This window comes from Pinus tabuliformis, chromosome 1_1 (assembly GCF_031772625.1).
Source record: "Pinus tabuliformis cultivar Carrire ecotype Pingquan chromosome 1_1, CPIR1, whole genome shotgun sequence".
Lineage (NCBI taxonomy): Eukaryota > Viridiplantae > Streptophyta > Pinopsida > Pinales > Pinaceae > Pinus > Pinus tabuliformis.
Window position 1 is genome coordinate 678130739 of NC_142297.1, and position 72089 is coordinate 678202827.

General features: G+C 33.9%; 2 pseudogenes; both read left to right on the plus strand.

The window, feature by feature from the left end:
* Positions 1-14323: 14323 nt before the first annotated feature.
* Positions 14324-47194, plus strand: LOC149215231 (uncharacterized; annotated as a pseudogene).
* Positions 47195-67394: 20200 nt separating this feature from the next.
* On the plus strand, positions 67395-70262 carry LOC149215232 (uncharacterized; annotated as a pseudogene).
* The last annotated feature ends 1827 nt before the right edge of the window (positions 70263-72089 follow it).

A 72089-nucleotide genomic window follows, 5' to 3' on the forward strand; every position in this document is an offset into this window, starting at 1 on the left:
ACGGAAAAAGACTACTCCATATACACCTCAACAAAATGGAGTTGCAGAAAGAATGAATAAGACGTTGATGGAAAGGGCAAGAAGCATGCTCAGTGGTGCCGAGTTAGGACAGGAATTCTAGGCAGAGGCGGTGGATACTGCATGTTACCTGGTCAACAGGTCACCTTCATCAGTGTTGGTGAATAAGACTCCACAAGAGGTATGGACTGGTAAGAAACCCTCTCTTTCACATCTGAGGGTATTTGGATGTGATGCATATGTACATGTTCCAAAGGAGAAATGAACCAAGTTTTATAGTAAATCTGAAAAGTGCATCTTTATTGGGTATAAGGATGGTTTAAAGGGTTATAAGCTTTGGAACCCAGTCACACGGAAGGTTGTGTACAGCTGAGATGTGGTGTTCAGAGAGGTGAAAGATGTTATTAAACATGAAGTCCAACGAAAGGAACCTGAGAAGATAGAGTTTGAGCTAAAGGAGGAAGAATCTGACTCTACAATAGAGGAGGAATCAGAAGATGAAGAGCCACAAACTCTTGTTGAGAGAAGATCCGTTCGAGAAAGAAGACAACCTGAAAGGTATAGTCCATCTGCTTTCTGTTCAAATTTTGCTTTATCTATTACTGACGATGATCCCAGAACTGTGAAGGAAGTAGTATATTCAGAGGATGGAAAACTCTAGAAAGAGGCCATGGTTGATGAAATGACATCTTTGCACAAAAATGAGGCTTGGGATCTGGTGGAGTTGTGGGCTGGAAGGAAACACATTGGTAGCAAATGGGTGCTAAAAAAGAAGACAAATGCAGAAGGAAAAGTGGAGAAATACAAAGCTCAGTTGGCAGAAAAATATTATTCCCAGTTGCTGGGAATTGATTTTGGTGATACTTTTTCTCCTATTGCCAAGGTAACTTCTATTATATTACTTTTATCTGTTGCTGCTGCTTTTGATTTTGAGGTAGAACAGTTGGATGTGAAGACAACATTTCTTCATGGGGATCTGGAAGAGGAAATCTACATGAAGCAACCTAAAGGCTTTGCAGCGAAGGGTAAGAAAGAACTAGTATGCAAGTTAAAGAAGTCTTTGTATGGGTTAAAAAAGTCACCAAAGATGTGGTATCAGAAATTTGATAAATTTATACGGGGACTTGGCTTCACTAGAAGCAAAGCAGATCACTGTATGTATTTTAAATTAATTGGTGACCATGTTATTTATCTAGTCTTGTATGTGGATGATATGTTGCTGGTTGGAAATGACAAAGAAATTATCCAGGATTTGAAGACCCAATTGTCCTCCAAATTCGACATGAAAGATATTGGTGCTGCAAACTATATTTTGGGCATGGAAATTAAAAGAGATTAGGCAAAGAGGAAGCTCTGGTTAAACCAGAGGAAGTATGTCGAGACAATACTCCGGAGGTTTAATATGCAGGATAGTAAACTGGTGAAGGTTTCTATTCCTGTAGGTTTGAGGTTATCCGCTGAACAATGTCCCAAGACACAAGAAGAGGAAGAGAACATGTCCCGTGTTCCATATGCAAGTGCAATTGGTAGCTTGATGTATGCAATGGTCTATACTAGACCAGACATTACACATGTAGTGGGAGTATTGAGCAGGTTTATGTCAAAACCAGGAAAGGAGCATTGGACAACAGTGAAGCGGGTTTTTAGGTATTTGCGTGGCACTAGTGATTATGGTTTGTGCTACCAAGGAAGATCAAGATTGGACAGAAAGTTGGATATTCGTGGCTTTGTTGATCCAGTCTGAGCTGGAGATCTGGATCAGAGAGGATCTACAAGTGGGTATGTGTTTAACTTATTTGGAGGTGGAGTCAGTTGGATGAGTAAGAAACAATCTGTAGTGGCACTATCAACTACAGAAGCAGAATACATGGTAGCCACTCATGCAAGAAAGGAAGCAGTTTGGTTGCAAAGATTATGTTCAAGTATGGCGTTAGTATAGGGAGCTATAAGGATAGATTGTGACAGCCAAAGTGCAATTTTCTTGGCAAAGAACCCCGCATATCATTCAAAGACAAAGCACATTGATGTTCAGTATCACTTTGTGAGGGATATGATAGAAGACAAAAAGGTGTTTCTGGTAAAGGTGGACACTTTGAAGAATACTGTAGATGCATTGAAAAAAATTTTGAGCTCTGAGAAGTTCTCTTGGTGTAGAGAGAAAATGGGCATTTCAGAGCTGGGAAAATGACAAAGCTCTCTTGTGGCCCCCTGTGGAAAGAAAACAACAAGTGGGAGAATGCTGGGTTGTGTTATATTCTTTCCACGTAGTTACTAGGGGGTTTGAAGGGCACCCATAACTCCACTTTATGGGGTCCGTGGAAATGCCCCAAAAAATTTTGGTTTGGACCCTATGTTAGGTTGGGTGGACCCACCTATGGTTTTGTGCATGATTTTGCACATGTTTTTTGGACGCGATTGTTTTCGGTCCATGTTATTGGACATGATTGTTTTTCGGTCCATGGTATTGGATGCTTTGGCATGTATAAATATGTATTGTATCATTGAAAGGAACATAATGAAAAATCAAGATGGTAGTCCTGGTTTTGGGATCCAGGGGAAAATCTCTATGTATATGTGTTTTATGTGTTATGCTCTAGCATTGTTTATTTTCTGTGTTTTAGAATTCGTATGCAGGTAATTTATGTATGGGGTTAAAACCTACAAACCTTAAATGCTAGACAAGCTCATTGGGCGGATTTCCAAAGTGAGTTTGATTTTAAAATAAAATATATGAAAAGAAAAGAAAATCGAGTGGCAGATGCTTTAAGTCAGAAGGTAAGTTGTTTATATGAACTTTATTATAGTGAATCACGAACTACCTTTTTTGGACAGATTCAAGAATTCGCCATGCAGGATTCAACATATAAATATTTATGATAGCAAGAAAAAATTCCTAACAACAACGAACAAAAATTGGGTTGTGAAATAAATACAGAAAATTTGTTGATTTATAGGAAGAGGATATATGTGCCTAACAAACAACATCTTAAAAATTGAATTTTAGATGAATATCATAAAATCCCTTATGCAGGCCATCCCGAATACAAGAAAATGTTTCTACCCTGTGGAAGGAATTTTTCTAGCCTGGTATGAAGAAAGAAGTGGCATAATATTTTGTCAAGTGCCTGGAGTGCCAGCAAGTGAAAGCTGAACACCAACACCCAACATGATTACTTCACCCTCTGCCTATTCAAGAATGGAAATGAGAAACTACATCTATTGATTTCATTACCGGGCTACCTAAATCAAAAAATAAAAACGACTCCATCATGGTGGTGGTAGATAAATTGAGCAAATCTGCTCATTTTATACCTATCCAGTCAACCTATAAAGAAATCCAAATTGCTAACATCTTCATGCATGATATTTTTAAACTACACGAAATCCCAAAAATGATCATTTCCGACTGAGATGTAAAATTTACATCAGCCTTTTGGAAAGCCCTCTTTGAAGTATTGGGCATACAAATGAACTTCAGTACTGCATACCATTCACAAACGGATGGGGAGACTCAGGGAGTGAATCAAGTTGCTGAATACATGCTGCGAATGTATGTAATGTAGGAACCCACTAAATGGGAAGATTATATACACTTGGTGGAGTTTTCCTATAGCAACGGGTATCATGCATCCCTTCAGATGAGACCCTTTGAGGTTTTATATGGGCACAAGTGCATGACACCTTTAAGTTGGAGTGGACTGGAGGATAAGCTATTACTAGGGCCAAACATGTTAGAAGAGATGGAGGAAATGGTGAAAAAGTTACAAATTAATTTAAAGGCTTCTCTAGATTGACAGAAGAACTTTTTCGATCGGAAAAGGAGTTTCCAAGAATTCCAAGTAGGATATCATTTCTGCATTCCAGTGTGAGCCAAGAAAATCACCTTACAATGGGTTGGGTGTGCTAAATTAGCACCCTCGATATTGCAGACCATTTCAAATCTTGGCTCAAATCGGATCGGTGGCTTACCAGCTTGCCTTACCCACTCACATTCGTGTACACAATGTCTTTCATGTTTCTCTACTTAATAAATATGTGTATGATTCTAAAGAAATATATATATATTTCTTTACAAAGGTATTAAATAAATAGGTTAATGACTTAACACCTTTTGTTACTATGTTCAGATCGAACCAGAAGGCGAGTTTTTGGTTGAGCCTTTGGTTATAATAGATTGGAGAGAAGTAACGCTGCGGAAATGAGTTATCACTTAGGTTAACGTGCAGTGGCAACACTATGGGCCAAAAGTGGCCACCTGGGAAGATGAACAAGTCATGAAAGAAAACTTTCTGAGTCTATTTGTAGGAGAAGAACATCAAGATGATGTTCCATTTTAGGGGGGGAAGATGTAATATACCCCATTAATGTAAATATTTATTTTTAATGCAACCAGATCGACTATTACTATTTTTAAATTATAAACTATTTCTAGAATTTAGTTATGGAAAGATGAATTTTGCAGTTATTGGTAAATATTATTTTATTGGTTAGTTAGTTATGTGAGAGAGTTATATGTCCCAAAACTAAATCCTAGAATATTTTTACTGAAAAGATCAGGAGTATAAGGGTATCTGAGATCAGAAGGATGAGAGGGGGCTGCGTTTAAGGGTCAGGTAGTCTATTATGACTACGTCTGCTTAAGACTAGATAGCTGGTTAACACTAAGATCTCCGAGGAGAGAGAGAACTCCTGAATTATGGAGAAGCACGGGGAGAGATTTACTTAAGCAGGAAATCTCATGACAGGGAGGGAAATTAAAGTGCAGGTCTTGTTTTCGACTCAATTTTGTATTAGCATAAAACAGATAAGTGAAAAATTCTTGTATAAGCTATTCTCTGAATATAAGAATAATCAGCTTTGAAGAATTCCTCTTGTATAAGTTATTCTTTGAATCTAAGAACAATTAACTTTACATATTGGCCAATTTAAATAGATAATATCAGTAAATTATTTTTGAATGATTAAGGACAGGGTTTCTTATTTTTCTTGAAGTATTTCATTAAAAGCAAGAGTAGAGTAAGTAACCGGAAACAAAGGAAAAGACCACCATAATAATCAAAAAAATAAACTATCGAAAGAATATTAGAAGAAGTAGCATGAACTTAGATGCTTTATAGGAGAAGCAAAACTAGAAAATGGGTAAAGTTCTGTAAGAAAGTACTATCGATATATGAGATAGGGTAAATCTTTAACATAGTCTTTTATCTAAATCAGAAATGTTGCTAAATTCATCTTTTAACTGATTGATTTAGAACAATGACAGGTAAAATTACTGCTAAGGTAAAAGGTAAACAAGGTTCTATGTAGGAACCACAACCAAAATCCAAGCATGTTTTAAGATCAATGCATTCAGAATTCTCATGATTTCTGTTTCCTATTCATATCCATTCTTAAAAACCTAGTTGATGCATAGAAAATGTTCTAAATAATTATGAAAAGTACTTCAACTATATACAAAGAATAACAAAGAGAACTTAACTTCTCGGATTAACATGTAGTACAGGTAACGTCGATTTCTGGAGATTTCGAAAAGACTACAGTCTTAGCCAAGATAACAATATTTAGAATTATGAGCTTATAAAGAAGCTGTCAACAATCTTTTCATTAAAAAATATCAAGATAAGAGAAAAATCACCATGCCATAAGTAAAACAATGCAGGACAAACTAAGGCATAAATCAACTAAGGGAATCTTGAGCCGTAATTATGTTCTATATAGAATGATACTTAAAAAAATGCTATAGATAATTTGAGAATTGATAATTCTCAGTCTCAGACTCAACACTTGAATACATATAGAAACCAATCTGAAAACCTGAAATTATTAAATGAAAACCCTCTTCTCAACAAAGAAATACAGTATTAGTAAGTTCAGTCCATACATTTTAAAGGTTCAATACCTATACATTACAGAAAGATGGCGGCCTGAGCACGGCGCCAAAACTTTCTATATTTGGGTTGAAGCCATAAAGTTTTTATAGCTTCAAAAAGAAACAAAACCCTAAGAGTGGTGTCATAGCTTCAACAACCTCAAAAATCTATACAGAACTAACATAAAAGTCATTTAGCCCCGTAAATCTGGTCACAAGACCTTGCCATAGAAAAGGTCAGAAGTGTGTTAGAATACATGGTGTTGGTCAAGCCATTTCCTCGAATGATGAAATCAGTAGGAGGGTTTTCGCCACAACGCCGAGCCAAACGCCTGCAACTGGAATAAACCTTACATCGAAATAATGAGGGTTTGAGTTAGGAGTTATGCATAAGATAAAAGAGACTGTAATAACTCTAACCCATAAAAATAAGAGGAAATACAATAAGGTCTTACCATTGGAAGGTTGTTTGCAAACCCTGCCTCAGCAGATTGAATCCTAGGGTTTCGAAGCAGTTTCACGATCACCAGGGTATCACCAAGTTGTCGGAGCACAAAGAAAATAGTCCAACAAACTACGTCTACAGTAAAAAAAAAAATCAGAAACCAGAGCAGAGCCACAACTCCTTGAAATTTCTAGAACGATATACTGACAGAATGAACCAATACCGCTAGGAAATGAAGGGCAAATTTCTCGAGGGCCGTCTGATCTAACAAGCTATGGTGAACTGTCAATGGAGGAGACTGATCCTGAGGATAATGATGGATGTGGAAAGATTGGTGACCTTCGGGAAGCCACCTAGTCCAAGACAGCCAAAACGTTAAATGCACATGCGTTCCTATGGTGGGATTCAAGGCTAAGGCATGTTTGCATTTAGTGTCGATGCCAGCTATGTAATAAGACATTTAAATATGATTTATTATATTTTAATCGAAATCAACAACGCGCGTAACAAAATTCCGCCACAATCATCAAACAAGTTGTACATAGTATCTAAAATGCATTCCATTGTCTTTTTGTTAGGAGTATTTCAATAGAGTTTGTCATTGCTACTTAAAAGCTATACATAGAATTTAATAATGTCAATGTTTTAACGAGAATTTATATTTTGGTGACTTGTATTAAATATATATATATATATAAATATATATATATATATATATATATATATATATATGAATATGATATTTTAATAGATGAATGCGTTACAAAATATTAACTAGAAAATAATTAACTAATACACATATGCAATTTTTAAATTTCATAATAAAATTTAAAAATGAAATTGTTTTCTAAATAATTTGTAAAAGATTCATTTAATTCTCGATAGAAAAATTATTGGGAAAATATATTCAACTAATATACTAAAAATGTATAAATAGATCTAGGCTCATTATTTTCATCATATTTTTTAATTCATGACTTTAAAAAATTAAATATAAAACTAAAAAATTATATAAATATAAATATAAATATATCAAAATAAATTAAAAAAAAATCATTTAATTCTCAATATCAAAAAATTTCGGAATAAGTATTCACTCGATATGTTCAAATTACATAAACTCTATGTAATATTCAATTGATATTCAAAGAAAGAAATGTATTCAATTAATACGTTAAAGATATATACAATTTATATGTTAAATATGTATTGGTAGATTTATGTAGGTTGTTTTGGAACATTATATCATGCTCCTGATCCTTAATACTCTCAATGAGTTTTTCATAAATATAAAGTAGTGGGAAAGGTAAGTGGTCTAATTGTTTAGAGAAAACTCAAAGGAGGAGTGGAATTTAGTTTATATAGTGTGTAGAAGAAACTTTTAAAATGGAGGTTGAAGAGAGAAGATATTTGAAACTAATTGGAGATAGAAGCTGTTGGGAACACCGAATTTGGGAAGATTGGAGACTATCCTCATCGGCAAAAGAAAAAAAATTTAATTGCGGCTTTAGAAACTTGTTAGACTCCTACACAACTTTAGAGGTGACGACCTCACTATGTGCAACTTACTCATGATGATAATTTTCAGAATTGGTTAAGAAAGAGTAAATATACTAAACTCTTTCAACCTAAAGAGGATGATATTTGCACCAACAAAAAACTTTTGAATGGAAGTCCAATAAACTCAGGTTCTTAACATTATTTTCACCTTCCACATGAAACTTAAACTTGGTCTTATTAAAATATTTGAGAAAATGACCTAGTTATTAGTTTCTGATAAGAAATAATTTTTCTAGTTCACCACTACTAGTTTAGCATTGACCAATTCAAGTTATAATGTTTAACTTTGAAAAATAAATATATATTTTTCAATATTATTGTTTTTTTTTCAAATATTTGATTTGAGCATAACTTTGAAGGTCAGCGTTTGTGCATGTGAATAACTACCTCAGATTTTTTTTTTGTCGTAATTTATGCAATATTTACCATGAGTTGTCCAATATAATTTAAAATATATACTGGAATTTTTTAATGCTTTAACATGTAAGAGTAAACTTCTAAATGTGCACTTACTTCCCACTATAATTTATGTAAGAGTAAAAGTGTGAATGTGAAAACTTAGTAGCGATTACTATATATTTTTTTTTAACTCATTCTCTAATAAATTTAAAGAAATAAATTATTTTATAATGTTTAAGTTGTGTGGAATTTTAATTATGTGATAGTTTTTCAAAACATCCACTATATTAAGTGAAAAACCATCATAATGATTAAATAATGTTTATGAAAAAACATCATATTATTGATAAATAAAGAATGGAAAAATAAAATTTTGATAAAGATAATGAAATAAAGAGGAGAAAATGAATTATGAAATTTAGAAAAAAGTTAGTTAATATAACTGTTTTTCTGGTTTGAGTATGTTCATTTATATCCTTCCATAATAGAATGGATTTCTTCCTTGAATATCTTCCTTTCGATACACAATATTTTACACCTAGAAAACACAAAAATCCAAATCAAAATATAGCTTAATTAACCTATGTTGCACAAGTTTCTAGTACTTATGATAAGCGGGAACGAGTATCCGACATGTCTAGAAGTATTGCCCCGATATGGGGAACGAGTATCCGATAGGGCTAGAAGTAGAAGTATTTCCCCGATACACGAGAATAAGTATCTGACACAGCTAGAAGTATTGCCCAAATTTACAAGAAAGGTCAAGTTGGGAGCGACAATAATATAATATATTAAAATTTAATATATACTAAAAATAAAAATAAAATAATTTATTTATTTCCATCCAAAATTTTCCAATCAAATTCCATATTGCAAAGAAACATGTAAAAGATTGAACTTTGAAACATTGCAAAAAAAAAAAACAAAATATTAATCCATCAACAATTTCTCAATCAAATTCTTTCCAAGCAAAGAAACATGCAGAACTCCCATACCTAAAAAATGGTTGTTATTACTCGATTCTTAGGTGATTTCATGCAAGACTATATGTGAAGTCATTGGTTCAATTCTTAGCCCTTATGTAACCTCACCAATATTATATATATTACATTTAATTATAATAGAGATAAGAAAAAACAAAATATATATTAATAGTAATTACAAAAAATTAAAACAATAGAGTTTAAATCCAATGTTATTTTAAAAATAGTTTGTATAATAAAATTATACATTTCCAAGTTAATATATATTTTATAGTTGAATAAATATGAAAATTAAATTAAAAATTGATTTTTTAATAATATTTATATTTCATAATTTCAACTATTTTTTTTTATTAGTATTCCATCTTTTGTCTATTCAGCTGCGGGGATAATGATGGTTTTGCCAGTGGCCAACAATCTTTCTAAATTCTTTTATATCCATCCGCCATCGGGGTATATGAGGAGAATGAATAGCTTTCCAATGACAAAGATCAGGATTGGCCAGACACTTCATCTTCATTTGGATAGAAGGGATTTCCATAAACAGGTTGTTTCTATTAGTTCTAGACCCATATCCAAATTTAAACCCAGCGGCATACCCTTCCCTTTAGACAGTTCCATCAATTTAAGCAGCACTCATGCTGGCAACATCGAATACACCTAAGTTTGCACTTATTCATTGCAGTGAAGCTCCCAAAACGTCAAAAATCAGTTACAGTGAAGCTCCGAAAGCTCCAAAGTACCCGTTGAAGCTCCCAGTAGTTTTGGAAAATAATGTACAGAGAATTAGTAGATTCAATAGATTCAATCCCCCAAAGGTGGTCATGTTAGGATGGTGTGGTGAAATGAAAATGATAAAAAAATGTAAGGAATGCATATTTTTGTAGCGATGTCAAAGAAGGCATATATATTATCAATTTTTTTGAATGTAAATTTTTTATCCAAATTTTTGTAATTTTAAATGGAACTTAGTAAGTATGGCATAACATACTCACAATGTTTTCCAAACAGTTCAATTATATATATATTGCACATATAAAGTACATCTATACACAAAAGCACAATAGCTCATAGAATTTTTATCCATATCTACTTTGCTAATAAGTCTATACTCACAAATATTATGGAGTGAGAGAAACATTACATGCTCTATAGATATAAAAATAAAGTTCTATGAAATTGAGAACAATTTTTTATATATATTTTTATTGAGTATTTTCATTTTATTTTTTATGTCTCATTATATGTACCTTGTTATCTTTTTTAGTTTGTAAAGTATATATATTATATATATAATTTTCCTTTTAGATGTATTATTAGTTGAGACTTATTTATAGGTTTTTTAACTCTATTCTATAGAGATAACCTTTGTTTAAATTTTATTTGTATTTATTTATATTTTTATGATTACATTTCACAATATGTATAATAAATTAATATTTGTCTTTCTAAACTTAGAGTAATTAGTTTTTATTTTAATACATAATTATATTTTTTTTTTCTCGGCAATACTAACTACTTTGTATTAATATGTACAGGTAAACTTTTACATCAAACAGACTAGCTGCCCAGGGCCAACTGTGGCTCCTTGGGTGGCGATATCAAACTTATATTTTTTGCCTCGCAGGGCACTAGTTCCAGATAGCTTGAAAAACATGACTCTGAGATTTTCCAGAATGACTTCAAAACAGCCCACGCAGGGGCATTCCAAAAAGACGCATAGCCCAAACAAACTATAGAGACCGATAACATTACCGAGAACCGACAAGAAACAGGCAAAGACATAAAGCTTAGACCAGACATTAGACTCCGGACCCAGTGCAACTGTGGAAGCCGCGAGCTAGACTTAAGGACAAAAAGGAAATAGACTATGATGCAGAACGAAAACTTGAAATTAGCCAGCACCCTGACCCCAGCCTGAGAGAAGGAAGCAAAAACGAAGGAGTGCCGCTGGGAACTACTCCTCTGGTTCTTCTTCCACGCATCTACTCCAACCTTGTCCCTCTGGAACCCCTTCCCACCTAGCCATGGGATTCTGCGCGGGAGCTGGCAGCTCGGATTCTTGAAGTTGGGAGGGGGGTTGAGGCACTTCTCTTCCTAAATTGCTCGCTGCATTGAAGGGCTCCCCCATTGGGCGCTTTCCCCTCTCGCTTGCTGTACTATCCTCCGCAGGAACCAATGACGAACTTTCTTCATTTTTCTCAGGGATTTTGGTAAAAAGCACAGAGATGTGGGCATTAACACCTGCATTGTCTCTGGAGCTACCCAACGTAAAGGTGACTGAGCCAAATGCTGGGAGTCTGGGAGTATGGTCTCACCCTCAATAGAGCTGCCCACTTCCAGAAATTGACCAGCTGAGAGTGGGGTGACTCCCGCCCTTCGATAACAGTAGCAACAGCAGCAATGATGATGAACGTCAGCTGCAGGAGGACGAGAGGATTCTCCACGTCCTGGGCCTCTTCTGCTAGGCATCCTCTCACGGGGCCGCACCATGGTATCCTCCAATTCCTTTTCCTGAACCAGAGCAGTGGAGGGCCGACAATGGCTATGGTCCCTTCCCGTAGCTTGCTGCATCCAAAATGGGTATGAATCGAATTTAACTGAGCGAAGCCAGAGCCCAGAAAACACAAGAATGGCACGGACCTCACCCAATCTTTCAATAACCAGATCGTGGTATTGGCACTCAGAATTCTGAGAATTCTTCCTGTCGCTCTGAGCTCTCTTACCCACCGATTCAGCATATTTAAGCTCCTGAACATTCCCTCTGAAATGACCTTCATTAAATGCGTCTTGCAGGATTGCCATCACCTCCCGCAGCTCCATTAAGATCGCCCTTATGCCTCTCGCGTCTTGAAGGATCGGCGGCTTGAGGCAATAAAGGCTCATGCTCATCACATGTCAGCCCATGCCAGGCACGTGGCCTCCCGTGGACAGGCTCGATGACACCCGCATCCGGGGTTAATACATAATTATATTACTAAACAAAGATTTCTAATATTTTCAACCTTTTATGATCTTTTAATTAACTCTATAACCCATACAACAACTATATAAAATTGTTGTTGGTACTATTTTTTCTCATTTACTATTTATAGAATAGATAACCTTCTTCCATGATTCTTTAACTAACTTTATATCTCAGACAACAACCATATAAAATTATTGTTTTTTTTTTTTTTTTTTTTTTTTTTTTTTCAGTTATTATGCATATAATAGAAGACATTCATGCTTATGGTTAATTATTTATGTAGACAATGATTTCTGAATAACATAACATCATCCATATGAATTAAAAATGCATAAATTATTATATGAATACTTTATTTATTGGCTATGATTCAATTTTCTAACTAATTTATATATAATTCTATAAGTCAAATGGAGAAGACATTCTTATTTAACATTCTTATTTCATTTCTATTCTACTCTTGATTTTGACTAGTCCTTATAATTTTATCACAAATGAGAATCCTCAATTTTATAATGAACTTTTGATATAATTAGAAAGTATCTTTTCTCCATACTACTTGAATCCCTACTTTCTCCATTATTTTTCAAATTTATTAGACAATGTATAATAATTTTTAGAAAAAATAAATAAGCTTTAATAAATATTGTTTCTTCATTTTTTTTCAAAACATAGACAAGTTATGAGATGGTCAACGATTAAATACTTAGGCAAAAAAATCCAAAATGTGATCCTATGCCATGTTGAAAATGAATCGGGTGATACATTTTCATGTATTTGTTGTCTTCATTTAATAGAGAACTCACTTTAATTCTATCCCAATTCAATTCTTATAATTCTATCCCAATTCAATTATTATATAGTATTATGAATCATTGAATTATTGAATAGACCACATATATTTTTCTAATTCGAAATATTGAGAAAAACTATTATTATGTTGCTTTCACTTTAGTAACTTCCATTTCAATTAGTTACTAATTTTTAGTCTGTTTGTTTTGTTTTTTTTTTTTTACTTTTTTTTCTTTCTCTCTTTTTCCTATTATTTCCATTTTCATGAGTTATAATTTTTTCTCCATATTGTCAATTTAAAGTAACTTGTTATTGTATTAAAAATATATTTTAATAAATTTAATTATAAAAAATTATATATATTAATAAAAAATAAAACATACTCATATATAATAAACATATATATTAAACTGTATATATGTTAATATAAACAATATTAATTAATCATATTTCTTGATTTTTAGTGATGACATTCAACAATAAAATATTTTATTAGTTGTTTTATTTTTGTCTTTATTGTTTTTTAGTTTAATTAATCATATTTCTTAATTTTTAGTGATGACATTCAACAATACAATATTTTATTAATTGTTTTATTTTTGTCTTTATTGTTTTTTAGTTTAGTTAAACTATATTTAAACTAAACAACATATACTAGCTACTATCTAACCTTTCCTTTATTATAACAATAACAACTTATCTAATATTATAGATTTATTTTAAGTGTTCTCTTTTACTATAACATACCTAATTTTCCTTTTTATAATAACAATAATTACATTTTATCAATGGTTGGAGTCTAGTGACTTCACTACAAGTTCTTATAACTTCAATATTGCATGATTTCTTAAACTTGCTTCTAAAGTCTTGGAGTAAATATAGTTATATTTAATATAGCATTGTTCCTTTTTCTACTAAAATGTCTTCGTAAATTTTCACATTGAATGGTAAGACTCTCTTCACTACATTTTATTGTAACTTCAATATTGCATGATTTCGAAGACTTGGTTCCATTAGTAAATATAGTTATATTTAAAGCATTGTTTTTTCTGATAAATATAGTTACATTTAAAGCATTGTTCTTTTTTAATAAATATAGTTACATTTAAAGCATTGTTCTTTTTTAATAAATATAGTTACATTTAAAGCATTGTTCCTTTTTCTACTAGGATGCATTAATAGGTTTGCTCATTGACTTGTAAGAGATGATTTTGTCACTACCATCTTTATGCTTTAATAAGTTTTCTCATTGACCTGTAAGCTTATTTTTACATTTGGCAGTTGACACGATGCCGTGCAAGAGACGATCATTTGAATTTCACATGGCGTCCTATCCTGGCCCTTTCAACAGCGGCAATTAAATCTAGTGATCCAAAGACTGAGCATAATTAGGGTTGTAAATCGAACACCCTACACCTTTTACACGTTGGTTCTAGATTTGCATTTGCCTTCTCTGGTGACCAGAGAACGAGTCAATATAGGCGTCATTATGTAGTAGCGCCTGTGTCATATTTACGTTACTACACTTGGAATTACAGTGTTTTATTAAAACCCTGCTTCCTTTCCTTTCTTTATACACAGATTCAACTCGTCGTCCTCACTTGTCTACTGAATCTTGGTGTTGCCAGGGCCTATGGACATGGCTGTTGAGAATTATGGCATTTTTGAAGAACTCTCGGGATCTCGGAAGGTAAAACCCCTAATTACAGAGGTATACAAAATTTACATCACTACTGTTGTTTACTTCCCTATTTCAGTTATTTTGGAGTTTTCCTCAATTTATAGCTCGAGGGTTGAAACCCTCTTTCTACAAATCTTTCAGTGGTCTATGCGATTCGAACCCCTTTCCTTTCGGCGCGAAAAAATGGATGAACCACTGGGAAAGGTATTTATCCTGGGTTATTTGAGAAGTGTGCTTTGACTAGCTCATAACTTTCCCCATAACTAGGGTTTCTTTTGTTATCATTTTCTTGACTTCTAAGATTGTGGGTAATTACAGCCGGAGTCCAGTGAATTCGTTCTCTTGATTCATATATTAAATTATGATATTTATCAAGGTGTTTTCTTTGTTCATTTGTTTTATTTCTCTTACCTTGACGATCTATTTTCTTTCCTTGGTCACTGTTAGAAAAAATGAGAGTGGCGGTATTATTGCCCAGGTAATATGCTCGCTTCGGTAATCCTTCGCTTCAGAATTTTAGTTTGTCGTCGTAACTTTTTTCTTGTTTTTCCTATGCGACTCTAACCCTTGGTAATTTCTGATAATTACAGATGCTACTTCGGAATTCAATTAGTTGATATCTTGTCCTAAAGATTTTCTATACATTTTCAACAATTTAACTCCAGTTACAGTGATCTGCAGGTCAGGTACTCTCTGAACTCATACGTAGTACAAAAACACCGAGGCACACAGCTATAAATTGGTTTATGCATTCTGCAACCGTATACTGGGTGCCTTTGTATTTTAATTCCTATTGGTCCAACCCTACTAGGGTCAAGTGTTAGGTCCGTGAGCCTCGAGGGGCAAACATTTATGGACCTTGGCCTTAACTCTTTTTAATTTCCTGGAATTTACAAGCAATGGTGAATTCTTCATTTCGAAAAATGGTTACTCAAGGTTTGTATTACGCTCATCAAGCTGATATCCAGAACTAATAGAAAAATATTCTTAATGGGAAAGGAACGGTCTCAATTTCCTTTTTGGAGGATAACATATGATTTTTATTTCTCTACAGTTATGAATTGGATAATTGCCATGGCATTTTTCTTCCTCCTAGGTTCAGAAGGATAATTTATTATCTCTATCTCTATACTTCTTTCATTCATATACATGAATAAATGATGTATAATGATAATTCTAAAGAAGGACGCCTAATCTACATACGTATATTTATATGGATATACATAGAATATATATTTTCATTCATTTTTATTTTTTATTTTCTTCATAATGACTATGAGTACGACAGTAGTGATGTATATTTATATAGATATACCTAGTCTATATATTTCCTTTTATTTATTTTTTCGTAATGACTATGAGTACGACAGTAGTCACCGAAAACATTCTGCCCAATTTCCATCTTTGATTTGTTTATTTCATTCATCTATGGATATACATAGTCTATATATTCATGTTAGGTTTCCCTTTTTTTAATGACTATGAATGCTAGAGTAGTCACCGAAAACGTTCTGCCCAATTTCCATCTTTGATTTGCTAGTTTCATTCATCCGTATAATATGGAGTTTATTTATTTTTTTTGGTAATGACTATGAGTGCTACATACAGTCTATATATTCATGTTAGGTTTTCTTTTAATTTTTTTTGTAATGACTACGAGTGCTACAGTAGTCACCGAAAACGTTCTGCCCAATTTCCATCTTTGATTTGTTTGTTTCATTCCTTTGTATAATATGGAGTTTATTTTTTTTTAAAGGTGTCTTTTAACTACTATTTAGTTTGATCTTCGAAAGATATTAAGTTTGATGTAATTTATTACATTGTAAAAAAAAATTAATTTGATTTTCCAAAGATAGAGTTTGATCTAATTTATTACATCCTAAATGAGATAGAGTTTGATCTAATTTATTACATCCTAAATGAGATAGGAGTTTCCTAATGAGATAGGAGTTTCCTAATCTTTTTGAAATTTACTCCATCTCATTTTTTATCATCTTTTATCTATAAATATCTTTGTAACAATCCATATATTTTTAACTACTATTTAATTTGAGTTTAATCTAATTTATCTGTGTAACAATCCATATATTTTTAACTACTATTTAATTTGAGTTTAATCTAATTTATCTTTGTAACAATCCATATATTTTTAACTACTATTTAATTTGAGTTTAATCTAATTTATTAGATTGTAAATAAGAGTTTCCTAATTTTTTGAAATTTATTTAATTTCATCTTTTATTCATAAATATCTTTATAACAATCCATATACGTTGGCATAATTTGGTCCTTTTTCCACTTAACTTCACCAACCATAAATATCCTTATAACCATCCATATATCTTGGTATAACTTGGTCTTCATCAACTACGTATTTAAATATTCCATACTTCCTTTCCAAATAGATGATTAAATTAACTTATTGGAATATGAAGTGTATTCTATGCCTCTTTCCCAAAATAATTAAATTAACTTATTGGAATACGAAGTGTATTCCATACCTCCTTTCCCAAATAGATGATTTAATTGTGGTTACAAAATTATTTTATTTTTATTTACTATATATTATTTAGATAATATCTTAAAATAATATGACTCTAAGATATGAGGAGGAGCAGGCCAATCCCTGTACGAGTAGTTTGTTGCCGGGCGGGATTACCTCAACCTGTACATTTTCGTGCCAGCTGCATAATAGCTCCCTGTACCAGTATTAGTCCAAACCCTTTATCTACTATATTACGTAGATAATGTGACTCTAAGAGATAACTATCTGTCTTACCATATATTTACCTTCTATGCATAGCACCATCCCCTACTCTTCGAATAGAATGAAGTGCATATCTATAATTTATTATAATTTATTTACCATTTAGGTAAAAAGTTAAAATTCCATGTCCCTTTTTCCGGATTTTTATTTAACTACTATACATAATATAATACTTAACTTAGATTCACATAATACTTACCATAGATTCACCTTCTATGCATAGTACCATCCCCTACTCTTCGAATTGAATGAAGAGTATATCTATAATTTATTTACTATCTATTATAGTAATAGGTTAAAATACCATGTCACTCTCTTCGGTCTTTTTTATTTAAATACCATACGGTCTTTTTTATTTAACTACTATATAAATACTACACTCCATAACCTATAGAATTTACTTCTGCTTTTTTTACTATTATTACTTAATCTTTTTAATAAAACATATTTATAAATATCTAGCTCCCGTAACTTGGCGATTCTCATATACTTACTAACAACCCAACCCATTCAATTATACCTGTATGATTTTTTCCGTCTTTTAATCATTAAGTACTATATACTCGCTTCATACAACCATTCTCGTTTGTACTAATAATTATTCTCGTTCAATGGTTTTTGACATTTTGCAAAACTTTTCTGAAAAAAAAAATGCATGTATCGATAGCTGGAACAACTATTACGGTAAGTAGGGATGCAATGTCCAATATGTATTACTACTAATATAGATCTATCGTATACTCAATTTACTCGTAAAGAGTTGATATATGCCTGCAACAATTACTTATGCACTTAATTCAAGTCAAATATTCTATGTAAAATATTTGTTCTAAACATTAATTTAATTCAATAACATATTTGTTCTAAACATTAATTTAAGTCAATAATAACATGCAAAATAAGACAGCGGAATTTATTAAAATGCAAAATAAAACAGAATTTATTCCTAAACATAATAAAATGTTTGGAAATATTCAGGCACGTTAAACCTAACCATGAAGTTTCTCTCACAGTTCTTCTGAGTTAAGACCTATTTTCAGGAATCAACAATTTCTTTGACCTTTTTGGTTTTTTTTTAATAGATTTATATTTTTTTCTCTCTTTAAATTAAAGCACACATTTTTATTCCACTTCACTTACTTAAGTAAAGCACGCATTTTTTTTCCACCTTACTTACTTAAGTAAGTGATTAACATAGCTTTTCTCTTTCATTATGTTAATTCTTTTAATTATTTTCTCCTAAGAATTTAGGGAAATTCCATCATGTGAACTTAACTCAAATTCCATCATGTGAACTTAACCACAAATATAGTTTTCTAATCAGCAAAAAAGCTCTAGTGCTCTTTCTTGAATCTTTTCCAAACAATTTATTTATTAACTCAAATAATAATAAAATAATTACATCATCACACAAGTTGCATCATTGTTTTTATAGTCATTCAATCTAATAATAGTATCCAATAATAATTTAACATTTAGAATTAGTGAATATTTAAATAATATAGATATATTACATTTACTCTGTTTTGACTCTAACCCTAGTCATAGGATAAATTTCCACAAACACCTATTATGGTTTAAAAATCTTTTATATTTACAATAAATAATTTAAATTGTGGATGTGATCTCTTATTATTTATATTAAACTTTAGTTGGAAAAACTGTGTGTTTGTGATTAGTGACTCTGATTTGAAAGACATGTTTTTCATTGATTACGATTAGAGAAAGTGAATCTAATTTGTTGAAAGGTTTAATTATAGAAGGAAATTATAATAAAGAGTGTTGCATAGAATTATTTGAGAAGGTAAGCAATAGGAAATTCAATAGAAATTACATAAGAGGGAAAAATAGAAATTACAGAAGAGGGAACAAATAATTTTTTGGTAAATATTTCATGGAGAGAGTGCAAGATGCATTGCACTTTAGCATTTGGAGTAGTTGGTAAAAGTGGATTGGTTGTAAAAAGAGATAAAAGAAATAATATTGATGATGAAGAGGACAATAATGAAAAAATATGGAAACATGGAACATAGGTGTAGGGGCTTTAGATTGCAGAACTTTTTATTAGAAAGAGGAAAGATAAGAATAATGAAGGCAGAGTCCATAATGAAAAGTGGAGAAAAATGTGTAAAAGATGAAAGAAAAAATAAGGAAAAGATTATCATAGTGGTTGATTTATTAGTTAGTAAGGCATTCCTCTTTGAAATCAACTCCTCTCTTAACTTACCTGTCTTACTATGATCCACTTGACCTGATGTTAGAAGATTAAAATGTTTGCTACCATGGGACCAAAACTCTCATTATAACTGAAACTCAGACCATCTATTATGATTCTCTGTAGATTTTAGGTTTTAGTAGAGGAACCAAGAGAAGGATCGAATCTGAGGGGAGGAAGCAGAGGCGAGCAGGTGGCACCATGGTGGAGAAGGGCAAGAGCTATAGGACCGAGGTCGTGACCATGTAAATGTGTCACTCTACTTTATGCAAGTCGTGTCACCCAGTCTAAAAACGTTATTAGTTGTCAATATAGGCTTTGAATTGGTAGAACTCAAGTTCTTCTGTAAATCAAAGAGCATCTACAGAGAACCTAGCTGATGATGCTTACGAGAAATTTTGGTTCTCCTCACCACTTTATTTTGCAAGAATGGAACCTCTATAGGGATGAACATTTCCTTTCTAATCCTTTCATTTTGTGTGATATGGTCGGGGAAACTAGACTCATCATTTTGTAGAGACTGAACCACCATATCAACTAAAAGATGAAGCCCTCGAAATAAGAATTCAGATATGGCCTTATTATTCTCAATTTGGAAAGGTCTCTTACTCATTTCAGAGACCAAGCCCCAATCCTTCTTGCGTTTCTTGGTATCAAGTGGATGTCAAGGCTAATCAATGTAATTAGAACTCAAATCCCTCATTTCCCCATTCATACTTGGTGACTGCAACTCCATGTCCTCTGCAAATGCCATAGAAATTAAAGAAGATGAATAGGCCTTCACCAAGGGTCCCCTATTGCGGGTTGCATACTGAGAACAACTTGTTCTTCCTAAGAGTTCTTTTTGGGCCATTGTCCACACATGAGATTTGGATGTTTTCTTCTTCTCATAAAAAGTTGTACCTTCCACAGAATTTTCATTTGCAATACCTAAAAGTTGGGGAAAAAACTTACCATCGAGGCCTAAATCAACGTCTCGATGATTTGACTCTATCTTTGAACTAGTCTCAGATGAAGATACATCTTGCCGAATTATGGATAATATTGGGGATCTAATTGAATCTCGTGTCTTAAAGGGACCAACCTCCACAATTAAATTTTTGAATTGCAGGCATATGTCCTTATAACTAACTCATGATTTTAATGAATTTCCTTCAAAAGTTGTGGAAGATCTAAAGAGGGAAGAATCCTCGATGCATTTATTTCCCTTGGGATGAATGTTTGGAGAGGACTCATCTGCAAAAGAACCGATTTTAGCTATTGTTGGAGATTATGGACTTTAATAGCATAAATATGTAATACTTATGTTTGCTAACCAGTGTATAGTGGTCGTGATTGCTTGCGACTATTGCCATTTTATTTACAATAAACTGGATGGTTGTTTTTGTGGGTGAAATGGTATGGATTTTTCCCCTAATTTGTGTCATGGTGAGTATAATGATATATTATTTTTGTTGACCAAAACATATCTATATAGTGCAGGTGTCCTGTTACAGGTATTGTTTCACAATGTCATAGAACCTGCCATGATTTCATGGGAAAGAGCATGGAGTTTCAAAAAGAGAATCTTGAAAGAGCCACCATGATTGAATATATTGTTGTCCCTCATTCTCTACACTACTTTCCCCTTAGGTTAACACATGAGGCTTCTTACCGTGAAAGAGATATCCCCATGTTTATCAACTGGGGATGCAACACACCTATGAATACCACCAGTTGAGACTGATTCCACAAAGGTAAGTTTATTTGAATTAATTTGTAAACGATCCAAACCACTTCATGAAAAAGCGATCTTGATGATATCTCCCCTCCAACAAATAGATATTATGTGCAGTCCCACATTTAAATTTTCCATCTTTGTTAGGATTTATTAAAAGAAGTTTGTATATCCATCTTCAAATGCAAGACACGCTCATGCCTTTTTAATATAATCTATATTAATTCCCTCAAGGACACTTGACTTTGGGACAAGTTTTTCTTCTATACATTTGAATTACTCCTACAATGTACAATGTAAACAAATATTGTTCAATATTAGTCTTTCAATATAGTTTTAGTGTGTAAACATAAGATCCAAACTTAGGTGGCCAATGCTTTGTTCCCTTTTTGTAAATTTTTCCTCATACCTTGTGAACCATATAAATAAAGCAATCCAAAATCATTTTTCCTTGGTACCTTTTGAACCATCTAAATAAAACAATCCAAAATCGATAGACGGGATGGAAAAGGTAAATGGTGGATTGTTTGTAGAATATGTGCCCACGCGCTATGGTTCACCAGAATAGAACTACGCCAAGGGTATAGAACCTTCATCCCCAGTTCCCTTCAAATAAATATAACAAATAAATGAGCTAGCAAATAATTAGAAAAAACAATTCTTATGCACCTTTAATCAATGTGAAGTGATAAGGAAGGCCACATTTAAACTACACAATGCTCTTGCACATATAAGCACCATGCAAAGAAATTTCCATAACACATGTTGTTACTGATTAGGGAGTGGTAACATTATATAATTAAGATCAGGAGCGTTGTACTCAATTGAACTTAACAAGTTAACCTACTGGTTATTTTCATATTCCTGTAGATCTGTCCTTAGTGTTGGCAGTGACATGGCTTCTGAATTCCTCATCGCTGATCCATGCGGTTTGTCCTAGTGATATTGAATGGTATTTTCGAGAATATGTGATCCTCCATTGTAGCAATTTGTAGATGTAATAGATGGATATTTAATATCTCTACAATATTTCTAGATGGCATCACAATGGGCATTGAATTCTAATCAATAATTTATGTCTCAGAGGTTGAGGGTTGCTCCTTTGTCAAGGATGATACCATGCAATTTCCATTTCCGTGATCATTTCTAATGGGTTCATTTCTACAAAGCATAGTTGCATCTTACCTTTTTCATATATCTACATGTGTATATCTACTATATAAGTTTTTAAAGTTGTTGGGGTCAATGTCTCTTAATAACTAGTTTGGATATCATTGTATTGCAGTATATGGTCTCTAATATTAAAGTCGTAGCTGAAGCAGATGGCAAGAAGGAATGTGGTAATGGTGGCCCAAGTGACGCAGGCCATTACAAAAATTGGCCTAAGAACACACCATTTTTTAGAAGAGATGGTGGATAGAATACTCCTTATGGTGAGTTTTTCCTTGAGTGGTATTCTGGTATGCTTCTAAATCATGGAGAGAGAATCCTAACAACATATGAAGCCATTTCTCATGGCACTGGTGTCAAGCTTTCTAGCAAAGCGACTGGAATACATTGTCATTATGGAACTAGATCCCATGCTCCTGAACTCATTGTTGGATATTATAATACCTCATTAAGAGATGGGTATCGGCCAATAGCTTCCATGTTTGCAAGGCATTGGGTGATTTTCAATTTTACTTGCATTGAAATGAAGGATTGGGAACATTGAGGAGATGCATGATGCTCCCCAGAGAAACTGATCAAACAAGTCATCCTTGCAACTCAAAAAGTTGGGGCCCCTCTTACTAGGAAGAATGCTCTTCCAATACTTGATCAATATGCATATGATCATATTGTTAGGAATGCCAATATCTGACTGCTAGAAGATGGTCATAACACCATAGTGGAATCCCTATGTGCATTCACTTATTTGAGAATGAACCAGCATTTGTTCTAGCCTGAAAATTGGAGGTTACTTGTCTCACTTTGTTAGAAAAATGAAACAAGGAGTGGCCTCAAATTCATCGGAGAAAGAACATACAGATAAAAACTCATTTGTCTATGCTAGAGTCCCATTGGTACAAGAGGTTGTTTCACTCTTTCATAATTAATTCTAAATCTTACCTTGTTTGAAGGACGAAAAATCTGAATGTAAAACATGTTTATTGTTGGAATTAAACTAATGTGTTATTTCAGTTGTCCTGCTCCTCCATGTGATCTTGTGCAAATACAAGCTTGTAATGGCTATTCCAAAATCTATTATGCTTATATGTAGATTATAGGGTTTAGTAGAGGAGCCGAGAAAAGACTTGAAGTGGAGGGGAGGAAGCGGAGGCCAGAAGGTCGCATGATGGTGGAGAAGGGCAAGAGCTGTAGGGCTGAGGTCATGACCAGGTAAATGTGTCACTCTTCTTTATGAAAGCTGTGTCATCCAGACTACAAATGTTATAAGATGTTAAGATAGGCTTTGAATTGGCAAAACTCAGGTTCTTCTCTAAATCATAAATCTTCTACAAAGCATCCAACTAATGTTGCTTAAGATAACTATTGGTTCTCCTAACCACTTTATTCTACAAGAATGGAACCTTTGTAGGGATGAATATTTCCTTTCTAATCCTTTCATTTTGTGTGACATTCTCAGGGAAACAGGACCGGTCATTTTGTAGAGATTGAATTGCCATATCAACTAAAATATGAAACCTTGGAAATAAGAATTCAGATATGGTCTTTTGATTCTCAATTTCGAAAGGGTTCTTTCTCATTCGAAAGACCCAACCCCAATCCTTCTTGGGTTTCCTTGTATCAGGCATATGACAGGGCCAATCAATGTAATTAGAACTCAAATCCCTCATTTTTGCATTCATACTTGGTGACTGCAAATCCATGTCCTCTAAAATGCCTTAGAAATAAAAGAATATGAAGAGGCATTTACTAAGGGTTCCTTGTTGTAGGATGCATATTGACTTGAATTGCGCTTCATTGCCACATCAGAGAACACCTTGTTCTTCTTATGAGCTACTTTTTGGGCCTTCGTCCACACTCGTGCCAAGGGTATTGGACTTTCATCCCTAGTTTCCTTCAAATACATATAGCAAATGAATGAACTGCAAGAGAATTAGAGAAATAAATTCTCATGTACCTTTAATCAACTCGAAATGATAAGGCATGCCACATTCAGACTCCGCAATACCCTAGAACATATAAGCAACATGCAAAGAAATTTCCACAACACAATTTGTTAGTGATTAGGGAGTGGTAACCTTATATAATTAAGATCAAAAGCATTGTCCTCAATTGAACTTAGAAATTTAACCAAGTGGTTACTTTTGTCTTCGTGTAGATTTGTCATTATTATTAGAAACGACACGGGTTCTGAAGTTCTCATCATTGATCCATGCAATTTGTCCTAGTGATATTGAATGGTATTTATAGGATTTATGATCCTCCATTATAGCAATTTGTAGATGTAGTATATGGATATTTATTATCGCTACAATATTGCTAGATGGTGTCAGAATGGGCATTGAATTCCAATCAATAATTTCTATCTCAAAGGTTGATGGTTGCTCCTTTGTCAAGGATGGTACGGTACTTTGATTGTTTCCATGATCAATACCGATGGGTTGGTTTCTAAAGAGCATAGTTGCATCTTACCTTTTTTATATTTCTGCATGTATATCGCTGCTATATAAGTTTTAAAAGTTGGTGGGGTCAATGTCCCTTACTAACTAGTTTTGGCATCCTTGTATTGCAGTATATAGTCTCTAATATTAAAGTTGTAGATGAAGATGATGACAATAAGGAATAGGGTAATGGTGGCCCAAGAACGGGGGCTTTAATCAATGAACCTTTGACATATCATGTGTGTTCTTAACATATTAAACAATACCCTTAATTTGACTATATATTAGAAAATACCTCTAAAAATCACATTATTTAACCCCCTACCAATACTAACCCAATACGCCTTCCCAACTTAAAATCCCCTACTTTCACTAGATTGTAGGTATCCATTTTTTCATTAATATTTTTTATACCCCTTTATATTTTTTCCTTAAATTTGAGGTCCATTTTCTATACTTGCCAATATAAAAACCCTACACCCCCTATATATTCCCCAATATAATATGCCATTTTTTCTTCAATATATATCCCCCAATATGAACCCACGTGGTATGGTATTTCTCCCCCAGTGAAGCCCCCATGGGGCCAAGTGACGCAAGCCACTACAACAATTAACCTAAGCACATACCATTTTTCAGAAGAGATGGTAGTTGGAATACTCCTTATGGTGACGTTTTCCTTGAGTGGTATTCTGGTATGCTTCTTGAGCATGGAGAGAGATTCCTAACAATAGCTAAAGCCATTTTTCAAGTGACTCGTGGCAAGCTTTCTATCAAAGTGGCTAGAATACATTAGCATTAGGGAACCAGATCCCATGTTCCTGAGCTCACTACTGGGTATTATAATACCCAATTCAGAGATGGGTATCGACCAATAGCTTCCATGTTTTTGAGACATGGGGTGATTTCAAAGTTTGCTTACATCGAAATGAAGGATTGGGATAGTGAGGAGATGCATAATGTTCCCCATAGAAATTTATCAAACAAGTCATCTTTTCAACTCGGAAAGTTGGGGCCCTTCTTGCTGGGGAGAATGCTCTTCCATACAATATGATCATTAGGATTTCCAATCTCTAACTCCTAGAAGATGGTCATAACACCATAGTGGAACCCATGTGTGCAATTCACTTATTTTAGAATCAGCCATTATTTGCTCCAGCCTGAAAATTGGAGGGGATTCATCTCATTTGTTAGAAAAATGGCACAAGGAGGGGCCTAAAATTCATTGGAGTAAGAACGTAGAGATAAAAACTCATTTTTCTATGCTACAATCCCATTGGTCCAAGACGCTGTTGCATTCTTGCATAATTAATTCTAAATCTTACCTTTTTTGAAGCAGGAAAATTATGAATGTAAAACATATTTATTGTTGGAATTAAACTAATGTGTTATTAAACCTCTCCTAATCCTCCATGTGATCTTGTGCCAAAGATTTTAGGGTTTAGTGGAGGAGCTGAGAGAAGACTCGAAGTGGAGGGGAAGAAGTGGAGGCAAGCAAGTGGCACGATGGTGGAGAAGGGCAAGAGCCACATGGATGAGGTTGTGAGTAGGTAAATGTGTCACTTTGATTTATCCAAGTTGTGTCACAAAGTCTACAAATGTTATGAGTTGTCAAGATAGGCTTTGAATTGAGAAAACTCAAGTTCTTCTGTAAATCATAAAGCTTCTACAGAGCACTTTTTCTCCTGATCACTTTATTTTGCAAGAATGGTACCTCTGTATGGATGAACATTTCCTTTCTAATCCTTTCATTTTGTGTGATATTCTCAGGGAAACGGGAGTGGTCATTTTGTAGAGACTGAACCACCATATCAGTTAAAAGGTGAAGTCCTAGAAGTATGAATTCAGATATGGCCTTTTTATTCTCAATTTGGAAAGGGCTCTTGCTTGTTTCATACACCAAGAAATAATCCTTCTTGGGTTTCTTGGTATCAGGTGGATGGCAGGGCCAATCAATGTAATCAAAACTCAAATCCCTCATTTCCCCATTCAAACTTGGTGACTGCAAATCCATTTCCTCTGAAAATTCTATAGAAATTAAAGAGTATGAAGAGGCTTTCACCAAGGGCCTGCTATTGCAAGTTGCATACTGACTTGAACAGTTCTTTATTGCCACATCAGAGAAAAAAATGTTCTGCTTAAGAGCTTCTTTTTGAGCCTTTGTCCACACTCGCGCCAAGGGTATAGAACCTTCATCCCTAGTTGCCTTCAAATAAATATAACAAATAAATGAAATGCCAAAGAATTAGTGAAAGAAATTCTTATGTGCCTTTAATAAATGAGAAATGATTATACATGCCGCATTCAGACTACACAATGATATGGAACATATAAGCACCATGCAAAAAAATTTCCACAACACATGTTGTTACTGATTAGGGAGTGTTAACCTTATATAATTAAGATCAAGAGTGTTATCCTCAATTGAACTGAACAACTTAACCCAGTGGTTATTTTCATCTTCATGTATATTTGTTCTTGTTGTTAGTAGTGACACAGGTTATGAAGTTCTCATTGCTAATCCATGTGGTTTGTCCTCGAGATATTGAATTGTATTTTCTAGAATATCTAATCCTCTGTTGTAGCAATTTGTAGATGTAGTAGATGGATATTTATTATCACTACTATATTGCTATATGGCAACAAAATGGGCCTTCAATTCAAATCAATAATTTATCTCTCAAAGGTTGAGGGTTTCTCCTTTGCCAAGGATGGTACGGTGCTATGATCATTTCTGTGATCAGTACTGATTTGTTGGTTCTATGAAGCATATCTACAGGTTACCTTTTTTATATATCAACATGGTGTACAACTGCTATATATTCTTTTAAAGTTGTTGGGGTCAATTTCCCTTATTAACTAGTTTGGATATCCTTTTATTGCAGTATATGGTCTAAAATATTAAAGTAGTTGGTGAATCTGATGGCAAGAAGGAATGGGGTAATGGTGGCCCAAGTGATGTAGGCCACCACAACAACTGGCCTAAGGACACACCATTTTCAAAAGACATGGTGGCTGGAATACTCCTTATGGTTAGGTTTTCCTTGAGTGATATTCTGGTATGCTTCTTGATCATGGAGAGAGAATCCTAACATCAGCTGAAGCCTTTTTTCATGGAACTGGTGTCAAGCTTTCTAGAAAAGTGTCTAGAATACATTGGCATTATGGAACCAGATCCTATGCTGCTGAGCTCACTACTAGATATTATAATAACCCATTCATAGATGGGTATCGGCCAATAGCTTCCATGTTTGCGAGACATGGGGTGATTTTCAATTTTACTTTCATTGAAATGAAGGATTGGGAAGAGTGAGGGGATTCACAATTCTCCCCAGAGAAACTGATCAAACAAGTCATCCTTGCAACTCAAAAATTTGGGGCCCCTCTTGCTGGGGAGAATGCTCTTCCAATATTTGATCAAGATGCATATGATCAGATCATTAGGAACACCAGTCTATGAGTGGCAAAAAATGATCATAAGGCCACAGTGGAACCCATGTGTGCATTCATTTATTTGAGAATGAACCAACATTTGTTCCAGCCTGAAAATTGGAGGTTATTTGTTTCATTTCTTAGAAAAATGACATAAGGAGGGGCCTCAAGTTCATGGGAGCAAGAACGTAGAGATACAAACTAATTTGTCTATGTTGTTGTCCCATTGGTCCAAGAGGTTGTTGCACTCTTGCATAGTTAAGTCAAAAGATTACCTTTCTTGAAGAAGGAAAACTCTGAATGTAAAACATATTTTGTTTGAATTATACTAATGTGTTATTTCACCTGTCCTCCTCCTCCATGTGATCTTGTGAAAATACAGGCTTGTAATGGCTATGCAAACTAAGTATAATTAGTTTTTGTTACATTAACATGAATAGAGGCTTTTAATGGGTATGCCAACTCAATATCATCAGGATTTGTTACATTAACGTGACTTCCGGCTCAGTATAATTAACCTTTATCACGTTAACATACATTGATTTGAAGACATGTTTCAAGAATATTGTTGCAATTGAAAAATAATTCATATCATTGCAATTCAAGAACAATTTGTTGTGATTAATTTAATAACTTAGTACATATGGAATTCATTTTATTCAAGCTTAATACAAGAATTTAATTAGTCCCCAATATTTTTTCAAACTCCAAAACTTCAAAAAAAGAGCACAACATCCCGACATTGGAGAAGAACAAAACCCAGGCATTGGAAAAGAGGCATTGTAAAAGACCAAAATTGAAGCTAGCATCAGTTTTGTGCATTTTCTTGGCAAGAATATAAAGTTATAGTAAGAGGACAAGTAAATGAAACAATTATAAGCCTGACCCATGTACAACACTACCTCTCAAAAAAATTTGTTGGGTTTGATGATTGTATATGTTACCTAAACATGATGGTTTCAAGCTTGTATACCCATATTTATCCACAAAGGTAATATGTGCTACCAACTTACGACGTTTCCTTTGCAACATCTAGTGCAAATGCTACTTATGAACCTTTTAAAAAATATGTTCAAGACAACTATTATACCCAAATATTGATTTTTATTTTAAATAAACATGATTTATATTTAATAATTTCCTTTCATTTTTAAAGAAATTAAAGGAGACATGGAATTTATTTTACAATATTTATATGCAAAATAATTTCCCTAACATACATTTTTTTTTTTAAGTTATGAAACATCTATGAGTGTCCTAACAACACACCTGATCAAGTCTATCCAAAATCCCATGGAAAACATCCATATTTTTTTTGGTGTATTTGATCCAGGTGGATATTGGTGGCCACCCGCCAATTCCACTTGGACCCCCACCATTGCTTCTTTTAGTTTTTCCTTTTCGTTAATTGTAGCACAATTTACTATTTTTAGCAATTTTTCGGGTCCTAAACTTCCAGAGCCTTTTTGAGGCCCTAAACAGCGTTTTTTTGGAAATCTACTGCCAACGATTTTTTTCTAAAATCATATTTTCTATCGTAGTCCTTAAAGAGATCTTTCCAATGGGTTATCATGCACGTCAAACAGAGATAATATGACCAAGTTGCGACTCCGGGAAGTTGGTTATCCAACTCACCCCAACGAGGCCCATAAACTCTTGGTATTACATCTCCTCGTGTTATGGTTTTGGTTTTTTAGGGTTTCCTCTTATTTTTCAATAACAAAAAGACCCTTGAGCCTCATTGTAAGGCAGTTCAGAGGCATGTAGCTGCCACATCTCTTCTCAGAGATAAGCTACCATTGCCCTAGCTGGTTTATTTCCATTTATGTTTTAAGCTTATTTCAATATTTTACGTTAATGAAATGAATTATTATTTCCATTTCATCTCTATGTTTATGGTTATCTCAATAATTTGTTGCATTTCGACTTAAATCCAGATTAGTGGTATCAGGGCGGTCTACTTTTTTTCTCTGTTTATCTTTGCATGTCCCTAATGAGGTCGGGATATAAGGAGTTAGCGCTTGAATTGGTCGAACCTTTGTAAGACTAACCTTGAAAATCTCGACGGACTCCCATGGCGGATGAAAAGAAAGACAAAGGGGCAGGAGATCCTATCAAAATCTTGCTCGAAGAAGCCCTTGAGTGACAAAGGAACGCGATGATGGACAACTTTTCCCAGATCCTTCAGACATACTAGACACTCTTGGAGGGTCAACATGTTCTAGATTTTCACCTCTAGAATGCCATGTTATTCCACCTGGCTCACCTTTGTGTTCCTTCAAGCAAGCTTGCCAAGATGATTTGGGAAGCACACTACATTTAGGTTGCTGGGGATTTCCAAACCAACCATCAAGAAGCAAGGCCTCCATACCCTGCCGCCTACTCCTAGTCGACATTGGGAATCAATCTCCATGGATTACATGTCAGGACTTCCTTCCACTAAGCATGGAAATGACCGTGTTTTTGTGGTCATTGACAGGTTCTCAAATATGACCATTATGGCAGCCTGCAAGGAGAATATCACAGTAGAAGCCACTACTAAACTCTTCTTCGAATGAGTGTGGGTACACTTTGGGATCCCATAGTCTATCATCTCATATCGGGACAACAGGTTCCTCAGTACATTTTGATCCGGTCTCTGGTCAATACTGGACACCAAACTCACTAAGTCCACAACCTTCCATCCTCAAACTAATGGCTAGACATAGGTTGTCAATAGGATGATCGTACACATTCTGCGCATGTACAACTCAAAGCATCCACGCACATGGGATGAAAGCCTCCCCTATGTTCAACGCAGCTACTACTGGGCTCTCCACAGCTTGACTGGCCACAACTGGGCTTGGGATTCTAGCCACTATGTCCCATTGATGTCGCCATGCCATTTGCAGCTACTCAAGCAGATTCAGCTCATGTCTAGACTGAAAAAGATAAGGCAAACAACTTCATTGAGCACATCCAACATATTCACCAGCAGGTCCATGACATTCTAGAGAAATCAAATGCCAAGTACAAGCAGCAACACGATCAACATCGGGTGCCACACAAGTTTCAGGTGGGGGACAAAGTCTGGTTGCATTTGCAAAATGAATGCCTTACTAGAGCCTATCGGAAACTCAAACCAATCCGATATGATCCTTACACCATTACTAAGGCTATGGGGGACAATGCATTTGAGCTCAACATTCCCCCATTCCTTGGCCTGCACCCAGTGTTCAATGTGGACCGCCTTTGGCCATACTTTCCATCACTACTAGACACCCCTGACATTGCATAATAGCTCACACCCGCAGAGTTGAATCCAGATTGCATGGAACAAGCTGAAACTGATTGGATCATGGACACATAGATCAAGCACACTCACCAGCAAAGTATCCAACTATATTGAGTTGTCAAAGCAGACCAACTCCTTCGCCAGGGCAAGTGGCTCACTAGGGACCAAGTTTAGCAAAAGTTTCCTCATTTCATGGAGGAAATCAATGCAATGGGGACCATTGCTTCCTAAGGGAGGAGGAATGATCCAGGTGGATATTGGTGACCACCGCCAATTCCACGTGGACCCCCACCATTGCTTCTTTTAGTTTTTCAGTTTCCTTAATTGTAGCACAATTTACTATTTTTAGTAGTTTTTCAAGTCCTAAACTTTCGGAGCCGTTTTGAGGCCCTAAACAACGTTTTTTTGGAAATCTATGGCCAACAATTTTTTGCCTAAAATCATCTTTTTCGTCATAGTCCTCAGAGAGATCTTTCGAATGGGTTATCATGCACGTCAAATGAAGATAATATGACCAAGTCGCGACCCTGGGAAGTTGGTTGTCCAACTCACCCCAATAGGGCCCATAAACTCTTGGTGTTACATCCCCTCGGGTTACGGCTTTGGCTGTTTAGGGTTTCCTCTTATTGCTCAATAATAAAAGGCCTCTGAGCCTCATTTTAAGGTAGTTCAGAGGCATGTGGCCATCACATCTCTTCTCAGAGATAAGCTACCATCGCCCTAGCTAGTTTATTTTCATTTCTGTTTGTAAGAATATTTCAGTATTTTACATTAATGAAATGAAGTATTATTTCCATTGCATCTCTGTGTTTATGGTTATCTCTGTAATTTTTTGCATTCTTGTTTAAATCCAGATCAGTATTTCTCTAGAATTATTTAGAAATGATAAAAAAATACCAAAAAAATGAAAATTAAATTATAATCTCCAAAAAAATTAAAGTAAAACCATATAAAAAAATTTCATTTATTTATATGATGAAACCATTTTGGAACTATTAACGATTTTGAAATGGCTTTCTTTCATTGCAGAAAGTCATATAAAATTGATCACATTTCTTTGAAACTAATTCAGGTTTTTCTATAATAATAACTATTTTGATTGAGATGCTAAATATTATTATTTCGAAATTTATTATGTAAAATCTAATTATTCTACAACATGAATTATCTATTCCAAAAACACTTAACATCTTTAAAAACTAAATTTTGACTAGAAAATAAGTTCAAATGTTCATTTCAATAAAACTAGTGAGTGAATGCATGGAGCTGGATTGTAGGTTTTAACCCCGTACAGAAATTACCTACATACAAATTAAAAAACTTAGGAAATAAAAAATGCAAGAGCATAACACATAAAACACATATACAAAGAGATTTCCCCCCTGGATCTCAAAACCGAGATTGCTAGCTTGGTTTTTTATTATGTTCCTTGCAATGCTACAATACATATATATACATGCCAAAGCATACAATACCATGGACCAAAAACCATTGCGCCCAAAATCATGTGTAAATACGATGCACAAAACCATAGGTAGGTCCGCCCACCTAATATAGGGTCCAAAAAAAATTCCCTGGGGGTGTTGCCTCGGACCCCGTAAAGGGTGGCTAGCTATCCTTGTCAAACCCCCTGTGACCCCCCTCCTGCGCAATCGGTGCAATGAAGGGGGGGCTCCGGCCCCCCTCTAAGGCCCCGGTTAACTATGGGAGTTAGTCATGGAAAGAATATAACACAACCCAACATTCTCCCACTTGTTGTTTTCTTTCCATAGGGGGCCACAGGAGAGCTTAGTTGTTTACCTAGCCCTGCAATGCCCATTATTTCTGTATACCAAGAGAACTTCTCAGAGCTCACAGATTTTGTCAATGCATCTATAGTATTCTTCAAAGTGTCCACCTTTATGAGCAACACCTTTTTGTCTTCTATCATATCCCTCACAAAGTGATACTAAACATCAATGTGCTTTGTCTTTGATTGGTAAGTAGGGTTCTTTGCCAAGAAAACTAGACTTTGGCTGTGACAATCTATCCTTATAGCTCCCTGTAATAACCCCATACTTGAACACAATATCTACAATGAAATTGCTTCCTTGCTTCCATGAGTGGCTGCCATGTATTCTACCTCTGTAGTTGATAGTGCCACTACAAAATTTTTCTTACTCATCTAACTAACTACACCTCCAAATAGGTTAAACACATACCCACTTGTATATCTTCTCTGATTCAGATCTCTAGCCCAGTCTGCATCAACAAAGCCATGAATATCCAAAACTTTGTCCAATCCTAGTCTTCCTTGGTAGCACAAACCATAATCACTAGTGCCACACAAATACTTGAAAACTCGCTTCACTGCAATCTAGTGATCCTTCCTTGGTTTTGACATTAATCTTATCAATACTCCCACCGCATGTGCAATGTTTGGTCTAGTATAGACCATTGCATACAACAAGCTACCGGCTTCACTTGCATATGGAACATGGGACATGTCCTCTTTTTTAGTACACTATTTAGGAGATAACTTCACACCTACAAGAATAAGAACCTTCACCGGTTTACTATCCTGCATATCAAACCTCTACAGTATTGTCTCGACATACTTCCTCTGGTTTAACTGGAGCTTCCTCTTCGCCTGATCTCTTTTAATTTCCATGCCCAAAATATAGTTTGCAACACCAAGATATTTCATGTCAAATTTGGAGGACAATTGGGTCTTCAAATTCTCGATAATTTCTTTGTCATTTCCTACCAGCAAGATATCATCCACATATAAGACCAAATAAATAACATGGTCACCAATTAATTTAAAATACACATAGTAATCTTATTCTCTTCTGGTGAATCCAAGACCCCGTATAAATGTATCAAATTTTTTATACCACATCCTTGGTGACTATTTTAACCCATACAAAGACTTCTTTAACTTGTGTACCAGTTCTTTCTTACCCTTCACCGTAAAGCGTTCAGGTTGCTTCATCTAGATCTCTTCTTCTAGATCCCCATGAAAAAATGATGTCTTCACGTCCCTCTTTTCTACCTCAAAATCAGAAGTAGTAGCAACAAATAAAAGTAATATAATAGAAGCTACCCTAGAAACATGAAAAAAAATATCACCAAAATCAATTCCTAGCACCTAGGAATAACCTTTTGCTACCAACTGAGCTTCATATTTCTCCACCTTTCCTTTTGCATTTTCCTTCTTCTTGAACACCCATTTATTGCCAATGGGTTTCCTTCCAATCGACAACTCCACTAGATCCCAAGCCTCATTTTTGTGTAAAGATAACATTGCATCAACCATGGCCTCTTTCCAGAGTTTGCTATCCTCTAAAACTACTTCTCCCTTCACAGTTCTAAGATCATCATCAGTAATAGATAAAGAAAAATTTGAACAAAAAGTAGATGGACTATACCTTTCTTGCTGCCTTCTTTCTCGAATTGATCTTCTCACAACCAAAGTTTGTGGCTCTTCATCTTCTGATTCCTCTTCTGCTGTAGAGTCTGATTCTTCCTCCTTAAGCTCAAACTCTATCTTATCAGGTTCCTTTGGTTGGACTTCATGTTTAATAACATCTTTCACCTCTCTAAACACGACATATCGGCTGTACATAGCCTTCCTAGTTACTGGGTTCCAAAGCTTATAACTCTTTAAACCATCCTTATACCCAATAAAGATGCACCTTTCAGATTTTCTATCCAACTTTGTTCTTTTCTCCTTTGGAACATGTACATATGCATCACATCCAAATACCCTCAGATGTGAAAGAGAGAGTTTCTTACCAGTCCATACCTCTTATGGAGTCTTATCCTCCAACGTTGATGAAGGTGATGTGTTGACCAGGAAATATGTTGTCTCCACCATGTCTGCCCAGAATTCCTATCCTAACCTAGCACCACTGAGCATGTTTCTTTCCCTTTACATCAATGTCTTGTTCATTCTTTCTACAACACCATTTTTCTCAGGTATGTATGGAGTAGTCTTCTGTCGTGCTATACCACACTTCATACATAAATCTTAAAATTCCTTCTTGCAAAACTCTCCGCTGTTATTTTCCCTCAGCACCATTATCTTCTTCTTTGTCTGGTTTTCCACTAAAGCCTTAAATTATTTAAACCTATCAAAGACTTCATATTTCTTCTTAAGGAAATATATCCATTTATTCTTGAGAAGTCATCTATAAATGATACATAGTACACATAATTACCCAGTGATGGAACCTTCATAGGTCCAAACACATCACTGTGCATAAGCTCTAATACCTATTTCACCCTCTTACCACCAGAGGGGAAACTCACCTGATTCTGCTTCCCATATACACAATTTTCACAGAAATCAAAATCCAGAGAGCTATTAGTCATACCTTCTACCATACCTTTACCATGAAGTATTTGAAGGACCTTCTCTCTAATATGTCCAAGCCTTTGATGCCATAGCACGATCTTTTCTCTAGAGACCACTAGATTTTCTACTCCACTTTTAGGAACCACAGAACTATTGCACCCATCAACAAAAATGCTACCTTGCAACTTGTACATAGTTCCAATATGAGCTCCCCACATCAATACCAGTGCTCCTTGAACCATCTTGCAGGTATCCTTCTCGAACACTATTTTTACACCTACATCATCCATCTTGCTAATAGAAATCAATTTTTTGGCCAATGCAGGAACATGCAAAACACCCAGAAGTGTTCTAACCCTTCCACCTTGCAACATCAACTTTATTTTTCCACGACCAATGATTCTAACCTACCTATCATCCCCTAAGAAGACATCACCACCATCGTATTTCTCATACTCACAGAATCACTCTCTCTAGGGAGTGAAGTGAAAGGATGCACCTAAGTCAATCAACCAAGCCTCATGATCTACATGTGTACTTGAAGAAGCCAAGTACACATCCCCACCTTCATTTGAGGTGGTTTTCACCTCTGCAAAAGGAGCATCATCAAATCCCTTTCCTTTGTCAAGAGCTTTAGAGTTACAGTCCCTTTTGTAGTGCCCTTCCTTTCTATATTTCCAGCACACCTTTACAGGTTTTCCTTGAGATTTAAATCTCCCTCTAGATTTAGATCTCCCACTGGATGACTTATTTTTGTTTATGTTATGAGACTGTCCTTGTAAAGACAAGGCATCACCATTATGGCTCTCCATATTTTTCCGTCTCATCTCCTTTGCCAGCAAGGATGAGACTATCTCATCAAACTGCAATGTAGTTTCATTGCTACATATTGCAGTAACCAGACTATCCCATGAATTTGGTAGAGAACACAATAAACTAATGCACTTATCTTCATATGAAATTTTAATATCAGCAAATAATAACTGACTTACCACAGTATTAAATGCGTTCAGATGCTCTGTGACTGAGTCTCCATCTTTCATCCTTAGGTTATACAGTTTTTTCCGTAGGAATATTTTATTCACCAAAGAATTAGATTGGTACAAAGTCCCTAACTTGTCCCATAAATCCTTCACCATAGCTTCCCCTGATACATTCAACAATATTAAATCTGAGACAAAATTGTATTGTGTTGTTTTCCTTCTGATCCAACTTCTTCCATTCTTCATCAGACACTCTTGTTGGTTTAGTACCTATATTTACTGTGATCCATTGATCTTTATTTACCAACACATCCTCCATCTTGAGTTTCCATAACTCAAACCTCTGACCATTAAATTTCTCGATCTCTATCTTTCCACTGCTTGCCATCTTCTTTCACCACCAGAATCGATCCCACAGATCTCCCACTGAAAGAGGTCTACCATAAGCCCAAGCGAAACCCCTCAGCAACAAAGACGTCCCCTTGAACCCAAAACATCTCTGATACCAAATGTAGGTTTTAACCTCGTACAGAAATTACCTGCATACGAATTCTAAAACATAGAAAATAAACAATGTGAGAGCATAACACATAAAACACATACACACATAGATTTTCCCCCTGGATCCCAAAACTGAGACTACTAGCTTGATTTTTTATTATGTTCCTTTCAATTTTACAGTACATATATATACATGCTGAAGCGTCCAATACCATGGACCGAAAACCATCACGTCCAAAACCATGTGTGAAAACCATGCATAAAACCATAGGTAGGTCCTGCCACCTAATATATGGTCCAAAAAAAATTTCCCTAGGGCACTGCCCCGGACCCTGTGGAGGGGGCCTAACCTCCCCCCTCAAACCTCGTGTGACCCCCCCACTACGTAATCAACGAAACGAAGGGCGGGCTCCGCCCCCCCTCTAAACCCACGATTAGGTGGGGGAGCTAGTCATGTAAATAATATAACACAACCCAACATGGATTACACTTTTTGCGAGAGATGACACGTTTGGGTGGAAGAAATGATGGATCGATGGAGCCATTTAAGCTCTAGATCGATCCAGTTTTAAGCGCTCAATTGAGCTCCTTGAGCACACAGCTCCATCGAACATTAAAACTAACTTTCAATCGAGCTCCTGTGTAACCGAGATTGAGCTCCTTGAGTGCACAGCTCGATCGAGCAATAAAACTAAGTCTCAGTTGAGCTCCGATGTAACCAGAGGTTAGGATCTCGATAAAAACTCAATCTAGCCCTAAAGCTCCATAAGTCTTAAAGCTCAAAATTTTAAAATTTATGCAAATATCAATAATGATATGCAAACTTTAAAATTTTAAGTGATTGATAGTTAATAAAAAGCAAATTTAATTAATAATTACATTTGAATAAGTAATTAACAATGTTGTAGATTAATTTGTCATTGCATTTCTAGAGTTTTGGAGCATAAATTTGAAAAAAAATTCAATCCCACTTGAAATTGAAATTGTAATATTCTTATATTTATAATTTGGTAACTTAAGATTAGTTTTTAATATGATTTAAATTTTCAATGTTATAATTTAAATAATAAGTTGATAAACATAAGAAAATTTATCAATTTGATTTAATAAATATAATTTTTTTATATTAATAACCGTTACTAAAAAAATGTGAATTTGATAAACATGATTCCTTCCGTCAAAATCATATCTATTAAAAACAACACACACATATAACAATAATATACACTTGTTCAGGAAAAGAAATGACTACAATAATAATGAAATTGCATTTAATTTTTTCCTGAGTGTGCACAAGTGCCAAGTATATATAGAAATTTTTACTCCCCACTTAGTTTTGCAATATATATTTTTAAAATAATAAAAACATAAGAAAATCTAGATTTAAATATGCCAATAAAATTATCTTTAAAATAATAATAATATAAACTTTAGATTATTGTTGCTTTTTATTTTTTATTATAATTTGAATTATTTTTATTGAAAATTTCTACCTAAAGTGGTTAAGTAGAAAAATATATTATATTTAAAATCAAAACAATACACAAATTTTCATTTAAAAATTTCAAAATTTAAAAAACAAAGTTTAAATATTTTACAAGTTAGTGTTATATATATAAAATAATTAATTTCTTAATAAAAAAAAATTAGATTTATAATTAAGAAGAAATTAGAGTTTGAAATATATTTGAATATTTACAAAAATTATTTTTGTGGAATAAATAAATTTTATAATTCGCTTATAGAAAAGTATTGAGAGACTTCATTTTTTTCTTAAGATAATTATGATAGCTCCATCTACTTATAGACTCTATTGAGCCTGTATTTAACCATGTTAAGGGCTCGATCGAGGGTTTCTTAAACCTTCCATTGAGTTGTTGAGGGCCTAAAAAACAGAGTTTTAGCTTCTCTTCTCTTGATTTCTTTGCAACACTATTTTGTACCCTAGGGGACTCCAAGCAAAATTTGTCTTTAAGTGGCAGAGTTGGCCATGTTGGATTCCGGATTTTTTTTTTAACAAATTTAAAGATGTTGAATAAAAAATCAATATCATAAAATATAGACAACCAAAAAATTTCAAAAAATAGTTTCTTTTATTTATTTAAATAGTTGAAAAATACCTTAAGTGAACATATGTGTCTCCAAAATGCAATTGAAATATTAGGTGGCCAACTTGGAAAAATAATAAAAAATACATTTTTACATAAAAAAATTTAATATGCAAAAAAACTGTGTATATCATGTTTATATATACACATATATATTTTTAAAAAGTACATATTTTATACTAAAGTTATGCTACATGATCACCCATACTTCCTAAGATGTGTGAAAAATTGCAAGGACACACATTTCATTTAATGAAAAATTGACATATTATACTACACTAAATATTTTCGCAAAAAATATCATTAGGACAACAACATAATTCTCCACAATTTGTCTTTTTACTTTTAATCGAAACTCATAGTGTTTATATATATTTTGAAGACTTCAATTTGATAAAAAATAAAAACTTAAAATTTCATCAACACATTTGACCAAAAATACGGGTCAGAAGGCTTTCCTTAAAGCCTCCAAGAACTCGAGGTCTCAAAGGGAACCGAAGGAACGAGTTCCAGGTGTCCATCTTCCGTATGTTCAGGGGACTACTCATAAGAATGGTAGGATTCTCAGGATGCATAGTGTCCCTGTGACCTTTAGGCCCTTGAACACCATTCGCTTGTCCCTTAGATCAACAACGGATCCTATCAACCCTAAAGATATGAAAGGTGTATACATGATCCCCTGTTCCTGTGGGACCCCCTATATTGGGGAAACTGGTCGCTCCATTAATCAAAGGATTAGTGAGCATGCAGTTGACCTTAAGCATAGGCGAACTAAGTCTTCCGCTTTAGCTGAGCATGCTGAGAAAACCAATCATCATGTTTGTATTGAGGAGGCTAGTGTTATTGCTAAGGTTTCGCACTTCCATCATCGGAAATTTAGGGAAGCGCTGGAGATTGAAAAGAGGCCGAGTAATCTCAATAGAGAAGATGGCTGGAAAATCAGTCGGTGTTGGGTCCCAGCACTCTCTTCCTAGTCATTGTTCTGCTCCTTTTTTTGATCTGCTTTCTTATCTAATTTATTTATTTTTATTTTTATTTATTGATCTATTTATTTATTTTTATTTATTTATTTATTTTTTGACTTATTTTATTTTCTCGTTTCTTGTTATTTTTAAGTTGACTTAGGTTATATTTTTCTCATTTATTTATTTATTCATATTTTTATTATTTTTATTTTTAACCATTTCTTTCTCATATATATATATATATATATATATATATATATATATATGCATTTAATTAATTAGGGTCCTGTTTTTAACCAAGTTCCATTTAAATACTAATTTAACTTATAATTTTTAAATATTTATTAATAATTTTTAACTAACTATTATCATAAATTATTTTTAAATACTAATTTAACTTATAATTTTTAATTAATTATTAATAATTTTTAACTAACCATTATCATAAATTATTTTTATATATTTTAAGGGATTGGTCTCCCTAGGATAACTTATTTCCCTGAATTATTAAAAAGTTTTGATCTCGGTACATTAGTCAAAAGTAGTTGTTGGTCTAGTTAGCCATTGGAGGCTCTACTCAGTCTATTTAACTTGCTAAGCTACATCTGTTTCTTCAACTTGTCCTAACGATGAACCACAATATAAGTCAAGTTCATATTTTCACCTTAATCTAATTTCAAAAAATAAATATATCATTTCAATAAAAAATAAATATATCATTTCAATAAAACCATGTAGAAATTCAGAAAAGGGTTGTATTGATTTGTGAATCCACTACTACAAAATTCAAAGAGTGGATGTATTGACTGTGTGCATCCACTACTACAAAAATAATTCGAAGATGGTGAGACATGGATATTTTAGGCAATGTTATTAGATTTTGGCATATGGTTTTGAATTCCATGTGGTCTATATAAATTTACTTGCTTCTCGGACAACTAATTTACAGTTTTATTTTAATTTTAAGATTTCAGTTTTTTTTAAACTTATATTTGGGCTTATTATAGTTTGATAATTATAATAAAATAATTAAAATTTAAGATATAAATTAATTTTTAACTATTTTATTTTAAATATATATTTTTATTTAAAAAATACTAAAAATATTAAAATTTATATAATTTAAAAATAAATAAATATTTATTTACACTTATATAATTTTTAAAAAATATTATGAAAATTTATATATATATATATATATATATAAATTTTAATTCTCTAATAAAATGTAATATTTCCATGCACAATGCTTTAAAATGTTCTTATTTTAGAACGCTATATGTTTGACGGAACCTTCTCATTGTACATTAATCTTATCAGTAAGAGGATTATTTATACACGTCAATTATGATACACAATGTTTTAAAATGTTCCTATTAGACCGTTCCTGGCTGGACTATAGCCAACGAACATAGCTGATAAAGAATTACCTTGTGTTTGTGTTTGATTATTTAATTTTTGCTTATCACTCACCAATCTTTGATACAGGAATACAGTTTTTTATTTTATATATAATAAAATAATAATCTAATTTTTAAATTTCCATTGGATGGTAAAATTGAGGTGTAGTTATTTTTTTATATATAATAAAATAGTAATCTATTTTTTAAATTTCCATTGGATGGTAAAATTGAAGTGTTATTTTTCCAATGGCATTTGTTTTTGCTTAATAACCTTATGTTATTACTATTCCATGTATTTTAAGGTTTTTTCTCTCGGATATACAATCGAACTTGTAAACATTTTTTGGTTAAGAACCTTATGGTAAGGTAAGTTTCCAATTTATTACTATTCAACTTATTTTAAGGTTATTTATTTGGGATATATACAATGGGATACTTAAAATTTTAAAGGTAACCATAATATAATTTTTTATTAAGAACTTTATGTTATCGGTTTATTAGGCTCAGCAAGGCAGGGATTATAGTAATTGGAATGGTCAATATTTATATTAGTTTGAGACTAAAGTTTTTAGGCTCGCTACATATTGTTTACAATGAAATTTTTTTCGGCATTTTATTTGGCCTCTTCCCAAGGTAGAGTAGCTAGAACCATATATTATATTCTTTTATTTCCTTCATGTTTTCATTTTTTCCGTCAACATTTAGAATTGATGAACTAATGTTAACAAGACATTAAATATGACATGCAAAGGTAAGAGGCTAAGAGGCAAAGTAACCAAAGTGGAATTTATATTTAGATAACTTCAAATTAAACTTAAACTCAACCTCATGCATGGTTTACACATGGCTCACATGGTTTACACATGGCTCACATGGCCAATGCCCAGTGCACTGTCATTGTTGTACTCACACAGAGTTGCTATCGAGTTGGTTCTGGCAGAGGAGAGATATTAAACAACATAGTAAACTAGGCCGAGGAGAGATCTTAACCAACAAACCACGTTCAGGTCAAGGAAAGCTCTTAACCAACACAATAAACTATGATAAACTAATTGCTCTTAACCAGCAAACCAGGTTCAGGCCGAGGAGAGCTCTTAATAGCTGCATACATAGCTGCGATACCAGTAATATGGCAGCATCAGTCTAACCTGAATAAGGAAATCATGAACTAAGTTGCCGAATTAAACTAAGATGTTGAATTTAACATTGATAGACAATACACTGATATGCAATCTATGTTTTTGGAAGCTTACCATAGTTGTTCGAATTTTACCAGAGTCTGCAAAATGAGCACATCTAGTATTTGTAGAGTAGCAATTCATAAATTCCTCCAATTCCTTTTTGATATTTTCCTTGGAGCAACTTGAAGTATCATCACCTTGAAGCCTTTTCTTGGCCTGTTCCATACATGGGTAGAGTAGCAACTATATAACTTCTTTCTGTTTGATTTTCTTGATAAGTTCCTTCTCAGATGCACCATCACCAGAAAATGATTGTTTCAGGTTTTCACCTTCATCACCATCAGTTGCTTAGATTCTCCTAGGGCGTTTGCTTCTATCTTTCACTTTGTTGTTGACACTAGTTTAACCCTAGACACCACAAAATTTAAAATGAGATTTTATGACAAAAGTTGTTGCAGTGGCCTTTTTAGTCCTCTATTTTCGCGCCGTAGCTTCTGACTATCGTTGAAATGTATCAGTGATACTAGCTTGGATCTTCGTCATCGCGTCGTATCTTCTGACTATTGCTAAAATGTATCAGCAATACTAGCTTGGATATGTCAAAACAATTTATAAATGAGGTAGGCATACTTTTTTTTATGGGAACGTTGGAAAGATGGATGCTGAATTGATCAGTTCCATGTTGTTTGATGGAGTTGGGTTCGAGGATTTCCCCTGAGCAACATTGGCAAACAAATTTAAGGGGTTGTTGATGTCTATATTATGATGGAAAAATTGGAAGGGAAGAAACGTAGTACTATAATATTGTTGAGGACCATAATTCTCAGGGACATAATTAAGGTGGGAAACATAGTTCATATGAGGGTCAAGTACTCCTTTATAATTCAAGGGTTTGTGAAGCAGCTACAACTCCTGCTAGCCTACATGTACAAAGAAGGTAGGGTTCATACATGAACATCGAAAGGGGGTTTCAGGAATACCCGTGAAGCCCTGCACCATGGCTCTAAAATTTGCAGTGTTGGTGTTAAACAAGGCCTGTGTGCTCACCACCAAGGTGTTACAAAGGACTAGATGGTAGTGTGACTAAGACAAATGGTAGTTTGTCATAGAAAATGGCAGCTCGTAAGGCAAGAGCCTTGGGGTGCTTGATGGAATCCTTTATAAAATCTAAAGGAATGGTTTGGACGTGGGGCAATGTGGATTGTATCCAAGACCACATACCCACTCAAATGTCCAGCTATTTATTTTTTGTTTCAAATATTTTTTATTTTCTTGATTTGACTATAACTTTAAATGGGTTTGCATGCATGGAAGCTGTCTACATGAGAATATTCCAAAGTTGAACAAAATTTAATCCATGGTAATGTAGGAGCTTTGCAGTATGTAATGGTGCAGCTGAAAGGGTTGGTAGTAATTTCAATTTCATTTGGAGGTACTATGGATCTAGTCACGTATTTTTAATTAATGTTTATTGCAGGTTTGGGGTCTGATACCAATGAGAAGCTGAGCACAACCATTACCAACATAAACATACTGGATACCAACACGACAAATTCTTATCCACTGGCGACATTAATAGACACTGGATTTACCCCTTTATGTTATCTGTCTGTAAAGAATGGGAAGGCTGGTAGTCCACCGATTGATCCATCCTTTCCATGGTGAGCTAAATTTGAAGACATAAATATCATAATTAATACATGGATCTAATCAATAAAGAAATTTTTTGTCAATATTAATACATGGAGCATGATGGTGAGGAAAATACTTAGCTATGTCATCTCGCTTGACTTTCGTTCTTGAAGACCAACAGAAGTCATCCTTCACAATTTTATTAGAAATTTTTTCCATCAGGAATGCCATTGGATATCATGCCAGATATACGAATGGTAGCCGATTTTTTTTTAACTCAACTTAGTACTTATCTTTCCATTATTATGTAAGAGATCAAGTTTTTTATTATTAATTCTCTATTTCTTTATGTCAATGTGAAAAAGGTTTCATCCCATTCATGTACTCTGGAAATTTCAAATAATTAATAATCTTATTATGTACACTAAAATTTTGTTGTAATTAAGGATATTATCATTGCATCCAAGTGTAATATACTATGTAATTTCCATATAATTGGCGAGAATTGGAAACTTAGCTGGTGCCCTATTATTAGGGAACAATGACTTTTGTGATAGGTGTATTTTAATCAATGCCTTAGTAATCTTTGGTTTTTCCTTCCTGTTACGTTATGCAAGCATTGCAAGACACATTATTGTTATGTTAGTAATATTGTATCAATAATTCTTGAGTTGGAAATCGACATCCTCTTTAATTAAACTTTTGTATTCTGATCTGAAATCATGTTATGTAAGTCATAATATTCATTCTAATGCTCTTAGTATGATAATGGCATAAAACTGTGTTTAAAATTATATGTAATATAGTTTCTATAATTTTTTATAATAACGATTACTACCTTAGTTATTAATATTAACTATTGAAATTAAGGATTATTATAATAATTTAGATTATTCAAAAATCTACAATTAATGTTATTAAAACAAGCTGACATTAATCTCTTCCTTAAAATCTTATCTCATAACTATTTAAACACCTAATCAAGCTCTTCTACTATCAACATTCAAGAAGTCCTGATGATGGATCCTGGTTGGGATTTGAAACGTTGACAGAAAATGGTTTTTACTGTGGATTCTCCGGTAACTAAGCAAAAAGATATAAACCACAAATGTCTAAAATCCAGATTTTTTTATAAATTGTTTACATATTATTTTACATTTTTATGGGCTTTATTCTCCCACCAAAGATCATTTGAGTTCGAGTTCATGGTAGTGATAAGCTGATTTGAGTTTGAGTTCATGGAAGTCATGTGTTTTGTTTTCTGATTGTTTAAGTATTGCTCATGATCTATAGCAAGGACCAGGGACAAAGGTATGGAGTACCATTGAGAATGCAATGATAAAATCCTATTACATCCCTATTACATCAGTTGGTGCTAGTTCCCATATTCATTTGCACATAAACATGAATAACACTAAGTGTTGATGGATGTCCCCACTCCTACACAACACTAAAGAAGTTTGTTTCTATTAGTGCAATTAGTGGATATATGATTTAATTTTTGTTTCTATGTGCAGGAGGATTTTTTTTAAGGGATAAGAGTTCTAGATTTTGATTTTGTAGAAAGTGGTGATTTCATTAAGTTTTCTATCCATGGAAAAGCTCCAGTTGAGGATAGATTTCTATGGAATAGAGATGCCCAGAAACAAGAAATCGTCCTACCAGTTCAGTTTGATGAAAACATGGAGACCGCACAAAAAGTTTGTCCCTTGATTCTATGGATAAAGATATTACCTTTTTGTAGTTTTCTAAGGTGAAAACAAAGCCAATTTCTTTGATTCTTATAGGTTATCCTTCCTCAAAAGGTATGTCTTTTTCCCACCCATATGTGACTTACAGTGCTCCTACTATAGTTTCCCCAGCAACCCAGCTGGTTGTAGCATTTAACTAGGATTCCATACTTTCACCCCAAATTATCTTGTCTAATGGCTCTACAGAGGTATTGGAAAGAAGTACCACAAAGGAGCTACTCTTGGAGAAAAAAAAAGGATCTTGTCTCCAATGTTCAGTTTTCTATGGTACCGTGGACTGGTAGCTCTATTGACCTTGGCAGTCTTGTTTCAAAGGAAAATACCATTGAAGATTCATTGTCTCCCCTTCCTACATATGCACACAGGCCTAGAATGATGCAAAGAAGTTTCAAAATTCATTTATTGGATCAATTAAAAATTAATCCTAGAACCAATGAGGCTTCCTTTCGACCCTAATTTCCTCCTATATATACTTCTGTTACAGAATTTCCAAGCACGACCCATAGATTGTAGCCCCAATTGTCTAATTAATAAGGGATGACGATCAGGCCTGCCTCGAGGTCACTGCATTGAGTTTTCAGCACATGAGATATACAAGTTTGAAACTTATTGTTCTATTTTCTTCTTTCTTTTGGGTTTGAGATGGAAAATCTGAGGGCCTAAACATAATTCTAAGATTTCTAGGCACCCATGTCCTCACTGTATCATGGCTGCTATACACTGGTCACTTGGAAAACAAGCTAACATTATGTTGTTGGGAAATTTTACGAAATTTTCTTTGGTTCTATTGTATGTGCTTGTAATGTTGAATTTGGAACTTGGTGTGCTAGTTTCTTGTTTCATCTAGGAATATTATGCTTGTTTTCATATTTCATGTATTGGCTTCTTGTTTTATTTTGGTAGGTTAGGTTTTGTTTACATGCTTGGTGAACTAGCTCATTGTTTCATTTGGGTAGGTGAGGTTTGTTTTTGTACTTTTGTTAATGTTGCTTGTCCGTGTTGTGTGTTTTCAGTTTTAGGATTTTCTCCACTTCGAAATCTACGTAGGAGGCTTGATACCTTCAATTGTTTTTTCATTGTGGTGAATTGGTTTGTGTTTGGAGGCCAATTTAGTCTACTATTGTAACTAGATTGTTTTGTTTCTTTTTTTATTTTTTCTTCTTCACTCCATTTTAGTGCCAAGACTATTGGATTTTCTTGGATTTACCTTTTAGCCTTTTTTTGGGTTCCATTATGTGGAAAATATTTATTAAAATCTACAAATGAAAATTTAAAACCGCTTCATTCGAGAGCAAGTAGATATAGTATTCTTGTTTTTTTAATTTTGAGTGGGCTTTGTCTATTTTGGCATTTGGTTATTTGTATTTTTGGCTTCTCTTGAGAATATATATCTACAAGAAGAAAAAAAGGGACTCTTTTATTCCATTGCAGCATCAGGGCTGTTGATTTTCACTCTTAGTTGTGTTCAATCTTGGAATCTTCATTTGTGCTCACTTCAAGAGCACAATAAAATCTTGCACAACTTAGAGAATCCATCTTTAAGATTTTAGTGAAGGGCCTAGAAACATGTTTGGGTTCAACAACACCCAGTCAAGCATTAAGCTTCCAACAATGCTAAATTTCAAGTGCAACATTGATCACTATTGAGGTTGGGCCCAAGCCTCATCGTTGTTTTTATTTCAGCAATCTATCGACAAAATAATAGTTTTTGCAATGCTATTAATAGAATAACCATCTCACACTTCAATTCTACCATATAAGAGCCTTTCCAATAGGCCTTGTACCATTTTTCTGCAATGATATTGGCATAATAACAGAATAACCATCTCACAGTTCAATTCTACCATATAAGAGCTTTTCCAATAAGCCTTGGATAGGTTTTCTAAATAAATTTACAGGCTCATCATTATCTGCAAATGTATCATTCTAGTCAACTCATTTCTACAATGCTACTCACACAATAATCATCTCATTGCTCGGCTCACCCACTCAACCACCCTAGTTCCTTGCCCACTCAACCACCCTGACAAAATACTCATCTCATTGCTCAGCTCACCCACTCAACCACCCTAGTTCCTTGCCCAATCAACCACCCTAGCTCCTTGCCTCGCTCCCCACTTAACGTAGGGACTAGCTACCATGCATCCCATATTGTTTTAAGTTTGTCTTCCTCTTGGATATGAAAAGGGATATGCAGAGTTTTAAAGGTAATTATAATTTAGGGATTTGCAATGTTTTAAAGGTAACCATAATTTTTTATGGGAAATGTTTCTAACAATGTGTCTACATGGTATCCATGCACTTCAGATCTACTATCATTTTCACAAGTAATTATTTCCCCACCATCACACCCCCATTCACTTCACTACGTTTCCTCATCCATTTTCTAACAGTTACCACCGCCTGCGATCACACCACCTCAACATTTCATAATTGAAAGGGCAACCCCGCCTTGCAAAATCAATATTCTAATTGATGTAACCGACTCTAATTTTTCTATAAGTAGAGATACTTAGCCGGAGGAAGAGATCCAAATCTTTACTTTCTTATTTGTTTATGTAATCTTGCAGTTGTTGCTATGTTTTGTAGTTGTTTTCGTGCTATGTTTTTATCAATTGGTATCAGAGCTAGTTTGTAGATTGTTTGAATATGTAAGTGAGGCTAAGAGAATTTGTGAAGTCATTGTTGTTTGAGCAAGAAAACAGTTTTCGTGAAGAGTGCATCTAACCAAATTGCAATTGGTTTTATTGAGTAGTCGTGGTTGAGTGGCATAGAATTTTGAGGAGTCATTGTTCAGTTGTGTAGTTGTTGAGCTACAGTGGGGACAAATATTTTTGATGAAATTTAGTCTTGATGTGTGGTGTGATTATTGCATTAATCCTAGTAGAAGGGAAAATTGGATGTGTGAAATTTGTAAGTTGAACCTAAGATTGTCGTGAGTTATTATTGTTGGAGGAATATTAAAATAATTTTTTTTATACCAATGCAGAACCACCTTTTTTAGGATTATTTTTTGCTGCCATATTGTCTTTAAAACTTTCCATGTATTTCCTTGAGAACATCAAAACAATACGCTAATATATTTCCCTACCACATTTCTTGTTATGAAACCATTTTCTTGCCATATATGCCAGTAAATCTCCTCCACCGCGTCAAATTGAATCTTTACTTTATTAAAACAATTATCTTCACTTACTATCCATTAGTAGCTTGGTTTTGTTTTTCTTAGAGTGGATTTTGTTGTCTATATTATTTATCTATATGGTAGAGAAGACTTTACATGTATTTTCCAATACTCGCACTCAATTCATTTTCTTTTAACTTGTCCATTTTCATAAGAAACTCATCCATCTTTCCATAGTATTTCATATTCACTCATCATTGCTAGTGAATAAGCTTAAGTTTTCATCGTCTTTCTTTAATTGTGGTGAGGCTGAAGAGCTATACTCGTATTATTAAAGCACTCTTACATTCCATTTTAAGAATTCATCCTTCTATGAGAGATGGCAACAAATACCAATATTACTGAGTCATCACTTCCTATTATGAATGAGAAAAAGTATGATTCCTAGTCTATTTCAATGAGAACAATATTGCCTTATAATGATATTTGGGGATTCATTACTGATGGTTATCTAGAGCTTGCAGATTAGGCACCATAGATGGCTCTTACAAATGTTGAACGATAATTTTTTAGGGAGAACAAAAACAAACACAACAAATACCTTGGCCTTATTGAACAAGGCTTATATGACAAGATATTTTCAAATGTGTGAACTGCTGAGTTTTCAGAGAAGGCATGCGACACTCTCGAATCCTATTATGAGGGTGTGTCAAAATTGAATAATGTCAAGTTGCAAAATTTGAGAGAGATTTTGAGAATCTGAAAATGAAATACAGTGAAACCATGGATGGTTTTATGACTCAAGTCACGAGTATTGTTAATCAATTGAGACAGTATGGAGAAGAATTATCAAACAAGAGAGTGGTAGAGAAAGTCCTTCGAATTTTTCCAAAGAAATTTGAAGCTATTGTTGTATCCATGGAAGAGTTCAAAGACACAAGTCAAATGAAAATTAATGAGTTGACTAGTTCGTTGATTGCACATAAATCCATGATGTCAAGATACGATGATAGCACATTAGAGAATGCCTTCAAAACTTAGCTGAAATTTAATAGAGGAAGAGACAGAGGAAGGTTGAGTAATAGAGGAAGACATGTAAAAGTAACTGATCAATGATGTCCATGAGATATTTATGAGCATGAGGAGAAATTTCAATAACGTCCTTCTAATTTAAGGGGGAGTAACAATATAACCTGGAATCAAGGAAATCAAAGGTATGAGATTTCTAAAGTTCAATGATATTATTGCAAAAGATATGCCCATTTTCCTACCAAGTGCTTGAAGAGGTAGATAGATGCTGGTAAGCAATCTGCACACATCTCAGAATATTTTTAAGATAATCAAAGCCAGATTTTTTGACCTTTAAAGTGATTCAAGAATGTTCAAATGATATATGGTTTTTGAATAACAGTTGCAACAATCAGATGACTAGAAGGAAAGATTTGTTTTCCATTATAGACACCAGTATTCAGTCGGAAGTCAAGCTGGGTAATGATAATAAGTTATTCGTTGAAGGTAAAGGAGTGAATATTGTTTATACTGTAAATGGTGAGAGAAGAAAAATTGATGATGTGTATTATGTACCTAGTTCAAAATGCAATTGGTTGAGCATTAGACACTTGATAAATAAAAGGCACAAAGTCTTCTTTAAGAATAACGTGCGTACTATCATTGATAAATATCCAAGCAAGGAGCTAATAGAAAGAGTGGAAATGACAAAGAATAGGGTGTTTTCGCTTATAATGGGAAATGAATTGTCTCACTCCTTGAATGCTTATAAAGATAGGGATTTGGATGAATCATGGTTATGTCATTTAAGATACAGTCATTTATATTTTGGTGGTATAAATTTGTTGCAAAATAAATAGATGGTGAAACTAGTGTTCAACATCCAACAAGATCGTGTGAAAGTTGTATACTTGCAAAGCATCATAGAAAAAATATTATATCTAAAGTTTTTTATAGGGCGAAAGCTCCACTACAGATTGTTCAAACATATTTCTGTGGACTGATGAAAACATGTCCATTGGATGGTAATTTTTACTTTTTAACTTTTATTGATGACTACAGTTGAAAAGCATGGGTTTATCTTCTAAAACATAAACCTGAAGCATTTTCTGTATTTAAAATATTTAAATCTATGGATGAAAAGGAAAGTGGAAAGCATATTAAAATTTTGAGATCAGATAGAAGTGGTGAATATATGCTACCAGAAGTCATTAAGTTTTGTCAATCACATAGAATCAAGATGTAGTTTACTACATGTTATACTCCACAACAAAATGAAATAGATGAAAGGAAAAATCGAGCTATTATGAATATGGCTAGAAGTATGTTGGAGGAAAAGAATCTACGAAATCATTATCGGGGAGAAGTAATAAATTGTGTTGTTTATATTCTTAAAATAAGTCTGACTAAGAGTGTGAAGGATTGAGTTCCCAAAGAAGCTTGGAGTGGTAAGAGTTGTAATATATCTCATTTAATATTTTTTTACATTTTGTTTCATATGAACATGTACCTAAAGAATTGAGAAAGAAGTTAGATGAAAAAAGTGAGAAATGTATCTTTATTGGATAAACTGAGGAGTCTAAAGCATATAGACTCTATAATCCCATCACCAAGAAATATATTATCAATAGAGATGTTGAGTTCAAGGAAGAAGAAGCTTGGGATGAAAGCATAAATAAATCTATTGTAGAGGGAGTTGTATTATATCATGGAGATGATAATGAAGATGAGAAAGAACTACAAGGTGGATAGTTCATTCCATATACACCTATTACAAGGACTTCAACGGGCGAATCACCAAGAGTCAGTCCATTACAGTTTAGAACACCAAGAAATCAAGAAAATGGTGAACCATCAGGTTATTGTGGTCAACAAAAGGTAGGATCAGAGGTGAGTAATGAATCTAATCCTAAGATATCTATATTAAAGACTATAATTAAATGTTAGAAGAATAGACTTTTACAGGAACTGTATGAGAAGAATGATGAAATAGATCAATTTTCAAATTTTACATTACTTGCATATGATCCAGTAAATTTTGATGAAGCTCTAAAAGAAAAAGTTTGGATTAAAGCCATGCATAAATAAATTGATGTTGTAGAAAGAAATAATATTTTGTAGCTTGTAAATTTTCCTGAAGGTAAAAATACTATAAGTGTTAAATGAATTTACAAAACTAAAGTGAATGTTGAAGATGAATTTGAAAAGCATAAAGCAAGACATGTAGCTTAGAGGTTCAATCAATAACATGGTATTTATTGTAATGAAACTATTACATTTGTAGAGAGGATTAACATAGTAAGAATGGTATTAGCTATTTATACTCAAAATAAATGGAAAATATATCAGATGGATGTTAAATCTACATTTTTAAATGGTTTTTTGGAAGAATAGGTTTATATGAAATGTCACATACCCACTTGGAACAACACTACCAACTCCTTACTTTTCTCCACCAGATCTTATAGAGTTTTAGGTTCCATTCATAAAGTTATTTACTACATTAAAGATATTCCCTTCAACATTCCCTATGCATACATTACAACTCAGTAGAAAGAATCAATCATGGCCATGCAAAATGATAATATTATGTAATCATATTTTATTCCTTGGATGACTCAAAAAAATAATTAATGGAAACATTGTCATAAATATATTGTAGCTATATTTTTCATATATCATGATCTTATTCCTACTGTCATAGTTGAAAGTATTACTCACAGATATCTTATGCAATACGAATCATAGTGAATAATGTATGTCATAGCTAGAACAAGCCTTAGTGGATGAAATTCATGGTGCATAACACGTAGCATGGATAACCTCAACGACTGGCTGTATAATGAAAACACTTAAAAACATAATTATCCATCATGCATAGTTGTCTCAAGCATAATTATTCAATCATCCTCCTACACAAAGATCACTCATGCAACTATACACATATGCTGAGAGAATTCAACAATATAAAAGGTAAGGATAAACATACAATACATCCCATTCAATGGATTCATATAAGAGAAATTGAAAGAATGTCAATTGGAAAATTGAGCACCGTCACCCAACTGAGAACTAATTTTTTCCAGTTCACCCCTGAACCGAGATTTCTTGCCATGGATCAACTTCCTCATGTTGATATCTTCAATGGATATTTAACACCCTCTTTCATGATATGGTTTCCATTAGCAACGTCCCACTCTTATGGATCTTCCTTATCCATTTGCCTAGGATTTTCCCAGAAAAGCTCGTATTTCTATACCACGAGGCTTTTCCTTATAAAATCTTACCTTTCTCTCTTGTAGGGATTTTATGTTTTTCTTCACTTAGCATGTTTCTCTAGCTAACTAGATTAATGGATATTTATCTCCAATCCATTAAGCTTATGTAGAGTTGGATCTATAAGTCTTATCATGAAAGAATTATCCCTTCCCATTCACCAACGGGATTTGGCCAGAATCTCATCTCTTGTTGTCTCATATTTCCAAGTGATTAAATTATTTTATTTTAATAATTAAGTATTTACTTTCATTGTTACACATGAGACCTTGATTTTCTTACCTTAGGTCAATAGAGTGTTACATACAATGGAGGGGTGTTACGTACTCCCCCCCTTAAATTTACACCGTCCTCAGTGTATTATTGCATCATAAAATTGATTTCCTCGTTCGCAAGTAACTTTTTTGTGAATTTACAAGCTCCCATGGCCTTACTATCTGAATCAGATATTCCGATATATATCAGTTACAAAGGAGTTCTACCAGCAAATCTGGTTCCATTACTACCTGTAACATTTGTTTTAATCAATTTTGTGAGAGATCATAGATGCAAAACTCAACTTTACTTACCACATTTAATATCATAACTTGATATAAAATCCTATTATTTGAGTAACTACGGGTTATGTTTCCTGCCATGAAACAAATGAATGTTCTTTCAATCCATTCTTACAATGCCTTTGTGTATATGTCATATATCATCATGCACTACATGCATCCATACTAGTGCCATATGTACCGCTTCTACACATTACCACATGTGCAACTTGTACACAATACCAATGTTCATAGCATCACCTGCACGACATATACCTCATCCACATTTTTTAACCATGTTAATATTATGCCAAAATTCCTTCAATTATTCATATTACCTTTAGACAAGTCTGATAAAACCATACTCAGTTTGTCGACTGGAGAACAAGGAATTTCATGGACATCTTCAATTTCTACAACGAGAGCATAAGTAAATAATTATTATGTCAAAGTATTCAAGTGTTTTTATTTAGCTAATGATTTTCATGTATCTTGTGGTTGCAGGATAATTTCAACAAAATAGTACCATAGAGGTAATCATGCATACTACAACTTTATCATACCAATAACTTTGAGTTTTGGGATTTAATCTGTCACTAGATAAGGTTTTAGTAACAATGGAATATGACCTTCACTTAATCATAAAGAAGACTATTGACTATGATAGTTAGTCTAGTATGGACTTCAATGTTATATTTGAAGTCTAATAAAAATCTTAACTTGTCCTTAGCCAAGAACATAATTGTTTGGTACTGAAAAGTACTCCACACATAAACTAGTTATGTCATATGATTCTTGTTTTCTCTTTTTAACCCTACTTCCAGCACCTTGTTGGCCATGAATAATTTATTGTATGTCCAAAACCAATCTAAAGAACCAGTATGCAAATACATACATCTCCCATACCCGTGTTATAAATGAAAGTTACAATATTCTCAATTTTTTCACAGCTATTAATTTTTTTAGGCACTACGTGTACCAGGGTGTGAAACTAGGTCATTAGTATGTTGATACCCCACTTTAACACTAGATCCTGAACTGGTAGAATATAGTCCATAAATTTTTCATGCAATTTTTATGTTTCCATATTCAAAACCAGACAATCCTATCAACGAAATCTGACAGGTATACTTCTCAAGTATTGCTTGATAAGAATTAGTGGTACAAAATACACCTTACATCAAGTATTGAGCCTTACAAGCTGCTTTTACTCTTCCATTATGTATTTGTACTTTTGGGTGACAGTCCCATTGACCTACTTATGAAGGTCATACAATTATTCATGTATGATGTCTTCATGCATACAATAATTTGTATTGCATGTTTGCACATTCTTCACAACTCTGACCCTAGTTCAGTCTAGATTTGAACATATAATTTGTGCTTCTTATTTATATTAGTTACAATTATTTAGATATTGTTTTACTCAAAGACAACTATAGGTCCAAACTATGCATGTCCAATGAAATATGGATATGTTACTGAATATAATAGCCTGTTACTGTTAAGTTACCTTCAACAGTGTAATTTGAAGCATTTTCCCCATAAGGTGAATTAACGCCTCAACTAGCGGCAAAGCTAGATTCCAAAATGGATTACATCATTACATGTAGATTCACCAATCAAAATATTAATCTGAAAGACAATTTTTACAAATACATAGTCTCATACAACGATGTGTCCTTCACGAGCTTAACGGTATTTCATGGGAACCTTTGTGAGTAGATATCCTTATATAAAACCTTTAGAAGTTATTTTAGAATGGATCCCACTTAATTAACCATCAACTTTTGTTAATGTTGATAGTAATCCATGGACTTCTTACTTGATGATTTATATAGTTTCCATTTATATACTTTTATTTTTTATTTTTCCTCATGTTGTCCATGATCTATTGAAAGAAAACACTTGACATTTTATCTATTTTTTTGTTTGTGAGTTACCTTATAAGAGTTCAACGTTTCCTCTTCATATTCATCCTTTCTTAGGATCACTGTAAGTATAGACTTTATTTCATTAAGTTATGTCCTTGATTGGACTGACATTAGTTTTGTTTTATTCCTCACATTCATACAACTCATAATTTACTTTTAACATAAGAAAAGTAATTTGAGGACAATATGGAAGGAGAGATCTATTAACAATAGAATTCAAACTTTCCTTATCTACCATTACTCCTTCCAACACCACATACTTTACAATTGTTACAATTTTTTTCATTCTTTCCATTCTACTATGAACATTTAAAACTATGTAAGTATTAATTTTAAATCATGGTATAGAGTCTTTGTGCCCTCACAAGAGCACTAAAAAATAACTTAATTTTTTTTAAAACTTCCACATATAATAAGTAGAATTTTCATCTTCACGCCATTCAATAAGTAGGCATAATAAAAAGTAACCAATTGAGGGTTGACCATTTCTACTTATTAAAAATAATCAACATGTTAGTTGTTTGTTATTTCTTTGCATTACTCTTTACTCCACCACAATTCAACATTGCAGAATTATTTGTTCTAGTGTAGTCTTTCAGGGTTATTACTACTATGACTATCCAAACACTTGAGAATTTCATTATAAATGCAAGGATTAAACTCATCCTTGTTCATTTATATAGACACTCACTTAAAATTTTAATTAATGAATTGTAAGATAGATATAGTTTAATATTTGACCCTTATTGTATATATCAAGAATCAAATGCACCAAATATTTTGACACCCTAAATATATTGTAAATCTCCAACTTTGTTTATTCCTCAAGCTCGATTATTAATTTCTATCATCTTAACTCAGTCTTTTTTAATTTGTGAGAATTTTGATTCATTCATGCGTGTAAGCACAATGAACTCTTCATGAAAACCATACATATATGTAAGAATAGGCATGTAATCACATCATGTTCATCCCCTTCAATCATAATGTAATTTAGTAACTCCGACGATAAATTATTCACATTCTTCTGTTTTATGAATAAACAAAATAACATATAAGTTGTACACATTCTTTTGTGTAGTTTTTTTTCGCACACAGTGCCTCTATGTCTTTTAACTTGGTAATGTCTGCTTAAAATAATTATGCATAATAATCTGAACAATATCCTTATCATCAAGGAAATTGCAATTAAGAAAAATATTGCATATATGGCAACCATATTATAAACGTTTTGGTGTTTTTCACATATTAATGCATACAAATTAAAATATGTGTTGTGCATTCCTCCTCCATACATACAATAATTGTATAGCTGTGCACCCTATCTACCAATACGTATTTGCCAAGCTATGATTGTTTGGCCTGTGCATATAATTTATAGTAACTATGCCACCAAATAACCCTAACCTCTAGGAGAGTCTGACCATAAAAAATACCACGCAGGTTAGAGTCAAACTAAATCATCCTTATGACATTCTAACTTGCTGACACACAAATTGGCATATTAGTTGCAATAAAATTGAAATTGGAAATATTCTTACCTTACCTAGCAGTCCACTATCTTGATAATAAGGAACCACACCATGTATTTGATCCATAATCCAAAAGCAGTTCCACCTCATGGTCGATTCTTTGAAAGGTAAGACATACCTATTGTTTTAACATGTTCGTGTGAACAATGTTGCATTACCAACCATTCATTTCACAATAAAGCACGGTCAACACGTTGGTTGTACAAATTACTTCATTGTTGAAATCATTCCTCCATTTGCAAGCAGATAGAATGGTCGGCCACACAAATTGAAATTGTCATGCACTATTATGGTGGATCACCATTCGCTGGCTTTACATCCCTGTGGAACTATGCTCAGTACCATCCCTCGGAGTTCCTCTATACCGAGAATTCTCCATGCATTAATTGTACTGAGATATGTGGGTTCATGCCCATCTTTCTATATCCTTTGATTTTCAGTGGATAGCCTGTCCTGAATCCAAAATCTAGCCCCAACCCACATATCTTCTAGTTTACAAAATTGCAACATAGCGTGGGACTGAGAAATGATGGGTCCATCGACTAAGTTTGTAGCATAGTCCGGTCAAAATATCAGAGCCCTTAAATAAATGGTAAGAGGATAGCTAGTTATTCATACTATTGAACCTTTATGTCTTACCTTTATGAGCCCTCATATTTTAACCTTTATTAACTACAACCGGTAACAGATCTGTCGGATGTTGAGAGCGTTCAACAAGGGAACCACGAGAACCCCCCCGAGAGGATATGTTGAATCTCGGGTCTCCACCATGGTCTATCTAGAACCTCTCCCACCTTTTCATTCTGTGTCTTTCAAAAGATTTGTTGGAAAAGCAGAGGCAACACTTGTAACAACGTTCATGGGAATTTGTAGTAATGCATTTAATTAGACTCTTCCCCTTGGTTTTTGGCTTGATGCATTGGCTTGTGACTTTGATGATCGATGGACTTGATCATTGGTAAAATTTGAGATTGGGTGACAAGCCCAATAGTTTTAGCCACCAAGAGGAGGAATTATGAATTTGAATCAATGGAATGTCTATAACTATGGCCTTGTCCATTCTCTCAATGATTTGAATGCATTCAACGATTGCAACACCGAACAATTATACCATTAATGGGGTATGGGGTAGTTATTGGTAAGTATCCTGGAGCTTTGGAGTCCATATCCGCTTGGTCAGTATGTGGTTATTAGCTTGGAATACGTATATCAATATCTATCACTCAATAAGGATAAGTGTCGATTAAGGATAAGGATAAGCGTCAAGTGTTATCCAACTAAGTGCATCATTATTCTGCAGCAATGAGTTGTGTTCAAAATGATGTGTAACTCGATAAGCCTCCAGATCAACAGATCAGCATGCAGAAGAGTGATGATGCATATTTAACAATGAAGATGGTAATTGAACTTGCAGATCGAAAGGAAACAACAATGGGTTTCTCCATCAATTGGGAAAGTGTTGTTACGCTTTCAATCTACAAAAACCTAAAACAAACACCAGTTTCCTAGAGTTGCCAAAACCTAGAGTCCCAGCAAAGCTTACCGCTTAGAGCCATTCATTTAGATTGTTATAGGTTTGATGACAGTACATAGTCACACACAATTACTTAAAATAAAACTCGTGAAAGTGATTTTATCCATGTTGTGATTCTATTACCCAGAAATTGGATTTGATGTATTTGGAATGTTTTTATTTGTATTTAGTAGCAAAGAAAGACACTTCTTTCATTAATAGAATCCTTAGACCAAGTTTAGTTTAGTATCATTCATTGTCTCGATATATCAAGATTTTTCATTTGTAACCTTGAGTTCTTTAAAGACAATTTAATAAAATTTAAAGAACAACTAAACATACCGCATACCATAATTATGCATAGTTGTAGTTAGTGTTATTGTGGGATTCGCCTTGACTATCTTAAAAATTAGATTCTAATCTCATATAACTGTCTCAAATGAAACAAAATGATGGTTTACTACATAACTCAACCGTGGCAGAAAGAAGGAACCAAAATTTTAAACTCACCCATTTTCAGTCAGTAAAAAAATGTTTTATCTCCTTCGCTAAAAGTCATTACAGCAGCCATGGCCACAATACTTGCAAGGTATAGGATTTTTATCAAAAGGATAGGATTTTTGGCCAATTCATCCTTACTAACAGCTAATCCTCTTAGCTTTTAATTACTTCAACAAACTTTACCGTTATTTCTAACCAATCCTTATCATTTAAATTCCTGTCGTTTTCTAAGTGAAGAAGACTAAGAGTCAACTCCTTCCCTATTTGAATTTATTCAAAGTCTGTAAATGAATTTACCCAAAGATGGACAAAGAGAAAGAGGGTATAGATAAAGAAATAATGCAATACATGCCTCAATGTAAGAAAGAACATAGATCTCAATTACATCTAACAAAGGATCTTCTAGAAAAGACCAGATGTCCAAATGACATATTGGCAATTTTGAAAATTAAATTTACATAGGGAGAGTCAGACTTGGACTACCAAAATTTAATTATGTGATTTCACCATCATATTTCATAATATAATCAATATAATCTTGCAACTAGAGATCTTGTGGTTTTGCAGCTGTATATTGAATCATTCGCCACACACTAATAAATTGATTAAGAATACAATGAAGTTCCTTCTCTCCATTGGACGTCTTCATGTGATTTGAAAAACTCGATGAGAAAACTTTTCGTTGAATATTACTTAGTAAAATATGTGGCAGACAAACGCATCCACAAGGACATTTGTTACAACATGGAGGTTTGAAACCTTAATCATGATATATAATTGTCATAGATACCTCGAACTACTTTTCAAAGTCCATAAATTTTACAACCTCACTTCAAAGTTACCTTCGGTTTCAAAAACCCTCCTCAAATAAATCATTTTCAAATTTAGTTTCAAACTTTATGAATTCTAATGCCTTAAGGCACTACTCTAGAACTCATTGGAACAGAACCTAACAACTCATTTATATCTTATAGAGGTGGATTTGCCCATAGGCTGAAATGTTTGAACTTAGAGCTTCGATACCATTTGTCACATACCACTTTGGCACAACACTACCAACTCCTTACTTTGCTCCACCAGATCCTATAGAGTTTTAGGTTCCATTCATAAATTTATTTACTACATTAAATATCATCCCTTCAACGTTCCCTATGCATACATTGCAAGTCAACGAAAAGAATCAATCTTGGCCATCCAACATGATAAGTTTATGCATTCAGATTTTATTCCCCAGATGACTCAAAACAAGAATTAATGGAAACATTGTCATAAATATATTGTAGCTAGAATTTCTATATATCATGATATTATACCTACAAGTATTACTGACAATATCTTATGCAATACAAATCATAGTTAATATTCTATATCATAGCTAGATTGAGCATCAGTCGATCCAATTCATGGTGCATAAGGCCTAGCATGGATAACCTGAACCACTGGTTATACAATGACAACCCTTAAAAACATAATTATCCATCATACATAGTTGTCTCATCCATAATTATTGAATCATCCTCCAAAACAAAGATCACTCACGCAACTATACACATATGCTGAGAGAATTCAACAACATAAAAGGTAAGGAGAAACATACAGTACATCCCATGCAATGGAATCAGACAAGAGGAATTGAAAGAATGTCACTTGGAAAATCGAGCACCGACACCAAATGGAGAACTAATTTCTTCCAGTTCACCCTCGAGCCAAGAGTTCTTGCCATGGATAAACTGGCTCTTGTTGATCTCTTCGATGGGTATTTAATACCCTCTTTCATGACATGGTTTCCATTAGCGGAATGCCACTTTTATGGATCTTTTTTTCCATTTTCCTAGGATTTTCCCTAAGAAGCTCACCTTTCTCTCTTGTGAGGCTTTTCCTCATAAAATCTTGACTTTCTCTCCCACGAGGCTTTTATTTTTTTGTTAACTTAGCATCTTTCTCTAGCTAAGTATCTTAATCAATATTTATCTCCAATCCATTAAGCCTATCTAGGATTGGATCTAGAAGTCTTATAATTAAATAATTATCCCTTCCCATTCACCAATGGGATTTGGAAATCTCTTGGTGTCTCATTTTAATAGGTGATGAAATTATTTTATTTTAATAATTAAGTATTTACTTTCATTGTTAGACATGAGACCTATATTTTTATAGCTTAGGTCAATAGAGTGTTACATACAATGGAGGGGTGTTACATGAAACTACCTCATGGATGTGAAATTGATGGACAAGAAAATAACATTTACAAATTGAAGAAATCATTATATGGATTAAAACAAGAACCCTGAGTATGGTATAGTAGAATTGATGTATATCTCAATAACAATGGATTCATCACGAGTCCAATTGAGTGAACTATGTATACAAAGGTAAACTAGTAAGGCAAATTTTTTATTGTGTGCTTGTATGTTGATGATTTGATTTCCACTATAGATCTTTGAATAAATTATTTTAAGGAAAGCATGAAAACATAATTTTATATGACTGATTTAGGCCTAATTAAATATTTTCTAGGTATTGAAGTAACTCAATATGAAGATGTTATTTTCATTCAGGTCAATGGAATTATGCAAAGGATATACTGAAAAGGATTAGGATGGAAAATTGTAACCACAATTGCAATTGGTACATAACTCAGTAAGAATGATCAAGGTTCAGATATTGATCCAAACTTGTATAAGAAATTGGTTGGAGGTCTTATGTATTTAACTGCAACAAGGCCCAATATAATGTTTCTTGTAAGTTTAATTTCCAGATTCATGGAGTCTTCAATGAGTACCCATTCACTAGTTGGAAAAATAATTTTAAGATATGTTGCTGGGATAAGAAATTATGGTATCTTGTATACATCTCATTCACATTTTAAACTAACTGGTTATATAGATAATGATTTTGTAGGAAATGTTGATGACAAGAAGAGCACATCTAGGTATGTGTTTAGTTTTGGTTCAGGTGCAGTTTCATGAGCATCAGTGAAACAATCCATTGTGACTCTATCATTAGTTGAAGCAGAGTATGTTGTAGTGATAGCAGCAGCATGTCAAACTGTGTGGATGAGAAGAATTTTGTTTGAGTTGTTGCATGAACAGAAAGAACCAACTCAAAATTTTTGTGACAACAAATCTGCTATTGCATTATCAAGAAATCATGGTTTCCATAAGAAGAGTAAATATTTTGATACAAGGTATCACTTAATTCGAAAATTAGTAAGAAATACTTAAATATGTATGGAATTCTTCAAATTAGAATAGCTTGTCCCAAGAGTTAGCTTCCATCATATCTGCATAGCTTTCCATGTTGTCTTTGAAGGCCTCACATTCTAAAATGAAATGTTTTTATGTTTCCACTTTTCTGGAAGAACAAAAAATGCATACCCTTTCCTCCCACACTTTCTTTTGCCTTTTCTAGCTCCCTGTTTCACAACGGAGTTGATGAGAATTAGTCCTTAGCTTAGCAATAAGAATTTTGGCTCTCGAAAAGATATTGGCCTCTATGTATGCTTTTGGTTGATGACTATGAGTGGGATTAAAGACTCCAATATAGTAATTTTCTTTCTTCCTAACTCCTTATCCCAAGTACAATTGTGGAACTTTTCCATAACAAAATCTTTTATCTCTTTGCTATTTATGGGACATGCGTTCAGAAAATACCCCATTTACTAAAGTTTGCAAAATATATCATTAAAGACAACCTTAGGCCATCTGCCCTCTTCCATTTGCTCAATTTTTTTTAAATGCCTTATGACTTGCACCATAGCAATTGCTTCAATAGGAGAAGTCCCTATTTCACTTAACAACATATCATAAGGAACTGCACTTTTAATCTTAAATTTGTTTGTAATAAAAAAATTCTGAATTTTCTCAATTTCTCTCCACTGCATGTTAGATGTAATGTTGGCCCATAGTTCACAACCATAGAGAAACTTCAGAATCACTAGAAGCCCAAAAAGAGTTTGAGTGGTTTTCCAGTCCCATAAATTTGCCTCTCTACACCTATTTTGAAAAGCATAAAATTCTTTCCAACACCCCAAAGTTCTTTTCTTTCTACAACTATTCCAACTTATATTTTTGTTGAAGTCAATTATGAGGTGTTTGTAATCCGGAACTTCTTCCAGAATGTTTCCTTAAAAGTAGAACTTATGCTAGTTATATTTTCTTTTCTTAGAGAAGACCAATACTTTCGTTTCATTGATATTGACTTGCATCCCCACACTTCTACAAAAATGCTCAAGGGATAGTAACTGCTCTTGCAAACCAAGAGCCAACTTAGCAATCATAATAAGGTCATATGCATACAAAAGAACCCTTATAATAAAATTTCCGAAATAGATACCATCACCCCCTGGAAAATTTAACCACTCATCAAGCTTGTCGATATATAAACGAAAAAGGGTAGGAGACAGTGAGAAACCTTGTTTGACCCCAATATCAATTCTAAAACTTTCAGAAATGTCTGTTGAAGTTCTAATTTTGATTTTCACCTCTTCATACATCTTATGCATAACTACTCTCAAATGTTTAGGAACCCCAAGTTCCTCCATTCTGTGCCAAAGATTATCCCTAGATACTGAGTCAAATGCTTTTCTGAAATCAAGAAAGCAAAAAAAGACTTCTTCCTTTTTCTCCCAAAATTTTTCAGTGATGTGCTTTAATGTTGTACAATGATCAATTGTGGAATGTTTAGGTCTAAAACCTTCTTTCCCTTTAACAGACTTATCACTTTCTTCTGCCCACTTGCTAATTTTGCTTTCTAGCATGCTTCCAAATAGCATTGCAAAGAAAGGGTTTATCATGATGGTCCTATAATTGGAGGGATTATTGATGTCACCGATCTTGAAAAGAGGTATTGCCAGACTAGTTGTCCAATCTGTGGGGAGCCCTTGCTGTATGATGTTGTTGAAGACTTTTGTAATGTGAGTTGCAAGACTCTTCGAGCCCCACTTTAGATATTCTGCTTGGATTTCGGTTAAGACTTTTGTTTTTCCAACACCCAAATTCTTGATACCCATCTCTACCTCTTGTACCGTGAAGAGTTTAGTATCAATGTTGACCAAGGGGGGAGGGTCAACCTTGGGAACCTACTCATAGAGTTGTCTTGCATAGTCAAACCATTTAGAAGTTGTAATACTATTTCCAATTGGTATCTTTTTCGGTTGGAGCTCCTTCTAAAATAATTTGGGATTAATTTTCCCAAGGAAGATTAGTTCTTCCCCCCTTGAAACCATGAAATCAACCTTTTTCTTACTTAATAACTACTTTTAAGCTTTGAGCTTTATGTTATCCTTGTTTGACTCTTTCCACATTCTCCTTGCCTTTTTGCATTCCTCGTCAAACCATGCATGAACTGAAAAGCAATTTGTTTGAGACTTCTTAATTTTTGATATTTTGCACTTTGCAAGTGCGCATTGAATTAAATGTGTTAATTTATGAATATGAAGGTTGTGAATTATTATTTTCTCATTCTTGAAGAGCCTCTCTAGCATCATTTGAAGGTATTACAATTTTCTGGGGTCAAAAGAATTCTTCCCTATGGGATATTTTGTTGGACATGCTGAATCTTTTACTGTAATTGTTTATTTCCAATCTAAGAGAGACAAAAATAAATTGGCTTGTGATCTAATTTCAAGTCCCACAATTGATCTCCAATCAAAACTTCCTCCATTTTCTCACATAAACCATGTGAGAGAATTACATAATCTACCACAATTGCTCCATTGTAAGTATTGCAAGTGAAATTATTGGACTTTTCCCATCTAGTCAAGCCATTACAAATGACTAAATCAAAGGCCCCACATAGAGTAAGAAATTGTTCACCAAGGATATTGTAGCCCTTGTCCTCTGAAATTCTTTCCCACTGACGATTACTTTCTTTTGTAGGCCAAATAGGGTCACAATCATCTTTACAACAAAAAATGTTAGCTTGCTCAATTGGAGTCCTAGCATTGAAATCACCCACTATAAGGACTTCACCTAGCTGCGAATATGTTGCAATATCCACTTTTAAGGCTGTAAATGGATCTTTGTGGTCAAACCCTCTACTTTTGTATATTTTTGAAACCTACGACGCAAAATAGCATGCTGCAATTATGATGTGGCTTCCACTTTCTAATATTTTAAACCAAATTAATTGCTTATTTGAGTCTTATTTTTCTAACTGAATGAGATGACTTTCTTTCTCCCTTACTAAAACTAGGATACCCCCGTGCCCTTTCTCGTACCCTGTTGCCTTGTTTCACATTGCCATCTTCCAGTATCCTTCAAATAGAGGTGTCTTGCACCCTTCATGATCATGTGTTTCTCTGTGGAAAATTGTGTCTCTATCTTCCGCAATAGGCCCTAACCCAAGTCCTCGTCTCCATGGGTAACCTCTGTAGTTCCAACAAACTAATATTAAAGAAACCTGAGTATGACTTGATTGCATTTATTTTGACATGCAAGATTCACATTTCAGTCTTTGTCCCTGCTTTCCCATATTGACATTGCTTTCTGATTTCCTATTGAACAGTGTGTTGCCTCTTCTTTATTACCTTCTTGTTGCTTTGTTTTGGAAGGATGTCCAAATCACACTATCACAACTTTGCCTTTATAAATCCATGCTCCCTTGCCTTCATCTCTTGTTGCCCTAACCTTTAAAATTTCCTTCCTTCTTTCCTCCTGTTGTTTTACAGTTAAATCTTCTTTTAGGAAAAAATGATATTTTATGACAAAAGTTGTTGCAGTGGCCTTTTTAGTCCACTGTTGTCACGCTGTAGCTTCTGACTGTCATTGAAATGTATCAGCAATACTAGCTTGGATCTTCGTCATCGTGTCGTAGCTTCTGACTGTCACTGAAATGTATCAGCAATACTAGCTTGGATATGTCAGAACAATTTATAAATGAGGTAGGTATAACTTTTGTTTGATGGGAGTGTTGGAAATATGGATGTTGAATTGATCAGTTCCATGTTGTTTAACGGAGTTGGGTTCAATGATTTCCCTTGAGCAACATTGGCAAACAAATTTAAGGGGTTGCTGATGTTTTTATTGATGATGGAAAAACTTGAAGGGAAGAAACATAGTACTATAATATTGTTGAGGACCATAATTCTCAGGGACATAATTAAGGTGGGAAACATAGTTCATATGAGGGTCAAGTACTCCTTTATAATTCAAGGGTTTGTGAAGTAGCTACAACTCCTGCTAGCGGACATGTACAAAGAAGGTAGGGTTCATACATGAACATCGAAATCGGCTTTTAGGAATACCCGTGAAGCCCTGCACCATGGCTCTAAAATTTGTAGTGTTGGTGCTAAACAGGGCCTATGTGCTCACCACCGAGGTGTTACAAAGTACCAGATGGTAGTGTGAAAAAGACAAATGGTAGTTTGTCATAGAAATATGGCAGCTCATAAGGTAAGAGCCTTGGGGTGCTTGATGGAATCCTTTATAAAATCTAAAGGAATGGTCCAGACGTGGGGGAACGTGGATTACATTCGAGACCACGTACCCACTCAAATGTCTAGTTATTTATTTTTTGTTTTGAATGTTTTTTATTTTCTTGATTTGACCATAACATTATATGGGTTTGCATGCATGGAAGCTATCTACATGAGAATATTCCAAAGTTGAAAAAAAGTCAGTTCATGTTAATGCAGGAGCTTTGCAGTATGTAATGGTGCAACTGAAAGGGTTGGTAGTAATTTCAATTTCATTTGGAGGTACTATGGATCTTGTCACGTATTTTTAATTAATGTTTATTGTAGGTTTGGGTTCTGATACCAATGAGAAGTTGAGCACAACCATTACCAACATAAACATACTAGAGACCAACACGATAAATTCTTATCCATTGGCGACATTAATAGACAATGGATTTACCCCTTTATGTTATCTGTTTATAAAGAATGGGAAGGCTGGTAGTCCACCGATTGATTCGTCATTTCTGTGGTGAGCTAAATTTGAAGACATAAACATCATAATTAATACATGGATCTGATCAATAAAGAAATTTTTTGTCAATATTAATACATGGAGCGTGATGGTGACGAAAATACTTAGCTATGTCATCTTGCTTGACTTCCATTCTTGAAGACCAACTGAAGTCATCCTTCACAATCTTATTTAGCAAATTACATGTTGTATTAGAAATTTTTTCCATCAGGAATGCCATTGGATATCATGCCAGATATACGAACGGTAGCCGGTTTTTTTTAAACTCAACTTAGTACTTATCTTTCCATTATTATGTAAGAGATCAAGTTTCGTATTATTAATTCTCTATCTCTTTATGTCAATGTGAAAAAGGTTTCATCCCATTCATGTACTCTGGAAATTTCAAATAATTAAGAATCTTCTTATGTACACTAAAATTTTGTTGTAATTAAGGATATTATCATTGCATCCAAGTCTAATATACTATGTAATTTCCATATAATTGGCGAGAATTGGAAACTTAGCTGGTGCCCTATTATTAAGGAACAATGACTTTTGTGATAGGTGTATTTTAATCAATGTCTTAGTAATCTTTGGTTTTTCCTTTCTGTTATGTTATGCAAGCATCGCAGGACATATTATTCTTATGTTAGTAATATTGTATCAACAATTCTTGAGTTGGAAATCGACGTCTTCTTTAATTAAACTTTTGTATTACGATTTGTAATCGTGTTATGTAAGTCATAATATTCATTCTAATGCTGTGTTTAAAATTAGATGAAATATAGTTTCTATAATTTTTTATAATAACGATTACTACCTTAGTTATTAATATTAATTATTGAAATTAAGGATTATAATAATAATTTAGATTATTCAAAAAACTGCAATTAATGTTATTAAAACAAGCTGACATTAATCTCTTCCTTAAAACCAATATCATAACTATTTAAACACCTAAATCAATCTCTTCTGCTATCAACATTCAAGAAGTCCTAATGATGGATCTCGGTTGGGATTTGAAACATTGGCTGAAAAAGGTTTTTACTGTGGATTCTCCAGTAACTAAGCCAAAAGATATAAACCACAGATGTCTCAAATCTAGAATTTTTTATAAATTGTTTACATATTATTTTATATTTTTATGGGCTTTATTCTCCTACCAAATATCATTTGAGTTCGAGTTTGTGGTAGTGGTAAGCTGATTTGAGTTTGAGTTCATGGAAGTCATGTGTTTTGTTTTCGGATTGTTTAAGTATTTATCATGATCTATAGCAACGACCAGGGACAAAGGTATGGAGTACCATTGAGAATGCAATGATAAAAGCCTATTACATCCTTATTACATCAGTTGGTGCTAGTTTCCTATTCATTTGCACATAAACATGAATAACACTAAGTGTTGATGGACGTCCCCACTCCTACATAGCTCTAAAGAAGTTTGTTTCTATTAGTGCAATTAGTGGATATATGATTTAATTTTTGTTTCTATGTGTAGGAGGATTTTTTTGAAGGCATAAGAGTTCTCTATTTTGATTTTGGAGAAAGTGGTGATTTCATCAAGTCTTCTAGCCATGGAAAAGCTCCATTTGAGGAAAGAGTTCTCTGGAATAGAGATGCCTAGAAACAAGAAATCGTCCTACCAGTTGAGTTTGATGAAAACAAGGAGACTGCACAGAAAGTTTGTCCCTTGATTCTATGGATAAAGATATTACTTTTTTGTAGTTTTCTGAGGTGAAAACAAATCCAATGTCTTTGATTATTATAGGTTATCCTTCCTCAAAAGGTATGTCTTCCTCCCACCCATATGTGACTTAAAGTGATCCCACTATAGTTTCCCAAACAACCCAAATAGTTGTAGCATTTAAATAGGATTCCATACTTTCACCCCAAATTATCTTATCTAATGGCTCTATAGAGGTATTGGCAAGAAGTACCACAGAGGAGCTACTCTTGGAGAAAAAAAAGTATCTTGTCTCCAACGTTCAGTTTTCTATGGTACCAAGGACTGGTAGCTCTATTGACCTTGGCAGTCTTGTTTCAAAGGAAAATACCACTGAGGATTCATTGTCTCCCCTTCCTATGTATGCACACAGGCCTAGAATGATGCAAAGAAGTTTTAAAATTCATTTATTGGATCAATTAAAAATTAATCCTAGAGTCAATGAGGCTTCCTTTCGACCCTAATTTGCTCCTATATATACTTCTGTTGCAGAATTTCCAAGCACAACCCATAGATTGTAGCCCCAGTTGTCTACTTAACAAGGGATGTCAATCAGGCCTGCCTCGAGGTCACCACATTGAGTTTTCAGCACATGAGATATACAAGTTTGAAACTTATTGTTCTATTTTCTTCTTTCTTCTAGCTTTGAGATGGAAAATCTAAGGGCCTAAACATAATTCTAGGATTTCTAGGCACCCACGTCCTCACTGTATCATGGATGCTACACATTGGTTACTTGTAAAACAAGCTAACATTATGTTGTTGGGAAATTTTACGAAATTTTCTTTGGTTCTGTTGTATGTTCTCGTAATGTTGAATTTCGAACTTGTTGTGCTAGTTTCTTCTTTCATCTAGAAAGGTTATGCTTGTTTTCATATTTCACATATTGGCTTCTTGTTTTATTTCGGCAGGTAAGGTTTTGTTTACATGCTTGGTGTACTAGCTCATTGTTTCATTTGGGTAGGTGAGGTTTGTTTTCGTACTTTTGTTAATGTTGCTTGTTTGTGCTATGTGTTTTCAGTTTTAGGATTTGTTCCACTTTGAAATCTACCTAGCAGGCTTGATCCCTTGAATTGTTTTTTCATTGTGGTGAATTGGTTTGTGTTTGGAGGCCAATTTAGTCTACTATTGTAACTGGATTGTTTTGTTTCTTTTTTACTTTTTCTTCTTCACTCCATTTAGTGCCAAGACTATTGAATTTTCTTGGATTTACCTTTTAGCATTTTTGGGTTCCATTATGTGGAAAATATTTATTAAAATCTAAAAATGAAAATTTAAAACCACTTCATTCGAGATCAAGTAGATCCAGTATTCCTGTTTTTTTAAATTTTGAGTGGGCTTTGTCTACTTTGGCATTTGGTTGTTTGTATTTTTGGCTTCTCTTGAGAATAGATATCTACAAGTAGAAAAAAGGGACTTTTTTATTCCATTGCAGAACCAGGGTTGTTGTTTTTCACTCTTAGTTGTGTTCAATCTTGGACTCTTCATTTGTGCCCACTTCAAGAGCACAGTAAAATCTTGCAGAACTTAGAGAATCCATATTTAAGATTTTAGTTAAGGGCCTAGAAACATGTTTGGGTTCAACAACACCCAATCAAGCATTAAGCTTCCAATAATGCTAAATTTCAACTGTGACATTGATCATTATTGAGGTTGGGTGCAAGCCTCGTCGTTGTTTTTATTTATAAAATGCTCTGGACAAAATAATAGTTTTTGTAATGCTATTAATAGAATAACCATCTCACACTTCAGTTCTACCATATAAGAGCCTTTCCAATAGGCCTTGGATAGTTTTTCTACAATATTATTGGCATAATAACAGAATAACCATCTCATAGTTCAGTGTACTCACAAAATAATCATCTCATTGCTCAGCTCACCCACTCAACCACCTTGGTTCCTTGCCCACTCAACCACCCTGACAAAATACTCATCTCATTGCTTAGCTCACCCACTCAACCACCCTAGCTCCTTGCCTCGCTCCCCGCTTAAGGTAGTGTCTAGCTGCCATGTAGCCCATATTGTCTTAAGTTTGTCTTCCTCGTGGATATGAAAAGGGATATGTAGAGTTTTAAAGGTAATTATAATTTAGGGATTTGCAATGTTTTAAAGGTAACTATAATTTTTTATGGGAAATGTTTCTAACAATGTGTTTACATGGTATCCATGTACTTCAGATCTACCATCATTTTCACAAGTAATTGTTTCCCCACCATCACACCCCCATTCACTTCACTACCTTTCCTCATCCATTTTCTAACAGTTACCACCACCCGTGACCACACTGCTTCAACTTTTCATAATTGAAAGTGTAACCCCGCCTTGCAAAATCAATATTCTAATTGATGTAACTGACTCTAATTTTGCTATAAATAGAGATACTTAGCCGGAGGAAGACATCCAAATCTATACTCTCTTATTTGTTTGTGTAATCTCGC